Below are 53,916 nucleotides of genomic sequence, written 5' to 3' on the forward strand. Positions count from 1 at the left end.
CTGCTGAAGTCCAGGGTTGCAATTCTGCTTGCTATTCTGCTTCCACCAGCCGAGATCATGAACTCCACCATCTCATGGTCGCTGCAGCCAAGGCAGCCTTCAACCTTTACTCCTTGCACCAGACCCTCCTTGTTAGTGAGGACGAGATCCAGCAGTGCACCTCTCCTAGTCGGCTCCTCCACCATTTGCATCAGAAAGTTGTCATCAATGCATTGGAGGAACCTCCTAGACTCACTTCCTCCCCACGCCCTACTCCCCTCCCCAGTAGGGTAGGGAGAAGAGGGAAGAAAGAGTTGAAAACCTCATGGGTTGAGATAAAGACAGTTTGAAAGAACAGTAATGGAAAGGAAAATAATAACGATAAAAGAATATACAAAAACCAAAAGTGACACAATACACTTGTTTACCACCCGACGCCCAACCCAAGCAGCGATCACAGATTCCTGCTGCCCGCCAACCCACCATTTATATACTGAGCATGATGGTATGGAATATCCCTTTGCCCAGCTTGTCCCTCTCAGTTTCCATGGGGAACTGAAAAAGTCTTTCACTTAATATAAGCATTACTGAGCAACAACTAAACCAAAATGTGTTATCAACATTATTCTCATACCAAATCCAAACCACAGCAGCTTCTAGGAAGAAAAGTAACTCTATCCCAGCTGAAACCAGGACAACTCCCAGGTAGCCCTTGCCTTGATGGGCTTCTGGAGAAGTCCCCTCTGAAACCTCTTGGGGTGATGTGGAGCTGTGAGCCAACCTGACCCATGCAGCAGCCTCTCCACAGCAGAATGACCCTGCCCTGCCCTGCCGGGGGTCAACCCTTTGACCCACAGCTTCTGCCACAGGCTGTGGGGCGCTCCCTGGACAGGCTGAGTGCTGACCCTGGCAGGCGGCAGCGTCCCTGCCCCGGCACGCGGTCCCCTGGGGTGCAGGGACCCTGCTGAGAAGGACAGCCCTGGGCACCTGTGCCTGCACACACACCTTCACAGCCCTGACGCCGTCCCCGGGAGAAGGCAGCCATCGTGCCCATTCCCTCTGATGGTGCAGCAGAGGATCCCTGCTCTGGAGCACGTCCTCCTCCTCTACACTGCAGCGAGATCCCATAGGTTTTGGGCTATGGCAGCTTTAGGAGATCCCTGCAGGAGCTGCGGCTGCACTGCCCCACAGCCAGAGACTTACCGTGTCAGGGGCTGTGGAGATTTCTCTCTCTGTGAGCTCTCAGTGTCCTCCCGCTCCCAACTGCCTTTAACCCCTCTCTGCCTCGCTCGTCTGCCCTCGGACCCTGCCCTGCTGTGCTTCGCAGAGGAGCTCCTCCTGGGCAGAGCTGTCTCTCTGCAGCATGCCCACTTGCCATGAGCCTCCTCCCTCCCAGGAGCCTGGACCAGTTTAGCGGCAGAGGAGCAGCCCAAGGCATTTTAATGACCTCTCTGGTGATTTTGGTGCTGAGTCCATGAACCTCAGACACAGAGGAAGCTGAAGAAACCTCTCAAGAAGTAGAAGGCAGATGTTAACTCCGAAGTTTCTTGGAGTGTTAATGGGTCCCTCTGAGAGCCATTACTGCCAAAGCCTCTGTGGGGGCTTGTTAACAATCTTTGAAAAGTTTTACAAAGTTGTGTGCTTCTTTAAAAAATTGTTAAAAAATGTTGAACCACACGACTCTCACAGAGTTCCCTTTTTTGGGCTTCCCATCCCTCTGCCATCAGGAGCGCCCAATGGCATTCTCTCTCCTGCCTTCGTACCTGGTCATGTTAGTGGGAAAGCTGCTGATCATTTCCCTCATTCTTGCTGAAGGAGACCTCCACAGGCCCATGTATTCTTTCCTCTATAACCTCTCCCGTGTGGAGAACTTCATCACGACATCCATCCCAGCCAAAGCCATCAGAAACTTGCTGATAGGGAGCAAAGCCATCTCCTACGCAGGCTGCTTACCTCAATGCTACTTCCTCTGCCTTCTGGGCTGCACTGAGTTTGTGCTTCTGGCTGTCATGTCCTACGACCGTTATGATGCCATATGCCACCCTCTTCAGCAGCCTGTGCTCATGAACAGTCAGCTTTACCTTCAGCCCTAAAGGTGGGCTTGTGGACTGCAGGCTTCCTGGCCATCCGTGTCTCCACTGTCCCGGTTGCCAGGCTGCCCTTCTGCAGGGTATTGAGCACTTCCTCTAGGACAGTGTGCTTTTGATGAAGTTGTCCTGTGCAGAAACACAGATTATTGAGCTGATCACCTTCAGAACCTCATGCATCATTCTCCTTGGCTCCCTGGGCATGACAGCAAGGTCCTACCTGTACATCATTAGTACCATATTTAGGTTGTAGTCAGCTTCTTCATGGCAAAAGGCATTCTCTGCATGTTTCTCTCCCTTCATCCTTGTCATCTTGGGCTACAGTAGCTGCATCTTCCTGCATGTCCAGCCTTCAGATCACCACATTTTCTATAACAGGGCAGTGTCCCTTCTCAAAACAGTCATAACTTCTTTGATGAGACCCTTTATTTCCAGCCTGAGGAACCAGCAGATGAAAGATGGTCCCAAGGTGGGCTTGAAGAGAAGTGTGATAATCTTCAGGAAACAGGAAATCTTCTTTTCTGTCTAAGAAGAGATGTTGTAAGTGTATTTGGAAGGGAGAAAGGTGTGGGGAGGGCAAACACATGATTCATAGAATCATAGAATGGTTTAGGTTGGAAGGGACCTTAAATATCATCGAGTTCCAACCCCCCTGCCATAGACAGGGCCACCTCCCACTAGACCAGGTTGTCCAAAAGCCCAACCAGCCTGGCCTTAAACATCTCCAGTGATGGAGTTTCCACAGCTTCTCTGGACAAGCTGTTCCAGTGCTTTCCCATGCAAAAGTGAAAAATTTCTTCCTAAAATCTCATCTAAATCTTCCTTCTTCCAGTTTGAAGCCATTCCCTCTCGTCCTATCACTACATGCCCTTGAAAAAAGTCCTTCCCCATCTCTCCTGTAGACCCCCTGTAGAATCACACAATTCTGATGCATGTGTTTCTTTCTTAGCAGTGTAAACTTTCTTGAAATGAATATTACAACAGGTTCTCTACTGCAACATACCGTCATAAGAAGACCCTCTGGCATCATAAATCATAGAATGGTTTGGGATGGAAAGGACCTTAAATTTCATCTTGTTCCAACCCCCTTCCATGGGCAGGGACACCTTCCACCAGAGCAGGTTTCTCAAAGCCACATCCAACCTGCACTAGAGATGTCTTTCCAATGATCTAAAAGCACTTGATAAACATTTTACCTTGAAAGTCCATCTTTCTTTTGATTTATGAGACAGACTCATTGCAAATGGCTTCTGTAGGAGACATTAACAACTATCTGAGATGAATCCCTCCCAAATCACCTTCTCTGAGCCATTCCTCTTGGTGCCTTCTGCTACTTACGGGAAGAGAAACATTTCCCATTTGTGATTCATCGTGTCCTGAGGTGGGTGACTACATGCTCACTATTTGAGAGATGTCTCTCCACTGAACACAGACAAGGGCCTCAGACCAGATGTCCAAATTAGAAGCTAAATGTGATCTTAGATCTTAACATAGGTTAAGTTCAGAACTAAGGTTTGACCTTAATTTAGACTTGATGATCTGACAGCTGAAATGAGGCAGAGAAAATCCACATTAATATCTCTGTATTCCTATTGTGGTGTGTGCTGGGGGTATGAGAAACTTAGGATCCAGCCACCAGGAACTTTGGACTTTGAATCTTTGGAAACACAGCAATTTCAGGCCTTTTCTCTGTGTCCGGAGCTGAGACATGAGAGAACAGTAAGTTACCTGCCGAGGCCTACACTGTGCTGCAAGCAGATTGCAGAGGCAACACCTATCAGCCGCTTCTGGAGCTGTATATTGTTCTTCAAGAACGCTGTGTGAGCAGAGAGCAGTGTGACTCTTGGGCAAGCACAGGAAACCCTAATGAGATCCAACTCCCAGTGGCACACAGAGGAAAAGCGGAACGTTCTTATACATGTCTTTGTTTTATCCAGTCATTGCATGAAGGCAAGCTCCTGATGATTTATTCTGGGTGAGTGCACGTTGAGCCCTGTTTGCAGAGCCAGGAAGGCAGTTGTGAGGGGGAGGAGAAACAGAAGTGATACCTGCACATAGCTCGAGAACGGAGGGGATACGGTTAGTTTCAGGTAACTGTATACACCGTGGAGTCGTTTTTTTTTTTTTTCCATTGGCCCAGGGGAGCATGTGTTCACCTGGAGGAAAGGAGATCGTCCATAAAAGGAAACCGATGCTTCTAGAGTGATTTCAGTTGTCCACATTAAGTGGGATGAGTTATACTTCCTAAATAGCTTTGTGGGTATTTTCTTCCTGGAGAATGAGAAGTGAGGCCAGATGATGAGGTCAGGGGCAGGTTTTCTATTAAAAATGTTGACACTTGGTCAGAAGACATTCTTCCCCTGACAGGGAGCAGCAAGAGCCGGGCTGCTCTCCAAAGGAAGGCGAGCTGGGAGCCAATGGTGAGACCATGGCTGGCAACGCAGGTGGTGCCTCCCCAGCCAGGGCCCAGCCCCACCGTACCTGAGCAAGGCGAGCAGGACAGGCCGGGGGATGGCGGCCTGCAGGGCAGCTAAGGCAGGAAGACAACCCAGTGATTAGGAAGAGGGAGGTCTGGCCGGGATGGAGTTACCTTTGCCCATAGCAGCCCTCACGGTGCCGTGCTACTGTTGTATTTGTTGCTAGAACTGTGTGATAACACACCGATGTTTTGGCTACTGCTGGGCAGTGCTCACACAGCAGCAAGGCTGTCTCTCCAAACCCCCACTGCAAACACAGGCCTGTAGGCTGGGGGTGGGCAAGAGGTTGGGAGGGGACATAGCCAGGACAGCTGACCCAAACTGACCACAGAGACATTCCATACCATATAACATCACACCTAGCAATAAAAGAGAAGAGAAAGGAGGAGGAGGGGTTTCTAAAGCAACCGAGGTCATACTTGCCAGGAAGTGGTTGGACATCACCTGCTGATGGGAAGTAGAGAATAAATCTTTTGTTTGTTTTCCTTTGCTTCCACATGGGACCTTTTTTTTTTTCTTTATTAAACTGCTTTTATCTAGAGTCAGAAGTTTTTCATCTTATTTTTCCCGCTGTCCTGCTGAGGAAGAGTGATAGAGTGGCTTGGTGGGCACCTGGCAGCCAGCCAAGGTTAAGCAACCACACCAAGCCTGGAAGATGCTGTTCTAGGAAGTTCTACTGCCTTTTAGTGCTGCTGACTGTGAGATCTCCAGGAAAACTCCCTCAGAATCCAGGTGGCGGTCGGTCACAAGTTGTGTCCCCAGGAGCTCAGCACTGAGGCCAGTCCTCTTTAATATCTTTATCAACAACCAGGACGAGGGGATTGAGTACACCCACAGTAAATTTGCGGACGACACCAAGTTCAGCAGGAGTGTTGATCTGATTGAGGGCAGGAAGGGTCTACAGAGGGATCTGGACAGGCTGGGTCCATGGGCTGAGGCCAAAGGTATGAGATTGCCACATGCTTGGTCTTGCACTTGGGTCACACCAACCCCATGCAGCGCTACAGGCTTGGGGCAGAGTGGCTGGAAAGCTGCCTGGCAGGAAAGGACCTGAGGGTGTTGGACAACAGCCAGCTGAATATCAGCCAGCAGTGGGCCCAGGTGGCCAATAGCGTTCTGGCGTCTATCAGGAATATTTTGGTGAGCAGGGCAGTGATTGTTCCCCTGTATTTGGCACTGGTGAGGCCCCACCTCGAGTACTGTGTTCAGTTTTGGGCCCCTCGCTACAGGAAAGACATTGAGGTGCTGGAGCATATCCAGAGAAGGGCAGTGAAGCTGGTGAGGGGTCTGGAGAACAGGTCTTATGAGGAGCAGCTGAGGGAACTGGGCTTGTTTAGCTTGGAGAAAAGGAGCTTGGAGGAGGCTTTATCGCTCTCTACAACTGCCTGGAAGGAGGATGTAGCAAGGTGGGGGTCCGTCTCTATTCACTAGTAACAAGTGATAGGAGAAGAGCAAGTGGCCTCAAGTTGCGTCAGGGAAGGTTTAGATTGGAGATTATGAAAAATGTCTTCACAGAAAGGGTTGTCATTCTGTGGAACACGATGCCCAGGGAAGTGGTGGAATCGCCATCCCTGCAGGTATTTAAAAGATGGATAGACGTTGCGCTTAGGGACATGGTTTAATGGTGTTTTCGTCAGCGTTAGTTTGATGGTTGGACTTGACGATCTTAAAGGTCACTTCCAACCTTGACAATTCTATGATTCTATGACCCTTCTGTTGAGTAATGAGGTTCAGTGTGGACCTCCTTGCCTTCTAAACTCCTTTTTGAAGCCTAGGTCTGGCTGGGTCCAATCATAGTCTCAGACTTGGTCAACGGTCCATGTCTAATGGATATATTCTTACAACATTAATAATATGTGGGTAGCTATATGGATTCGCAGTGTGTCATTCAGCATGCTGTCACTTACTCAGGATCCGTTGTGGGTAAGGCATATCTCCACCTTGGGCAAGGAATGATCTCTTAGTCTCAGGTAAGGAATCTCTAACCTTGAGAGGCGTCCCTTCTTGAGGTTGGATAGAGGTTGGAAGAAATCTCGGGAGGTCTGTAGTCCAACCTGTCAGAAACAGGTATGACAAGCTGCTGCCCAGGAGAGTCCCATAGTGCGGGGGTTTGCAGATGGCCACATAGTGGTCACAGGCCATGACAGCGAGAAGAAAATACTCTGCTACAACTAAAAAGAGAATCTAAAAAATTTGAGCAACACATCCCAAATAGGTGATGGGCCTGGTGTTCCAGAGGGAATTGGCCACGGATTTTAGGACAGTGGTAAAGATGCAGCCCAGGTCAAGGAAGGAGAGGTTGAGGAGGAAATACATGGGGTACATGGGTGTGGAGGCAGTGGTTGCAGGCTATGGCAGTGATGATGAGGCCGTTGCCCAGGAGGGCAGCCAGGTAAATGCCCAGGAAGAGCCAGAAGGGCAAGAGCTGCAGCACTGAAGCCCCCACATAGGACTGGGTTCCCCCGGTGACCCATGATCTACAGGAGCACTTCTGGAGCAGGAGCTGGTCACCAGACAGGCTGTGTCAAAGCGTCACAGTTGAGACAACTGGTTTCTCTTCCTTGGGTAGAAAAGGAAGCCTGGGCAATGGCACCCCAGGTCTCCAACATTAGAGGAGATCACTCTCATCCCTGCCTCCACCTGCAAAGGAGCCACCTGTACCCTACCCTGCAGGGAATTAAATAGGAGTTGGTGTAGGTGCTGCAGAGTCTACTTGAAATGGATCCTTTATCCCTGATGCATTGGGATGAGTGCAGGTTTGGCTATTCAAAGTAGAGCACTTCATTAACTGTGTCTCTTTGCTTCCTTCTGTGAATTGAGGGAGTTTGTGAATTCACCGTGTGACTCATAGTAGGCAAAAAAAGGGAAGACTGAGAGAGTCCGAGCAGGGAGCGTTGTGGTGGGCCTTGGGATCTGTGCTTGACAGAAAAACATTTTTTCCATTGGTCTAAGGCTGTCCATTCGGAGGCGCTCAGGAACAGCATCCCCAATGGATTGCTGACCTCACGTAATCTGTAAGCAGAAAAAAAAGGAGTATGAGAAAAAGAACAAATGCTTTGTTATTGTTATTTATTATTCAACTCTTTTCACTTTGAGTGGGCTCTTGAAATCTCTCTAATCAACCACATGAGAACTGAGGACTTGAGGAAAACTCTGCCCCAAGACTTGGCTTGTTAGGGCTTTTTGGGTGTTTATGAGCCCTCTGGTGTCAAATGTTTGAACTGCAGTTATTGAAAGGTGGAACAAGCTTCTGTGGAAGTAAAGAGTCAGCAGCAAACCTTCAAGTTTCTGAGCATGTCAGCAGGTCCCACTGAGGGCCATCACTGAAAAGGCCATGGAGGGCATGGGCTGACAAGGAGATGGTCCCTGGGGCTGGTGAAACAGGCAGTCAGAGGCCCCGGTTACAGGTGGAAAATTAAATGTAGAAGTGGCTCTGAAAGACCTTGATGTGTTTCACCAAGCGGGATGCCCAAGCCTGGTTGATGACCTTTAAGCCTGCTTGTGAGGATTTGCTAAAGCCATCAGCCATCACCTTGTTACTCACTGACATCCCCTGACCCACCTTCCCAGACACACTGCATTGGCTTTACGTGGCAGAGGTTTGGTAGGGGGGCACTCCAGGGTGGCGTCTGTGAGCAGATGCCAGAAGCTGCCCCCACGTTGGGCAGAGCCAGTTCCAGGCAGCTATGAGACAGACCCACCGCTGGCCGAAGCTGAGCAAATCAGTAACAGTGGTAGTGCCTCTTTGATAACATATTTAAAAAGGAGTAAAAAATGGCTGCACAACAGCAGCTGAGAGAGGGGAGTGAGAATATGTGAGAGAAAGAACTCTGCAGTCACCAAGGTCAGTGAAGAAGGAGGAGGAGGAGGTGCTCCAGGTGCCAGAGCAGAGATTCCTCTGCAGCCCGTGGGGAAGACCATGGTGAGGCAGGCTGACCCCTGCAGCCCATGGAGGCTGTGGATATCCAGAGTGGAGCACGTATCTGCCTGCAGCCCGTGGAGGATGGCATAGCAGAGCATGTGGATGTGCCCTGAAGGAAGCTGCAATGCTGTGGAGAGCCCACACTGCAGGAGGCTTCTGGAAGGAAGCAGAGGAAGAGCATGAGGAGGAACGAGTGGCACAAACAAAGCGATACAAATCGAACACAATCCCCATTCCTCACCCTCCTGCATCACTCTGGGAGAGGACGTAGAGCAGTCAGGAGCAAGGCTGATGCTGGGAAGAAGGGAGGAGTGGAGGGAATGTGTTTTTAGATGATGTTCTTCTGTCTCATTATCCTCCTCTGTTTGATTGGCAATAAATTACGAGTCTGTTTTGCCTGTGATGGTAACTGGTGAGCGATCTCCGTGTCCTTATCTCAACCCATGAGCTTTTCATTTTATTTTCTCCCTGTCCTGCTGAGGAGGGGCAGTGACAGAACAGCTCGGTGGGCACCTGGCAGCCAGTCAAGTCCTACACAAGGCCAATCACTGCTGCTCAGAGCCACTCACTCTTCAGACAGGATCTTGAGCTTTCTGGATCTTCCTGGTGCTTATTACAATCTCCCTGGCTTCCTCCACAGCTCACGGGGACGTTTCCTGTCCTTTAACAGGGACGACCATCTTTTATGAAATGGTTGTCTTTTTACGGTATTCTGTGCAGAAAAAATAGTCACAGAAAAGCACCACATATGTCAAAACAAATGCCGAGTGAAGTGAGAGAAAAAGCCTCCTGAGCTTCCCGCATGGCTGTGGCTTCTTGGCAAGCAGTCTGTCCTGAGAAGGGGCTCCAGCCCCTGCTCCTCTGGGGAGCGCAGTAGTGCAGTCTGGATCAGTCCATGGCAAATGGTGGGGCTGTGTTTCCACCCCTGGGGCAGTCGATTCCAGGCGTACGGGGTACTCCTCCAGGTGAAAGCAAACTCTGGCCTGCACTCTGCTGCCAAAGAGACCAAGAAAGAAACTCAGTGGTATCAATTGTTGCATACCCCTTGGCTGCCTTTGACTCCAGTTCCTACTGGAATTCTATCCTGTCTGGTGTGGCAGCACTCAGTGGTAGTGTGACTTTGTTCAGGCCACAAAAGTCCATGGTTAGCCTCCACTCTTGGTTCGATCTTTGCAGTGGCCATTTGGGACTATTAAAGGGTGAGCAAGTCTTGCTGATCAGTCCATGGCTCTCCAGTGGCTGGATCAGCTTACAGAGGGGACCAGGGAGTTTCAGCTGGTGCGATGTTGTTCCCTGTGGACTGTCATGGCACCTGGCTATAGCCAATAAAAACAAACAAACAAATAAATAAATAAATAGCAAATGGATTGCCTTTTGTCTTTTGGGGGTTTTTTTTTTTGCACTTCTTGTACCAAAACTTCTAGTCTATGGGTAGGTTCACCATCCCAGTTCCTCATGTCCTTCCCCTGGTCACGCTGATAGAACCACAGGGTGGCACAGGGTGTGTGCCACCAGTACCCTCTCCCTTGAGCAGAAAAAGGCTGACTCTTAATAGCTGAGATGTTGGTCAGTATGAGGGAGGAAGACATCCTTTTTTAAGTGCTGGGGCAATTGTTGGGACAGTTTCTCCACAGCTGAGACGCAGGCCTGTAGGGAGCAAGCGAGAGTCTCTTTCGATTCCTGCAGCTGGCTGGGCAGTCCCTCCACAGCTGGTGCCTCTGCGTCTGTCCAGCTCACTATAGACAAGGTGCTGGCATGTGCACAACGGCCTTATCCCTGGCAAGGACACCCCAAGCTGCTGGGCATCCTCACCATCTCATTCTGACTAGTGGCCCCAGTGTCCCAGCATCGGAGCAACCAGCTGACAATTTGCTCTCCTGGATGATGGCTGAAATCCATTTGCACACCTCGCAAGTTGGCCTCGGCTTCTGTTGTTCCTTCTCGGCTAGAGGGGAGACTGATCTGGCTGAGGGCTGCGTCTCTGGTTCAGCCTCAGTGTCTGTTTGCACGTCTTGAGATCCAGAGCCCCTCTCTTCCCCTTGAGGTGCTGAGCAGTGCTGAATAGAGCTCAGTAGGCGCAGGCCAGGCCCCAGCACGGCGCGACAAGCTGTGGCTCTTTGGCACAGCCAGGGCCAGGGCACCCTTTGTTCTGGGTTGAAGTCCCAGACCATCAAAGGTGACCACCATTCTTGCCACCCATAACCACACTGCCTCGAGGCCTGCCTGATATTCCCAAGTACGTGGTTAACCTTAGAAAAAGGGGAGAGAGTATTCTTGAGAAGTACCACCAGCAGCATTTTGGCTACCCAAGGGTGTTCAAGATATTGAAGACACCTATTGCAATGATAGAGAAAACATCTGCCACGCAGAAGATGGTGAGGGTGCCATGCTGTGTGTCCTCCCCCAAAAACCTCTTAGAGGACAAAAGGTGAAAGTGTAATTGTTAATTGTCTCCATGAGATGGTTCCCAAAGTAGAGAAATGGCATCAGTGCAGAGCTCAAATACCACATTAAACTTCAGGAGAGTCCTTTTACAGTAAATGTCCCAGAGAACACACCACAAAGCGCTGCAGAGCACAGCAAAGGGCAAAAGCCAAAACCAGCCTTTAACATCCACAACACAAAAGGGATCGTGGCACAGAGCAGATAAACGAAGGTCGAGTACAGATAGGTCAATATCGTGACCAGCAGCCGTTACACAGATATAACAATTAAAAGTTCCCTCTAATACGCTGGGGTCATATCTCTTGTTAATTCCATCCCAGCCCAAAGCAGGACAGCAGGACAGAGACCCCCTGCTGAGTCCTGTCCTTCCCCCCACCCTCCACGGGCACTAAGGGACACTGGGAACTGGAGGATATGGGGAGATGGGAAGCAAAACCTAACTGTGGGGGAAACAGGACCTTCACTCTCTGTCTGCCTCCACTGATGTGCGTCCTTTGAGATGTCCTTAAACCAACAGATGGGATCTTCCTGAACAGCGCCTTTAAGGTTAAGTGCCCATCAAATACGTTTGCTCCTCATTTGCATTGACCTCAAAGGCAGCCCTGACCTCTCCTAAGTCAATATTCCTCAATTATGACAGTGCGCACAGTTCAGCAGTTATTTTCAACATAACTTCAAAAAACAAAGAACATCAAAGCATATTTAAAGATGATAAATAAGTCAACACTCGGTCACTTCGCTCTCTAATAAGTAACACACAAAGCAGAAGCAGTCAAAATGAAAACCTTCCAGGTGACTGCCTGCTCTTTGGGCAATTTCCAAAGCAAATATTCAAGTCAGTTCCCTGAAATCTTTTCACAGCTGATCCACAACAGATCTCTTATTGATACTTAGTCTCCCGTAAAGATAGAACCATACGCATAAGCCTCAAAAATGACATAGAAAGTCATGGAAGAACCTGAGCCATTCACAGGTCTCTTGAACCACTTGTCAATGTATTTTTATTTCTTTGAAGCCCTGACAGGAGCCTGTGTCATCACGGGAACAAAACCAGTGATGCTTTGGATTCACTGAAACTCAGGCAAACCTCCCACTGACCTCAAAACCTAAACCAGATTTTTACTACCAGCCTTTGATTCGCAGCTTGTGTCTCATAAAAATAAATTAGCCTCACTCCCTCACAGACAGAGGACTCAAATAGAGCACTCTTTTACTTTCAGACCTGTGACAGGGACTGCTGGATGGTTTTGGAAGGACAGTTGGGAAGCACAGCGCGGTAGCTTGAATTACTGTGGCACATAACACTCGGAAGATGAGTTTGCAGAGGAACATGTCCGCCTTACAAAGTATCCATGGATGTGCTGTCATAATGTTGATGTCCCATGAACTCAGTAGGGGCCCGGAGCCCAATGCCTTCAATGCTGCTGTGGCTCAGTGCAGCTGGTGGATTTGATGGTCATTCCATGACGTTACTTCTGACCATCAGCTACACAAAGAGGCAAGTGAATACATGCTGCATCTCCTGACTGAGACCTTTACTGGCCTCCCAGTGCTAGCTCACAGCACCAGGAAAAATGCTGGTCTTCTTGGGATGCAAAAATCCATAAATATCTGTCCTTTTGTCTCTCTCTCCTTCCAGTTGTGTGCATCTACAGGAGGCACAGCAGGGGTGCCTGAACTTGTTGATCCAAAATACGCCCGTCTTCATTAGGAGGATGTCCCTGCTGACAGAGTCACCAGCTATTCCCTCTGCTGTTTGGGGCAGTTGCATCCTTGAAGGGAGCAGTGATGGCCGATCCCGTCATAGTCACAACTGGGAAGAACGGTGCATAGACACCGCACTGCTGGAGAAGGTCTTGCTTGGCTTATGCGAGCCAGGCCAACAGCTTCACCCAGTGGCCCACCCCACTGAGAGGGGAGAGCTGAACCACTTGTGTACAACCGCACACTGCCCCTGCCCCACACTGGCAAGAGGGTGCTGTGCAGGGCCCCCAGGATGGTGATGTGTGGGCCAGGGGTGCTGTGAAGGAAACCCCCCTGGAAAGCTGGGGAAAGCTGCAGGGCAGGCAGGGGGGAGAGGGAAAGGGAGGCAGTGCCCTGGGGAGACAGCTCCAGCCCCCAGGCTGCTCTAAGCCCCACTTCTGCAGGACTCCCCTGCCGCCAGGCTTTCCCGAAGGACAGTGACACCCCGGGCGTCAGGTTGCTCCCCTGGGACTGCCCCCACCTCTGGGCTCCAGCCTGTCCCCAGGGCAGCGAGGGAGCCCCAGGCGTGCGGGGTGCCCCAGGACCTGCTTCTCCCCGGTACCCCCGGCACTGCTCTCCTCTGTGGGCTCTGCCCGCTGCCAGGGCTGGAGGGAGCCCCAGCATCCAGGATGCTTTATCCCCCCCAACTCTCCCCAGTTGTGCCCTATGGTGAAGCACCAAGCTTGCTGAAGGGGCTCCTGGTGCCATGGGCGCTGGGCAAACAGACCTTATCAGTGATGCTGTGGGGACAAACATCCCTCCTCTTGCCAGGAGAGCTCTGTCCCCACAATTAGCTGCGGGTGGCTGCCCGGGCACAAGGGCCTCCTTCATCGTGTTTCTCTGAACAGCCACATCCTGCTCAGTGATGGCAAAGGCCTGGGCCAAGGACGAGGGCATGGAAGGGACACTCTGTGGGGACAAGGGCCAAGAGCTGTGGCCAAGTCCCAGCCATGGACAGGGCTGTAGGCAGAGCCTTGTTTTGGACGGGGCCACTGGGACCCACAGTGTGAGGGCAGTTCTGCAGAGTGGGACCCATGCTGTCTGGAGGGCACGGGATTTCCCCCTCTGTTCTGTGCTCTGGGGAGGTCGCGGCTGGGAACCGTACCAGTTTGGGGCCACAGTGCAAGGGGAATGGAGTGGGCTGGAGCTGGAAACTGACACCACCTTAGCACTTCCCCCCAGCTCAACCCTCGTCTCTGGGTTCCCAGCATTCACCAGTGCTCCCCATTGCCTCCAGGGACTGAAGATGCCAGTCATCCAGCTGTCCCCATTGCCCTTGCCCTCAGTTGTCCTCCGTAGGGTGTGCAGCTGTCAGGGGTGCACTGCCCTCACCACCCGCTGATGCCTGAGCAGTTCCCTGTGCAGCTGCCCCAGGCGGGAAGCTGGAGTGGTGCCGGGGAAGGTGGCTGGATCTGTGCCGGAGGCGGGGGTCACTCTGTACCAGGGCAGGGCTTGTTGCCAGGGCTGGTGTCTCTGCCAAGCCTGGCTTTGCCCTGGGGGCTCTCGGGGCTGGGAGGGGCAAGGAGGAGTCTGGGCAGGGATAAATCTGCCCCTCACCTTCTCCAGCTTCACCCAGGACTCACCACACCACAGAGGAAGATGAAGGTCGCAGTGCTCAGCGTCGCCCTCCTCTTCACCATCCTGCTGTGCACCCCGGACAATGCTGAGGTGAGTCCCCAATGCCATGTGGAGGGGCTCGAGGCTAAGGATGGGTCCTGGTGGCAGGACATCAGTTCTCCTTCAGAATAGCATTGGTGGTGAGCTTTGCCTCTCCCTTTCCCATGCAAGGAGCTCCTCCAGGCTCCCATGCACCTCCAGCCCAAAGCAATGCAGCTTTCTGCCTCCCGTAATTCCGTCTGTTGTCTCCGCTTCCCCTGCAATTAACCTTCTGGTGCCCAGAGCCTGAGTTCCTCAATGAGTGGTCGGACCTGTCCCCTCCCTGGGAGAGTCCACTGCAAACTCCTCTAAGGGCACCTGCCACTTTCTCATCTTGGTGCCCCCACATCTCCCCCTTTTGGGCCTCCGCATCCCATCCTTTTGTGACCCTCAGACATCACCTCCTTAGATCTCCTAAGTGTCCTTTCTAGAGTCCCCAAATCCTCTTCCTTTTATCATTCCCAATGACTTGCTTTCAGTCTTTCCCCTCGGTCTTTTGCCTTTCATCCTGTCCACTGTGGTAGTGTCCCCAGATCACCTTCCTTCAAACCCAACTCCCAAACACCATCCCGATCCCCTTTTTTTTGTCCTCAGCAGTCCTCTCTTTCTGCCCCCACCTACCACCTCGCTTGAACTCCCCATATCCCCTCTACTTCAAATCCTTTACCCCTCACTCGCATCCGACACAGTGCTGTCCATTCAACACCCCCAGCACAGTCCCTCTGGGGTCCACTAATTCACCCCAGTTCTCCGTCTTTGGGTCCTCCCCTCCCCCATCCTCTTGGGAGGCCCTGAATTCTCCACACTATCTTTATCTCCATCCCCACCCCTGGGCCCTGTGTGAACAGCTATCCCAGGTGTAACTTGGGAGGAAGGGATCTGGAAGGAGCAGAAAGGATTTCCCCTCTCAGAGAAGGAGGAAGCTATGGGCCTGGGGGGAGTGGGGAAACTCGTGCCCCACCCGCAGCCCCACCAAGGTCCAATCCAGACCACCCCTTTTCTCTCTTTCCCTAGGCACTCTTGGAAGGAAGTGGAAGTCTTAACCTTGATGTAAGTAGTGGGATGGACTGGGGGAATGGGAGGGCAATTTGGTCCTCCCATCCCTTGCTGGGACCGAGGACATCTAGTGACCAGTGAGGTCTCATGGTCTCTCTACAGGAGAAGGTACTCAAATCCCCGATAGGAAAGAGGTCTGAGGTGGGTACCAAAAATTCTACTTGCCCCCAACCCTCCCCTCCTATGACCACGACAATCCAGGGCATCCCAGTATACCCCTGTACACCCCACTGACACCCCAGAAAACACCTCTGCACCCCAGTCTTTTCCCAGGGCAGCCCCCTTCCCCAGGGTCCCCATTGCATTCCCATTCCTCCCATTACACCCCAGGATACCCCAGGATACTCCAGTACATGCACAGGCACCCAAGTGGGCCCCTTCCCCAGGACCCCCACTACTCTCTGTGCACCACCCTACAAACTCATGTACCCCATTCCTCCCCAGAAGCACCTTACCCAAGGATCCCATCACTTTCCCCTGTCTCCCAGTACACCCCAGTACACCCAAGGGTGTCCCTAACTCTCCCTTTCTCCCCAGCCTCCCGTGGCTGAGCTGGCGGTGGACCTTGCGCGCCAGAAACGTGTGGCTGTCGGTGTTGATGTCTAGGTGAGCAGCATCAGGGTGTCTCCAGCCCCACAAAGGATGCTGAGCCCCGTGGGATCCCTGAGCCCTCTGGGTTGGGCAGAACTTGGCTAAGGGAGAGGGAAAGAGAGGGGACTCTCCATGGACCATGTCCCAGGGTGACTGGGACAGAGCTGCCCCCATGCCTTTCGTTGCACCCAGTGGGGCTCTACAGACCCAGAGGGTCACCATGCAGGCCAGGCAGGGTCTCTGGTGCCATACACACCCCAAGGATCACCGTGAGGGCTGTGCAGGGTTCTGGGAGATTTAGGGGCATTGCAGGGTAGAGACACACTGGGCGAGGGACTCTGGGTGCCATATGGTCTCAGGAGAGCCAAGTCCATTCCTTGGTCTGTTGAGGGCTCCAATTCCCAGCTCCTTCCCCAGGGCTCTGCAGAGAGAGACAGTGGCAGACAAGGACACTCTCATGTTCCAGTTGACAATGGGGGTCTTGTTTGGGGCTCTGTCTTTCAGGACTGGAACTGGTGGTGACACCCTTGCCCTGTTCCCCTCCAGCAGCATGAGGAGATGATCATCCTGGATGACCCCACCTGATCCCCTTGGAGCCCTGGGCCATTCCTTTCTAATGATCAATAAACCCCTTCAGCAAAACTATGCTCTGCGTGTGTGTGTGTGTGTGTCCGTGTCCCCTCTCGCCTGCCAGTGCCCAGACGCCTGGGTCCTCTCTGGCTGTACCACGGCGATGAGCAGAGTGACTGAGGGAGTGTGGACACCTGGGGTGTCTCTGTAAAGGAGATCCCCATTCCCACCCATTGCGTAAGCCCCGAGAAGGGTAGATTAGGACAAACTGGAGTGGCCCCCCTTGAGGCTGGGAGAGGCGAAGGGCAGACGGCGCCAGCCCTCGAGGCAGCCGGTGCTTTGGAGGCACAATGGGAAAGTGGTTCTTACCGAGGCTGTAGTGAGCACCAAATGGCACCATTTGGTATTGGGGCAGGAGAGGAGCACGGGGACAGGCAGCCTGGGCCCCTGGGTCTTCTCCCTGCTGTGGGAGGGGGGTGGTTCCCTGCTCCATGGACTCAGCACTCCTGCATTCACAGGTCATTTCTGAGTCCCGTGATGGGCCCATGTGCCTGGAGCCCCAGCCCGCATTATTCTCCTGGGAACCCCCCATCACAGGCCAGGAAAGCAGGTCATGGGAATCAGATGCTGGAGAAGTGCTGGGTCCTGCACTTAGGTCACAACAACCCCATTCAACGCTACAGTTCTTGCAAAGTGTGGTTGGGAAGCTGCCTGGCCGAAAAGGACTTGGGGGTATGGGTCTACAGCCGGCTGTGTATGAGCCAGCAGCGTGCTCAGGTAGCCAAGAAGGCCAACAGCATCCTGGCTTGTATGATAAATAGTGTGGCCAGCAGCACTGGGGAAGTGATTGTTCCCCTGTTCTCGGCACTGCTGAGGCCTCACCTTGAGTAGTGTGTTCAGTTTCTGGCCCCTCACTACAGGAGGGACATTGAGGTACTGGAGGGTGTCTAGAGAAGGGCAATGAATCATAGAATCATAGAATCATAGAATGAGGTTGGAAGGGACCTTTAAGATCATCAAGTCCAACCATTAACCTACCCTGATAAAAACACCACCCCTTCTAAACCATGTCCCTAAGCACCTCATCTACCCTTTTCTTAAACACCTCCAGGGATGGTGAATCCACCACCTCTCTGGGCAGCTTATTCCAATGTTTAATAACCCTTTCAGTGAAAAAATGCTTCCTAATATCCAATCTAAATCTGCCCTGACATAACTTGTACCCGTTTCCTCTTGTCCTATCACTTGTCGCCAGGGAGAAGAGGTCAGCTCCCATCTCTCTAAAACCTCCTTTCAGGTAGTTGTAGAGGGTGATAAGGTCTCCCCTCAGCCTCCTCTTCTCCAGGCTAAACAACCCCAGATCCCTCAGTCGTTCCTCATAAGGTTTGTCCTCCAGACCCTTCACCAGCTTTGTAGCCCTTCTCTGGACACGCTCCAACACCTCAATGTCCTTCTTGTAGTGAGGGGCCCAAAACTGAACACAGTACTCGAGGTGAGGCCTCACCAGTGCCGAGTACAGGGGGATGATTACTTCCCTAGTCCGGCTCACCACACTATTCCTGATGCAGGCCAGGATGGTGTTGGCCTTCTTGGCTGCCTGGGCACTGGGCACTGACAGGGGACACAGGGGACAGGGCACTGACAGGGAACACAAAGCAGCCAAAAGGAGGTGAAAGCAGGGAAAGGCCACAGAAAAGGGATTGATATTTATTGCCTTTGTGTCACGGGTGTGTTTTTTGAGAAGGCAAACCTCAAAACCTGGAGTTGTTGGTTGCAAGGGAAGTCAAGAGCAAACACAAGGAGGAGCACATATTGACAGGAACATCATGAAATCCCACAAGGACAAATGCCAGCTTCTGCCCCATCAGTGGACAAACCTTGGCAAAGGCAAAGGCTGAGGGCTGCCTGGCTGGGGAGCAGCCCTGTGGGAAATGTCTCGTTGGGCAGCAAGCTGGACAGGAGGCAGCCATATGCCCTGGCAGCCAGGAAGGCCAAGAGCACCTTGGTCTGTAGGAGCAGGAGCACGGCCAGGAGATTGAGGGAAGGGACTCTCCCCCTCTACATGGCATTCGTTAGGCCACATCCAGAATACCTTGTCTAGCTTTGGCACCCCCAGTAGTGAAAAGGTGTGGGCAAGTGGAGCAGGTCTGGGGAAGGGCCCTAAAAATGCTTGGGGATGGGTGGGGCTGGATCACTTTCCTTGTGAGGAAAGTCTGAGGAAGCTGGGTTTGTTCAGCATGGAGGAGGCTGAAGGGAACCACAGCAGGGGGGGCTCATCCTCTTCACCATTCGTCCACCAAAGCACTTGAACAAGCGCTGGTCACCCTGAGAAGTCATGCAGTCCTCCATTCTTGGAGGTTTTCAATACTCAACTGGATCAAGCCCTGAGCCAGCAGGTCTGGCTGAATACCTGACGCTGCTTTGTGTAGGAAGTGTGACTACAGACCTCCCAAGGTCTACTCTGAATGAAAATGATCAAAGCACCCTCAGTGAGTTTGCAGATGACAATAAGTTAGGCGGGAGTATTGGTCTGCCTGAGGGTAGGATGGCTCTAAAGTGGGATCTGGACAGGCTGGATCCATGGGCTGAGGCCAATGGTATGAGGTTCAACAAGACCAAGTGCCGGGTCCTGCCGTTGGGTCACAACAACCTCATGCAGCACTACAGGCTTGGGGACGAGTGGCTGGAAAGCTGCCCAGCAGAAAAGGACCTGGGGGGGGTGTTGGTTGACAGCTGGCTGAATATGAGCCAGCAGTGTGCCCAGGTGGCCAAGAGGGCCAAAAGCATCCTGGCCTGTATCAGGAATAGTGTGGCCAGCAGGATGAGGGCAGTGATTGTGCCCCTGTATTCGGCACTGGTGAGACCCCATCTCAAGTACTTTGTTCAGTTTTGGGCCCCTTGCTACAAGAAAGACATTGAGGTGCTGAGGCGTGTCCAGAGAAGGGCAACGAAGCTGGTGAGGGGTCTGCAGAACAAGTGTTATGAGGAGTGTCTGAAGGAACTGGGGTTGTTTAGCCTGGAGAAAAGGTGGCTGAGGGGAGACATTATCAGTCTCTAAAACTACCTGAAAGGAGGTGTGTGAGACGACTCGGGCTGGACACAGGAACAACCACAAAACCACGGGTGAAAGACAAAGAACCAATTTAATCTCAATACCACGCAAATCGGGGAATCTCCGAAGTAACACCCGGGCAGAGGGACGCGAGCAGGGCATGCAGGCAGCGCAGAGCAGGAGAAAGTCCTTGTTAGCAGGAGCGTGTGAGCTCCGACTTGCTGTTCTCACCTGCTTTTCAAGGGTTCAAGTAGTGGTAGTTTTCCACTGTGCTTTGAGCTGCTTCAACAACAAGGCAGTGATCTCAGGTATGCCAGATAAGGTATCCCTGAGTCCATCCCAGGCTTACGTTATCTAAGTGTGGATGTTCTACTTGTGATCACTCAAGGCTGAACAACAATTAGTGTGATACATGTGTTGTCCAGCAGCCCAAGTGGGAGTCACTTGAGCATGTTTACAATCCTCCTCGCCAGTCTTCCATTCTTTTCCCACAGGAGGTTGTAGCAAGGGGGAGTCAAACTCTTCTCCCAAGTAATAAGCGAGAAGACAAGAGGAAATGGCTGCAAGTTATGACAGGGGAGGTTTAGTTTGGATATTAGGAAAAATGTCTTCACAGAAAGGGTTGTCATTCTGTGGAGCACGATGCCCAGGGAAGTGGTGGAATCACCGTCCCTGCAGGTATTTAAAAGACAGGTAGACATTGTGCTTAGGGACATAGTTTAGTGGTTTAGTGGTGGTTTTGGCAGTGTTAGTTTGATGGTTGGACTCAATGATCTTAAAGGTCCCTTCCAACCTAGACAATTCTATGATTCTATGGTTCTATGACACTTCTGTTGAGTAACAAGGTTCAGTGTGGACCCCTTGCTTTCTAAACTCCTTTTTGAAGCCTAGGTCTGGCTGGGTCCGATCTTAGTCTCAGATTTGGTCGACGGTTCATGTCTAATGGAATTATTCTTACAACATGAATAATATGTGGGTAGCTATATGGATTCGCAGTGTGTCAGAGTATTAATTCAGCATGCTATCAGTCACTTACTGAGGATCCATCGTGGTTAAGGGATCTCTCCGCCTTGGGTAAGGAAGGATCTCTGAGTCTCAGATAAGGAATCTCTAACCTTGAGAGGCGTCCCTGCTCAAGGGGAGAGTCACCTGGCGTGCTGTCCGCCTGCAATCCAGGGAGAGCTCACACTGAGCCCATCCTGATGGTAATATTGATGGAGTGAAGTAGTTGGCTGCTCATCAAAAGTATAGACAAGACAGTTAGTTGTGTTTCACGCTGGTATCTTGTTCTGTACATTGGTTATCTTGTACTTTTGGTTTTTGAAACCACCTAGGTGGTCAATGAGTCAGTGGTCGTGATCTCCCCCTGCCGGAATTACCTTTTATCCACTTCTCCTCTGATCTTGGCAGTTCCAAGTGGTTTTCTGGGTTTGCTGACCAGACCTACAGTTCATCGCTCTCTTGAAAGGAATACCCTGTTTATCAACAATGCTACATTGCCTGGTGGCTCGATCCTTAATTGAATTGTAAATAAATCACGTCTAATTACTATTCCTCTTTTTAATCTTAGGTAAATAATGAAATAGGGTTGGGGCAGTACAGAGGATTTGAGCAGCAGCAGGTTTCCTTGGTTGCTTCAATTACATTTTATATTCCCTTTTCCTGGTTTACATCAGTGTTACTACAACATCATCATATTTTGAAGCTCCTCAGTACCCAATTCCTGCCCAGTCCCAGCCATGTCCCACACAGGGATTCACAGACAGCCCTGCTCGAGTCTACTGGGGTCTGGGCCAGGAGAGAGCTGGGGAAAGGCTGGACATTCCCCTGATACAGGCACTGAGCCCAGCAGGAGGATGGAGATGGCCGCACAGCAGCACTCATCCATAAACCTGGGGTGAGCGGACAGTGCTGGAGATGGTCGGCGAGCCAGACTGGGGAGTAACAAAGGCCCGGGGCCACCTTCCCAGTGTGTCCATGCCACCAAGGGCACAGACCAGCCTCCTCTCTCCTGCACCTCCACGCCTTTGAGCCCTTCCCCAAGCCCTGGCTCTGCACCACAGACACTCTGGTGTGACTCCTCACCCTGCGTGGTCACACAGGACAAGCCAGACACTGAGGATTTTTACTCCTGGGCACTTTCCAGCCCAGCCCGGCTCCATCCCAGCTCTCTCCCAGCTCCCCTGGCCTCTCTCCATCCCAGAGATGGCCCCACAGCAGTGCCTGCCCCAGGGTGCTGCAGAGCTCTGGGAACTCACTGCAGAGCCCCAGCCCCTCGGGAGGGCACAGCAGCTGCTGGGGGGCAGAGCAGGGCCAGCCCCAGAGATGGGGGCATCTGTGGCACAAGGACAAGGCAGTCAGCGGCACCCTGTGTCCTCCTCTCCAGGCTATTTGGAGAGGTCGGCAGCCCCTCTGGGCCACCCCCTCTCCCCAGGCCAGTACAAGAGCCCTGGCCCTGGGGATCCTCAGGCAGCTCCTGCTGCCCCGGTGACAGAGCGGCCTGCCCCAGGCTGCTGCAGCCAGAAAGGTCTCTTCATTTCCCACTCATTCATGCGCTGCTGATGGTGGGTCTCACAAAAAGAAGTTGCAGCTGCCTCATTTTTTTCTTTAAATACAAAGAGAGCCTGACTCTTATTTACCCAAAGTCTCTGGGTCGCACAAGACAGGTGGATACTTAACACGAGAGGATGAGTAAAAGAATTTCTTTTCAGAAAAGATCATCACAAGGGGAAAAAAGACAAAAAGAAGGAAAAAAAAGGAAGTTATGTCAGGCTTGGCCCATCACAACACACACTGGGAATCATTTGCAGAGGAAGGTACGCAGTTCATGGCTGCTGAAAAAATGTCTAATCCACTTCCTCAGGGCATCCTTGATCTCTTTGTTCCTCATGCTGTAGATGAGGGGGTTCACTGCTGGAGGCACCACAGAGTACAGAACTGCCAGCACCAGATCCAGGGATGGGGAGGAGATGGAGGGGGGCTTCAGGTAAGCAAAAAATGAAGTGCTGATGAAGAGGGAGACCACGGCCAGGTGAGGGAGGCACGTGGAAAAGGCTTTGTGCCGTCCCTGCTCCGAGGGCATCCTCAGCACGGCCCTGAAGATCTGCACATAGGACACCACAATGAACACAAAACATCCAAAAAAAAGAAAAGCACTGACCAGCAGAAGTCCAGCTTCCCTGAGTTTTGAGTCTGAGCAGGAAAGCTTGAGGATCTGGGGGATTTCACAGAAGAACTGGTCCACAGCATTGCTATGGCAAAGTGGTAGTGAAAAAGTATTCCCTGTGTGCATTAGAGAATAGAGAAAGCCACTGCCCCAGGCAGCTGCTGCCATGTGGACACAAGTTCTGCTGTCCATCAGGGTCCCATAGTGCAGGGGTTTGCAGATGGCCACGTAGCGGTCATAGGCCATGATGGTTAGAAGAAAATACTCTGCTACAAAAAAAAGAGAAACCAAAAAATTTGAGCAGCACACCCCCCATAGAAAATGGCCCTGGTGTCCCAGAGGGAATTGGCCATGGCTTTGGGGAGAGTGACAGAGATGGAGCCCAGGTCGAGGAGGGAGAGGTTGAGGAGGAAGAAGTACATGGGGGTGTGGAGGCGGTGGTCGCAGGCGATGGCAGTGATGATGAGGCCGTTGCCCAGGAGGGCAGCCAGGTAGATGCCCAGGAAGAGCCAGAAGTGCAAGAGCTGCAGCTCCCGTGTGTCTGCGAATGCCAGCAGGAGGAACTGGGTGATGGAGCTGCTATTGGACATGAGCTTCACAGGGAGGTGTCCAAGGAAGAGAAGTTATTGACAGGTTAGGACAAACATTTTGCAATATAACTCAATGTTTCTCATAGAAACGCTCCAGTTTTCTTATTCCTTAGCAGCACCTTTGTTCAGCTCCGTTTCTGGAGCTCCTTTAGTTGATCTCTGAGTGTGCCACGAGGAGCTCAGGCTTCACTGTGCGCTCCAGAGTACTTGGTCCTACTCTGCAGTGCAGCAAGGTGGGGATTTAGATTTCTTACTCACAATGTAGGGCAGATTTTAGCCACTCATAATCATAAGATTACCAGGGAAATATTATTTTGGAGCCGAAACTGTCAGCATTTTTCTTGCAGTCTGAGTGAACCTCTGTTTCTGGGGAGATGCAGAAGCATTGTCTGTGGCTTAGTGCTGAGTGAGGAGAGCTGGTCTGCCCTTCAGCCTTGTTCCTGGCTTCTTTGTGCTTGGTTTGACCTGGAGCACATTCACACTTGGTTTGACCTGGAGCACGTTCACACTCACATGTTATCTCCCCAAAGAAACAGAGGATAGTGGAGAATTCACTTACAGAGTGCAGATCTGCATGGCAGGACCCACAGGGTGGGTGTCTGAGCTGCAGCTGAAACCCCACTCCCCGGCAAGTTGAGGGGAAGCCCAAGGGCGGCACAGACAGGAGGGGAAGGAAGGAAGAAGGAGCATCACCAGGGTTCTGTGCAAAGGCATGCAAGGTGAGGGAGAGCCTGCAGAGACGATGCTGGAGCTCTCTGTAAGCTGAGGCAGAGGGCAGTTGGTGTTTGTGTTGCTTCCCCGAGACTTTTGCATCTTTCAGCATAATAGCTGAAGAGTCTCTGTTCCCCACCCAAACCTGAAAGGTGAATTTTAATTCCTCCTTCATCACCCAGCCCACCCAGAGTAGAAAAGTCAAAGCACAGACTCCTTCACTTTCAGGTTACCCTCATAAATATTCCCCTTGAAAAGTCCCTTCAGGAACACCCTGGCGGTGATCTGGAGGTGTGAGCAGCCGTGCCCCACGCAGCACCCTCTTGACAGCAGAAAGATCCTGCCCTGCCCTGCCCTGCTGGGGATCGCTCCTTCCACCCGCAGCTTCTCCCCGCAGTGCCATGAAGAGCTCCCCGGACAGGCTGAGTGCTGCCCCTGGCAGGTGGCAGGGTCCCTGCCCTGGCACACAGCCCCTGGGGCACAGGGACCCTGCTCAGCAGGACAGAGCTGAGCACCCTTGGCTGCACACCCACCCGCACAGCCCTGCAGCCGTCCCCGGGAGAAGGCGGCCGGCATGCCCGTCCCTCTGATGGTGCAGCAGGGAAGCCCTGCTCTGCAGCGCGTCCTTCTCCACACTCAAATACTCTGAGTGCCGCCCCGCCAGATCCTATCTACGCTCATTTTCATTGACCGGCAGCCAGAGACTTACTGTGTTCAGCGCTGTGCAGATTTCTCCCCCAGTGAACTCTCACCATCCTCCAACTCCACACTGCCTTTAACTCTCTCTCACTTCTCTCGTGTCTCTTCAGCGCCTGCAGGCAGTGCCTCAGCCCTGCTGTGCTTTTCCGGGGAGCTGCTCCTGGGCAGAGCCGCCTCTCGGCAGCGCTCCCACTTGCCGTGAGCTCTCTCCGTCCCGGGAGCCCGGCCCAGCTCAGCAGCAGAGGACCAGCCCAAGGCGGCACTTTCTGTGCCCCCTCTGGGCTCCCTTGAGGTGTCCCTGGGGCTCCAGGGGAATCTCCTGTGAAAGAGGCTGAAGCAATCACTGATGTTCCCTCCTTCACCCGGGAAGAGACTCTGACTTCCAGCAGTTTCCTTTCTCCTCTCACAGACAGAGTTAGCTCTAAATATCACCTTTCCTTGTCTCATCATTAGACAGGACACCCAGACAGTGCCAGGGAGGGATCTTCTTCACCCTGCTGAGGGAAGGGATGCAGCTGAGTCAGTCAAGGCACCTCCTTCTGGGTTTGTAGTCCCTGGGCTGGAAGGGGACTCAGCTCCTCCCATGACTGCCACAACCCCACAAGTGGTGGGATTCCTCTTGCCTCAGCTCAGATGTGCCCAAAATAGGCTCCTGCAGGGGAGTTCCTTCTTTCATCTCCCATTGTAATTACTGGAGGTGGAGGCCAGGAGCGAGCTGTTCAGACACACACCCCTGGTGACATGTGAAGTGCCAGAGGGGACCAACATGGATGCTGGAAGCTGAAAGCTCTAATGGAGCAGTTCATAGAGACAGGGCAGCATCTGGGGACATCTTGTTGAGGCTGGTAGGAAATTCTTTTGGCCAACTGAAATGACAGCAGATGCCCACACGTACAAAAACTGAACCTGTAACTATTGCTTTTGTCCAGGACAGCCTATAGAGGTCTTCAGCTGACCAGATGGAGTCATGTGCCATTGGGGGAGAGAAGTCTCTCTCTTTCTGTTCTCCACCAGCTGTATTTTCTCCATGTCCTTTGAGTATAATGACAAAGGTTTCATGTGCATCTCTTTATTGCGTAACAGAATTCAGGGCAATTGCATCTCAATTTCATGGCCAAATACAGGCCTGCAGTGCTACGTGAGATGCCAGGGCTGTCCAGCAAAATTGTACACAGCTGACACGGACGGCTCAGGTCCTATAGAGGAACCCCATCCACTGACTGAAGCCCACCACTGCAGTTACAGAAGATGTGCCTGTTGCCTACCCAGTAGATGCAGGGAACTGCATGAATACAAAGCACATCACACCAGGGTCTCCACTCGAGTGCATTCCCTCTCAAACCCTGATGGGTTTCCCCCATCATTTAACCATTCCCTTGATGATACAATCATGGATGAGGCCAATGATTTTCACAGTTTGCCTGTACCACAGCATGTCCACTCCCAAGGACATTATCAACATCATCTCTTCCTTCCTGACATCAGCTTCTGCTCCACCACAGCCCCTCAGGCCTGCAGAGACGCCAGACAGCAGGCTCCTCTTCTGCTCCGACTGAACAGCCCATCCCCGTTTCTCTCTGGCTTCGGGGAAAGCCCAGTTCACTCTTTGTGTGGGCACCTGATTTCTTCCTTACATTGCCATTGGCCATCCACTCCAGCATGTCTCTGCCATGGAGCAAAGACTGTGCACACATGAGGTCTTGGAGGCTTGGTAGCAGGTTTCCCCATGGCAAGTCCACTCTCAGCCCTGGTGCCGCAGCCCAGACATGCACCGGTGCCCTCAGCTTGGGGCACAGGCAGGAGGAGTCCCACATGCCATCTCTTCATTCACTTGAGGGGAATAACAACGGAGGTGTGTTGGGACAGCCCACGTGACTGGGGTGCTGTGATGAATGGGCAGAGGATGATCATGAGAGACAGCCGGAAGGATCAAGAGGGGAGAGCTGTCAGTGCGAAGGAGATATGCTTAGATATGTGGAACTCCTCTATGGGACCGACAAATGGAGTGAGCCCTTATGGCTGAGGGTAAGGGGAGAGGCTGGTAAGGGTGACGTTGTTGTGAGAGAAAACGAAGACCAGAGGGCTCATGACCTTGCAAAATGGCCTTATGTGCCAAGTGTGAGCATAATTTTCCTTAGTTTCTCAGTCCTTATGTGTCCTCCGAAGGGGTCTGTAATGACCTGCTGTTGACTGGAAAGGAAGCACAACAGTGTGCAGACAATCGTTGAGGTTTCTGGATGGTGTTTGGACACAGCTCGGGAGATGGGTCTTTATAGCACAGCTGCCCGATGGGCCAACTATGGTGACCAAGAGCAGGTCACGGTTGTGAAAACCAGTGTCGTCCTCGGCTGTCATTCCCTTAGCCTCGCAAGGAGTCAAAACCTTGAGAATGTTTTAACAGCACAAACAGTTCGGTGAGGGGGGAGCTACTGGCTTTGCAGCTCCTGGGCCCCTGACAGACTAACCAGGAGGTGTATGTGTGGCTTAGCCCAACGATTGGCTACGTAAAGGCTGAACCTCTCTTTAAGAAGTTGTAAGAGTGTGACAGGTCAAAGCTGACCTCAGCGCATGTATTCACCCACGGCAGTGGGGTTATCTGGGGTAATGACAGTGAATATTTAGAGACCGGTAACAGATCAAAGAATATAACATCACCAAGTATATTAATTTTATATATGTGTATAAATTTATACACATGAGTATATATTTATTATTTGCTATAACATTTCAAGGAGTATCAAAAAAACATATAACATTTCTACATATTTCTAACATTTCAAAGAACATCATATATTTTGATACAGCAAACCAGTGACTGTTCTTACCTTCAAAGATTGTAACTGGCACCTTAAATGAGTACCTTTAGCCCAAATTACAGCTGTGATTAAATAAAACTTCTCCTCCTTCCCATACATCATGTGGTCAGAGCGTTCCTGGCAAAGAACCTGGTTGGCTCAGTGGGAGCAGATGGCAGGTTCTCAGGCCCATAGCTCTTCAGATGAGCTTTCCTGCAGAGGAGACAGCCAGGTGGGAGGCAGGAGCAGGAAAGAAGCTGTCTCCATTGCCACCATGCACCATTGCCTGAGTGCAGCCTGTGCAGTGAAGGTTCCAAAGCAGTGAGCTGAGGGAGCCCACTGAGGGCTCCTCTGGCAGATGGAATAGATGGGAAGGGTGGGCTCCAGCTGGAGGGCAAACACCATAGAGGTGGGAGCCAACAAATAGAAATGGGATGGGATAGCCTGGGCATGGGCTCCTGGGGCTGCGTCTGAGGCCTTTGGGTATGTGCAGTCTCTGCATGGAGAGAGAAATGTACCAAAAAGCATTCAGTGTCCAAAGAAAGGCCATAAATTGTGCTGGCAAAGGAGTTCCCCCTCTTCCTGGACCACCACCAACTGGATGAGGAGTGAATGTGCCCAGCTTGGACTGGGACCCCCAGCACCTTCCTTTCAGTGTGAGGCTCCCAAGATAAACTGTGATTCGATATCTCATGTCCATGAGAGCAACAGCACAAACGTCTGTGTCCTTTGGGCCTCCCTCTCCTGCGTTTCCAGCCAGGGCAGAGGAACAGGAGAGGGTTCTCCCAAAGTGGAAGCCCACCAGGACTGGAAGGAGCCATGCCCACTTGCTCCCCTTGGCTAGCAGAGGAGCAAGGGAGGCCCCTGTGCACCTCCTGTACAGGACTCCTATCTGGAAGGACATACCCACCGCTCTGCTGCCTTCAGCTGCCAACAAGGCAGGTCCCTCTGCCTCAGAAGGTCTGAGGCTTTCTCATGCTGTGTGAGTTGATGCAGTCATCTGAAGGGAACTGAGGTGAGTGCGATTTCTGGGGATTTTCTTGTTCTGCTCACCAAATTCAGAGTAGCTCCTGGTTCCGTTTCCCTGCCTCAGATTACATCATGTTTCTGGGGGCTCAGCAGTGCCTGGGGTTGTTGACACAGTCTCCACCATCTCAGAGCTTCCATCCCACCAGGGAGACAATTATACTGGTTCTACTCTCTGCAAATCCTCAGGGGCGACACACCACAGCGAGAACCTTTAGAGTCTCCTTTCTGCTATAAACCCGGGCAGACTTGAGAGATGAGGGAGCCTTCAGGTGCTGCTGGAGGCTCACCTTAGCAGCTGCTGGGAGAAGAGGGCAAGGGCAGACTGAGGAATGAGCCCTGGTTCAGGGCTTGTGGTGAGGTCCAAGAAGTGAAGGTCATGGTAGGGAAGAGGCAGAAGGTAAGACGCTGAACTTGGACTTCATTGCCATGATCCATCAGAGCTGATGTCAGTGCTTCATGATGAGGACTGCAGGTTTGTGATGGGTGTGCGGGGGCCTGTTTAGCTCTGAGTGTTATTAGTCAGGCTGCTTGGTCTTTGAAAAGAAGAAATGAGAGCATCGAGATAAGAGCTTCAGCCCCGTCCTTTCCTGCATGTCTTCCCACCCCAGCTTCCACCTTCCCCAAGACACCCCCGGGCCCCCGGCTCTGCACAGTGACATCCCAGGGACAGCCCCGGGACACTCTCCCTCCTTAGATGGGCAGGCGGGAGAGCATTTGGGCAGGTTGTGTGGGGCCACATTGCCTGTACCCTTCACTTCATCCCTCACAGGGCTACTTCAATTGTCTCAAGATTTGGTTATATTTTTGTTGTTATTATTGCTGGGTTTTGTATTTTTTCTCACTCTCAGAATTATGATTATGACCATGTAGTTGTTGGGGTTTTTTCTCCAGCCCTCATCTTTGTCACTCCCCTGCAGTGGAGAGGGCTGGGGGTATCAGTCATTCTGAATAGTTTTTGGCAAACTCTCGGCACAGTTCCTTTGATTATCACCACTGGAACAAGTGCATTCCAGCCCAAGAGGTGGGTGTGAGGCACTTGGAGGGCACTGTTGTTGCACAGAGCTGTGTTTGTTGGGCATGAGCCTTCTCCAATCATGCGCTGAGGCATGTCCTGGCATTGCCAACGCCCCTGACCCTGATCGTATCCCACCTCAGCCCCAGCACCCTGCGGACACCCCGCTTAATGTCCTACTTGCCCAGGCAGCCCCTCAGGCACAGCTGGCCATGCCGAAGTCCTGCTGCTGGGCTGGGATCTGCAGGCAGGCATCCTCAAACCCCTCAGGAACCACTGCTCATGAGGGAAAAATCTGAAGCAACAGGTTCTGCCCAGCAGCTCCCAGTCACAGAGTCACAGAGCGGCTGGGCTTGGAAGCCACCCCAGCATATCAGCCTGTTCAGCCGCCACTTCCTAAAAGCAGAGTCAGCTGAGGCAGGTGGCTCAGGACCATGCCCAGTCAAGTTTTTAATAGCCACAGGGATGAAACCTCTGCAGCCTCTCTGGGCAGCTCTTCCAGTATTTCACCACGCTATCTTTAAATTCCAATTTCCTGTATTTCAATGTGTTCTTTCTTCTTGGAACCGCTGAAGAGAGCCTGGACTTGCCTTATTTTGCCCTCCCATCCTTCCTACCTTCACAACGTCTCCCGTGTGCCTTGGCTGACTCCCAGTAACCCCTTCCCTATTTTTTTTTTTTATCCCTTCCTTGTCACTTTTTATGCCACATTTTGACCCGCAATGTGGTTTTCAGCATGCTCTCTGGCAGTCCCCCAGCACAGTGCCTTGGTCATCTGAGGCAGTATCTCCTGACCTGCCCTTTCTCAATGGGAGGGATTTGCCTGTGTTGGGTGGTGGGGAAGGAGTGGGGTGGGAATCCTTTCCTCCTCATGGGAGTGTTTCAGAGAGCTGTGGCCATTCACCTGCGATGTGCGCATCCCTTGCTTTGGAGGAAGGGTGGTGTCTGCCATGACGCATCACACACTGGTTTATTTTGGAGAGTAGGGTTTGTTTTCTCTGGCACACTTTGTCTTTCCTGAGAGCAGTAGGATGTCAGTCCTCAACACCGATAGTGCAATTTGATGATCTTCAAGGTCCTTTCCAACCTAAACCATTCTATGATTCTGTGACTCTATGACTTCCTGGGCATACCCACAGGCATATGAAAGTTCTCTGTTTCTGTGTGAGCAAATGGACATCATAGTTCTATTTCACAGTGAGAAAGAAGAACTTCCATTGGTCAGCTCACCTCTGGAGTCTCCAGGGGGTCTTCTGGGATGAGTGTTCTTTACCCATCAGGAAAAACATTCTTTTTCTGCTTTCGTGAGGCACGAAACACATAAAGCTCATGTGAAGAGAACAATGCCTTACACAAAAAAATGTTGAAGGTAAACACTGAAGTGTGTTTCTCTGTCGTAGCACCTCTTTGTGGAAGCTGAGGAACTGAAAGAAAAACAACATGGAAGAAGGAGAAAGGGACAACAGGACATCATCCATGGATTTTGTGCTGCTGGGAATAAGTGACGTCCCCACGCTCCAGAACCTGCTCTTTCTCCTCTTGCTTATGATCTACTCAGTCACCATGGTTGGGAACATCCTCATCGTTGTGCTGGTGGTGGCAGACCGGCAGCTGCACACCCCCACGTACTTCTTCCTGGGCAATCTGTCCTCCTTGGAGACCTGCTACAGCTCCACCATCCTGCCTCGGTTGCTGGCCAGCTTCCTGACTGGGGACAGCAGCATCTCTGCACACGGCTGCCTGGCTCAGTTCTACTTCTTTGCTTCCTTTGCCACTGCTGAGTGTTACCTGCTGGCGGCCATGGCCTATGATCGGTACTTGGCCATACGCCAGCCCTTGCTCTATGCAAGCCTCATGACCTGGAAGGTCTCTGTACACCTGGCAGCTGCCTCTTGGCTATGGGGATCACTGCTGCTGGTGGTAGTCACAGTTGTCTTATCCCCGTTGCAGTTTTGTGGCCCCAAGGCCATTGACCACTTCTTCTGTGATTTTACCCCATTGCTGGAGCTTGCCTGCAGTGACACCAGAGCAGTCACAATTGTTACATTCATATTTGGCATCCTGGATGCAGTTTTTCCCTTCCTTTTCACACTGGGCTCCTATGTGTGCATCACAGCTGCCATCCTGAGGATCCCATCCAGCATCAGTAGAAAAAAGGCCTTCTCCACTTGCTCTTCTCACCTCACTCTCGTCACCATTTTCTGTGGCACCCTTATCCTTGTCTACATGGTGCCGAGAAAAGCCCCTCTGAGGCAGCTCAATAAGTTTTTCTCTTTTTTCTACACCATCCTCACACCCCTGGTCAACCCCCTCATCTACAGCCTGCGGAACAGGGAGGTCAGGGAGGCACTCAGGAAAATCATGAGGAAAGCCCTGGTCCTCACCCAGAGCTCATGGTCCCCTGTTGACACAGGCAAAAGACACTTCTAGCTCCTTTGAAAGCTCTGGATACCGGCTGGCTCTTCAGAAGTGTGTGCCACTGAGACCGCTCGTGGAGTGGTGAGTGAAGAAAGCAAAAGGTCTTTGGGAAGAAATATCATGGTTTAATTAACAGTCTAGAAAATGTCACGGGTTTGATTTTCCTTGTTAATAAACACCATGTGGGAAGTACTGAAGTGTCAAGGTTGTCTTTTCTGGAAGGGTCAAGAAAAGATATTTGCCAAGTTTGTGAATACTTACAAGGGCCATTATGAGGCCATCTTTCTCACTGTGGGTTCCGGGGATGGTAGTCACGTGGTGCGCATCCCCCCAGTGGTGCACATTTCAGGAGCATGAGGCTCGCATGGCAGCCACTAACAAAGGTCTACCTTCACTGCAATGCCAAGGAAAAATGGGCCATTCCTATTGGGTGGCTCACATGGGTTACAGCCATGCACATCTCCTCCTGCCCCTGGGCAGGCCCTGCTGCAGGCATGCCTCAGGATCCACCTGGGGATGCAGCAGCTCAGCAGCTGAGTGAGAAGCCTTTGCTTCTCTTGCTGCAAAGATAGGTTCTCCACCTCTCCGGCTGGAGTGATTCAAGCAGTTCCTCTTTATGAGGGCTAAAACAAGATCATCTCCTGCATCTCCCTCCCTCCACCTTTCCCTCCCCTCTTCCCAGGGAAATGAGCAAGTCCCTGCTCCAGCTGTGCTCCTCTGGCTCCAGCTCAAGGTCTTCTCTCTTCACTGGGACACTCACTCCCTTGCCCCATCTCCTCCATTTGTGGAGGATCAGGCTTTCCACCTCAGCCCTCCTTCCCCACTGGAAAGCTTTGACCCAGTGTAGGGGGTCTGGCTGGGATGGAGCTCATTTTCTTCATAGCAGCCCGTAAGGTGTTGTGTTTTGGATTGGGGACCAAAACCATGTTGATAACACCCCCCTGTTTTAGCTTTTGCTGAACAGTGTCTGCACAGCATCAAGACCATCTCTCATTCTCACACTGCCCTTAGAGTGCAGGTTGAGAGTGCACAAGAAGTTTGGAAGGGACACAGCAAGGAGAGACAGATATTCCATGCCATATAGCATCATACCAAGGAAGAAAAATGGAGGGCAGGTGGTTTTTTTTGGTGGGTAGCCATTTCTTGGGGACTGCCTACCATTGGTGTGCTTGTGGAAGGTGCATCACTTGTTATTTGGGGGGGGTTGTTTATTGTTTTGTTTTTCTTTCTTTCTTCTTCCTATTTCCTTTGCCTACTATTTATTATCTTGACCCCTGACTTTTCTTCTTCCTAGTCTCTGCTCTCATTCCACTGGGGTGAGGGGTAAGTGAGGGAGCGGCTGTGTGAGGCTTCACTGACAGCCATGATCAACCCACCCCACCCAGTTTATCCAGGGCCGAGGGCAGGGATGGTCATTGCACCCTGGTTCTCCACAGATCTCAACTTTTTCAGTGGCCTGTGCTACGGGAGCCAGTATGTCAATGGCCTTTGCCTCCAGGGCACACTGCTGACTCCTCCTCAGCTCCTTCACCAGTACATGTGTCTTTTCTCCTCTTCTCCCTGTGACTGTGGGGATAAGTTCACAGTACATCTGGGATCCATTAGACACAAATGTTGGTTTTAAATGCTGCCTTCTATGTGAGCAGGGGCTGCAGAGATGCTGCATGAGCTCCTCATTGGCTCTTTAGGCTGCCACATGTATGACAGGGCTGATGGCATCTATCGTTCCTCTGGAAAGGAGTCTGGAGGGGTGAGGAGAGGATGGGGATTGTGCACGCTCCCTGGGGTGGGCAGTGAATGGAGACTCAGAAGAGTGATCACCGTACAGAGCCAGGTCTCATGGAGAAGGAAGCAAGGTGCAAAAGGTGGACAAGAGATGAGCTGGTCTGTGCCACAGTCCCTGGACACCCTGGGGAAGCTGCCCCGGGGCAATGGGGAGCAAACCAGCCCCGCACCCTGACCACTTCCACCTCTGGCCATACACCCCAGGCCTAGGGAGGGACCTTTGCTGCACGGCCAGTTCCATCCTCCTGCTGGGCTCAGTGCCTGCAGGGGGCATGGCCAGACCTGTGCAATCTCTCCTGGCCTAGATGCTGCCAGACCCTGCAGCAGAGCTGTCTGCACACACCAACGTGGGATTCAGCTGGGGTTGGGCAGGGGCAGGCACTGGTGGGGGGCAACAAACAGGGGACTACTTGGGGAAGAAAGAAAAAGGGCTGCGATGGGGACTGTTTGGGGGTGACATTTCTCCAGCCCTGAATGCACCCTGGTCCATGTGGTGTTGGAGGCCATGTGGGGCAGTGGGAAACCTCCACACTGGACACAGCAGTCCTGATGTGGTTCCCAGAGGGAAAGCATCACTGCTCTTTCCCTGCTGCCTCTGAATTTGCTAATGCAGCCCAGAATGCTGTTGGCATTCCCAATCCTAAGGGCACGCTGCTCCCTCCTCTCCCACTTGCTGTCCACCCACCCTCTTTGCAGAGCTGCCTTCCAGCCAGTCATCCCCAGCCGGGCCTGTTGCATAGTGTTGTCCCAGTGCAGTGGCAAGGGGAACATGGCATTTGCTTTGGATAAACATATTCCACCCAGGCAGCCCCTTTCACCAAGCCGTCAAGGACTACTGCATCCACCTCACCCCCCATCCAAAGGGCCCATCGTGTTGTTGTAAAAGGCATTCAGGTTGGTCAGGCACAGTTTGCCGTTGTTGAGGTAATGCTGACAGTTCCCAATCCCCTTCTTGACCATCAAGGTCTTGGGCATGGCTTCCAGGAATATTTGGTCCATAACCTTCCTGGGGACATAGGTCAGGCTGATTAGACTGTAGTTCCTTGAATTTCCTCTTGGCTCTTCATGAAGATGGGTGGGATGTTTGCCTTCTGCCAAGCATCAGGAACCTCCCTGAGTGCCATGGCTTTCCCAGGATTGGAGATGCAGCCACACAATGACTTTGGCCAGCACCTTCAGCACCCTTGGCTGCAACTCTTCATGTCTGTATGAGTGAGAGTCGCGTAGGACCAGTCAGCTCACTGACACTCTCTCCACATCCCCTTGGTCACCAGGCACCCTGCCCCACTCAGCAGTGCCACCACAACTTTTTGATTTCCTCTGGCTGCCAACACTCTTACTGAAGCCCTTCTTGCTCCCCTCTGCCCCACCCAAGCAGTGCCCATCCTGGGGTAAGCTCTGCCCTGTGCCTGGGGAGGGTGGACAGACAAGGACCAGGGAAGGCTGGAAGAAGACAGGACAGCTCTGCAAAAGGCCAAGGGGGAACGCATTGCTGAAGTTGGGGCTTGAACCTGGGGTCATCAGATCAAACTTTCCTAGCTCAGCTCCTTCTGCCCTGCCCCAGGAGCCCTTGTCTTGGTGCCAGCCCTGCCTGAGCTCAGACAGGCATGCGAGAGGTGTGCTCCTCAGGGAGATATTGTGACTAGTCCCAGCTAAACCCCACAGATGGGACCTGCCCTCTCCCTGCCCATCCCTGGTCCCATCTCTCCAAGGGCACTGGAGCTGCCTCAGGTTCAGGCCATCTTGCACACCTCTCGTGGGATTTTAAATGCCACCATGTCCTGTTCGCTGCAGCCACGTGACACTGACCTTCTGCGGAAGAGCTCACGTACCCATGGTCCCACGGTGCTGGTGGGTCTATCTCAAATATTCCCTCCAGAAGTCCACCACAGGCAAAATGGTCCAGCAGGCCCTCCTCCCACATCAACCCTCTCATCTAGCTGGGTCCATCCCCAGAGGAACAGAGAAATGGCAGGATCTGACAGTCCTCTTTCCAGTGCTGAGGCAGGCACTGGGACAGCGCGGTGCTTCCCCGTGCATGAGCGCCTCACAGGTGCTGAGCGCATCATCTCCCTCAGAGGTGAGTGCAAGACGAGCAATCCCGTGTGGGATTTGACGGGATGGGCAGGGGCAGGCACAACAACGAAAAGGAAATGCAGATGAGGAAAACAAAAATCTAAAAAGAAAATGAAAATCTAAAAGGGGTGGGGTGGGAACCCTAAACTGAGGCTAGAAAAGGCATGTTCCATGGCGGTGGGAACTAAACCCTCCAGCAGAGCACAGGACACACTGCAGAGCAATAAGCCCAAAGGCTGGGATTTCTCCTGCACCTCCTATGTGGCATAAAAGCACAAGATCTTGAATTCAGGTTGGGAGGGGGATGGCCATCACAGGGATTGCTGTCACTGGAGTTGTCAGAGATGGGAGCGTACCAGTGACTCTCTTTGTCTTCTCCAAGAGCCCTAGCCTTCCCTTCCTGCCTCTTCCCAGACCCCTGTCTGTCCCTGTCTGCTCTGGGACGCCCAGCTCTCCCCCTCTTTACCTGCCTGTTCCATCCACCCTCCTCAGGAGCTTTTCTCCTACCGGCTTGTCAGTAGGGCTGGGCATGCTGCTCGATGGGTCTGTGTGTGGCCACATGGGTGAACATGTGCTTCTCCCATACAAATTGTGTCTGTCCTCTCCACCTCCTTCCCTCTCAATAAAACCACATTGAAAGTGAACACCATTTGGCTACGTAAAAATGTGGACAATGTTGTTCCCTATACCCACAGCCAAGCTGTGCAGTTGTGACCAAAACCAATTTGGTTTCTTCTCCCTGTGGCCACCTCCCACGCCTTCCAGCTCATGTCCTGCTTCTCCTCACATCCTTGTGTCATGGGCCATGTTGTGACAGACACTCACCATTTCAGGAAAGATCACCACATGCACGGGCAATGAAAACGTGTCTGCTTTGGTCTGCAACGAGCTCTGCCCTTTCCTAGGAGGCCTTTGTACCAGCAGCAACTGCTGTGCTGTGCCCATCCTCAGTGCTACATGGACAGCTGGGGAGAGGGCAATGGAGCTCCCTGTTTTAATGGACAGTGTTCCGCACAGGGACACTGCCAAGCCCCAAACAGCCATGCACCCAACTGCTTCCATTTTTCACGGCAGTGTTTGCAGCACCATCATCATGGCAGTGTTGCAAATTTTCTTGCTGAAGCCACAGGACCAGCAATGTTGAGCTGGGAGAGACTTTCCAGGATCCATCCCTGCCTTGCCCCTGAGGAGGATTTTCTAGTGCAGGAGTGAGTGAAAAGCCCTCTGAGCAACTGCATTCTATTAATTCTACAGGAGACACAGGGGGATGTGAAAGGCCCATGAAGTGTTGGTGTTGTGTGTGGCTGCTGATACAGTCAGTGCTTTCTCACTGTAGTGCAGGGTTGGGGTTCACACCATCATTCGGTTGTGTTTTCAGGCCAGGAAAGCATGTTCTTCAGCACTGTACCACTGACGTGAGGGTGGCTGATCCCTGTGCACACACAGGGTTACTTGTCTACAATGAATTTCACCTGCCGTGTGATTGCGTAGTCATTCAGTCTTAGTAGGTCTTAGGCAGATGCCAGTGCACACCCCTGCAGACCTCCCCTCCACTGTGAGAACTGACCTGTCTGTCCTTCCTTTCTTTTCTTTTCTTTCTCACTTCCTCCCTCCCTCCATCCCTACCTCCCTCCTTCCTCCCCTCTTTCCCTTCTCCCCTCCTCTCCAAGTGTTGTTGCGGAATGGTGAGGAGTCCAGCCCATCCATCAGGCCACTGCAGAGTTGGTGGGGACCAGCTGGTGGAAGCAGGGCAGGCTGTCAAGGAGGAACTTGGAATCACATTCCAGGGAAGCAGACAATGTTTTCGGAAAGCCAAAGCTTCCTCAGACTTGACCCTAGCAGCGGACATCAAGGGTAAGATGGTGAGCTGCTACCACTTCCTTAACATGGAAAGAATTAACAAGGACAGTGTAGGGCTAGCTGCTCAGCTGGGTGGAGAACCTACTAACAGCAGATCCAGATAGGTCTGAAGAACTCAAGGCCTCCTTCTCCCGACTCTTCAACAACATGTCCCAAGCCTTTGTGTGTAGGGTCACATCTCCAGAGGAGAAATACAACCAGCAGTGGATGAGGGTGGGGTCAGGGATTACTTCATGAACTCAGCCCATGCAGGTCTGTGGGGATGAACAGACTTCATGGGAGTGTGTTGACAGCTGCTGCTTTCACTGCGAGGCCATTGTCTGTCACTTTTGGAAAGCCATGGTGATGGGAGAGATCCCTGGTGAGTGGACCCATGGCACATTGCACCCATCTTTGAAAAAGCACAGAAGTTCAACCTGAGGAACCACAGGCTTTGATGAGAGTGTGCCATTGAATGAGTCCTCTGCAGGTGACATTTCTAGTCACATAAGGGAGAAGAAGGTGCCCAAGAATGGTCAGTGTGCTTGTATAGTCAGGGGAAATTATGCCTCACCAGGCTGATTGCCTTCATGATAAACTACCTGTATAGAGGACTAAAGTGGATGTCATTTGCCTCAGCACAGGAAGACTTTTGACACGGTGTCCCTCAATATTCTTGTATTCAAATTAGTACGCTAGAGTCTGGATGGGTAGACAACCAGGTGGGTAAAGCACCAGTTGAGTGATTGGGCTGAGAGAGCATTAATGAAGAGGTCATACCTCCCTGGATGGGCAGCAGAGGGGTCTTTCCTGGACCTTGTGCAGTTTTTAAGTCTTGGCTCTGCAGTGTCCAGATGTGGGGTCTCTAAAATAACTGCCTCCCAGGGCTCTTGTTCTTCTCGCTGACTGCTCTGGTGTTGTGGGTTAACCCCGGTGGGCAGCAAAGCACCACAGAGCTGCTCACTCCTTCCCCCCACCCCTTGTGCCCCCAGTGGGATGGGGCAGGTAGAAACGAAGTATACAAGCAAGAAAACTTGGGTTTGGAATTTTAAAAGATGTTTAATAAGTGAAGGATAAGTGGAAGAAGTGAGAAATAAAGGAAAACAGAGCAAGTGATGCAACAGCAATCACTCCCTACCTCCCACGGGTAGCGGGATGCGCAGCCAGTAGCCGAGACAAAGGTGGCTAAATTCCCGAAAGCTCCCACTTTTCCCTTTTATTACTGAGTATGATGTCATATGGTAGGGATTATCTCGTTGGTTAGTTGGGCTCAACTGCCTGGTTGTGTCCCCTCCCAACCCATTGCACCCTCCCCAGTCTGTTCCCTGACAAGGCGCTGATGCTGTTCAGCAAGAGCTAGAACATCAGCGTGGTACACACTTTGTCTGCACAAAGAGCAGAGAGCCCCCTCACCCCAGAAACTTGCTGGAGATGAACTTTAGTAAGGAAACAGGACAGGCTGGAGAGATCAGTCGCAGGCATGGCCAGACAAGTGTATGATCAGCCAACGGTTTACATGTGACCAGCTCTTTTTAAACCCTTTGCCCTCTGTTTCCCATGTTTTTTCCTCCCCAGCCCACCTTGATCACTTCCTTTCCTTTGCCTTTGGTCCTTTCCTAGACACGCCATGAGGAAGGGGTAGAGGACTTTCAGATCTTTAATTTTCCTACGGTGATTCCATCCAAGGACACTCTGGATACTCAATGGGGTCTAGCAAACGATTTCTCAACCTGAAGGTGGTCATCTTCTTCTCATGGGATGTGTCACCCTCTCATCCCTCTTGACTGCTTTGACTATTTTCCTTTCAAGTTACTGGCAACTTGGGCCGACACAGCCGGAACAAGAGATTTGCAGTCAACTCTCCAGGGGAACTTAGGATGTTCTGGAGTAGGAAGATATCGAGGTGGAGCTATCCGAGATGGCAAGAATGTCCCGGGAGAGCTATCCCCTTCCTGAGGAGGATCATAGCCAGGCAGGACACCAGTTTTCTCTAAGCTAATATGGGACACCTGTGTTCACACAACCAAACACCTTGTGGGGGCTTTTGGTACTGTTTCGGCTTATTTCACAAACTCTGCAGTATCTCTTTCTCCATAGGAGTCTCTTCAGGGCAATACTCACTTCCTTATTCCTCAGGCTATAGATGACAGGGTTAAGCACGGGGGTCACAGCTGTGTAAAACAGGGCAAGGTATTTGTCAGTGTCTGCAGGGTCTCTTGACCGTCCTTTGAAGTACACAACCATCGTGGAGCCATAGAAGAGAGTCACCACCCCGAGGTGTGAGGAGCAGGTGGAAAAGGCTTTGCGTCTGCTCAGAACTGAGGGCATTCTCAGGATTGCCCTGACAATTTGCATGTAAGAAACAACTCTCAATGAAAAGGGAAGGACTGCAAAGAGCAGGATGATGGTGTGCAGCACCACTCGGTTCCAGAAAGTGTCTGCACAGGCGAGTTCCAAGAGAGGGGGCACGTCACAGAAGAAGTGATGAAGGCCATGGGAGGCACAGAAGGGCAAAGTGAACACCTGGTACGTCTGCCCTGCCTGTACTGGTATGACAGCCAGCCATGACCCCACTACCAGTGTGACACAGAGCCTCCCATTCATGATGAGGCCATAGTGCAGGGGGCCACAGATGGCTACATAGCGGTCGTAGGCCATGGCAGCCAGGAGAAGGCTTTCGGTGCTTCCCAGCAAAACCAGAAAATACAGTTGGGCAGCACAGCCAAGGAAGGAGATCCTGCCGTCTCCCGTCAGGAAAGCCAGCAGCATTTTTGGCAGCGTGATGGAGATATAGCAGATTTCCAGGAAGGATAAGTTCCTCAGGAAGAAATACATGGGGCTGTGGAGGTTTGGGTCTACCAAAGTGATGAGCACGATGAGGCCATTCCCTACGAGGACCATGAGGTAGATGATCAGGAAGACTGTGAAGCACAAGTCTTGCAGGTTGGCCTGGCCAGAAAATCCCAGAAGAAGAAATCCAGGTCCGGCTGTGTGATTCTCCAAGCCTTTTCTTTGGGGCATTTTCTGTCTACAGAGCAATGCAAACAACAAGCTCACTGGACAGTGGCAGTGGCCCATCCACCATCACACACCCCTCAAGCACAGCAAAAGACTGCAGACGCCTGCGCAGGTGTGACTGCAGTGTTAGCAAAGCCCCAACAAGATCTGCATGGCTGTACGGGAGTCTACCACCAGGTGCTTGTTGAGAAAGGGCTTCTAAGGAGAAAACAGAACAGAGATGTTCAGTCCAAATGATGGAGTTTGGCAGTATGGACTGGAAAAATGTGTCTTTCCTTCTTGAGGGGAGATGTTCTAAAAAGCGTTGTCTGGTGATAGATGAGGGAAGGGAAGGGAAGGGAAGGGAAGGGAAGGGAAGGGAAGGGAAGGGAAGGGAAGGGAAGGGAAGGGAAGGGAAGGGAAGGGAAGGGAAGGGAAGGGAAGGGAAGGGAAGGGAAGGGAAGGGAAGGGAAGGGAAGGGAAGGGAAGGGAAGGGAAGGGAAGGGAAGGGAAGGGAAGGGAAGGGAAGGGAAGGGAAGGGCAACACCAGATTTAACTCTTAGATTGTAGTGAGAGAGATTTACCTCAGCTCTTCTGAGACATATGAACTCATCTCCTGAAGCTCTGTCCACACACGGTGAGCAGGGAGACATGCTTTGGATCCAAATTTTTCATTTCTACATGGCTGACAGGTGAACTCTATCAGAAAGAAAACAAACTTCTCTCTGTCCATGAATCAGAAACACTGATGGGGCATTTCAACACGGCAGAAAAGGTGCTATTTGTGCATCTATCCCAATCCCTCAGGGTGCTAAAAGGAGCCACTGTGCAACACTGTCTCAAAGAGCTTTCAATGCATCCCAAAACGAAGGTGATCAAAGGCAGAAGAGTGGAGATTAGAGGGTGATCTCCCAAGGTATGTGGTTTTCCTGAAAAGGTCAGGCTTTTATGACTTCTGAAGGAGCTCTGTGCAGTTCCCTGTTCCTGACCTTGCTGCTCTGTCGCATGGATTTATGGCAGTTTACCGAGGCCTCGGTCGCTCTGATGCCAAGGCAGAGATGTTTCCCAGGCCCCTGGAAGCCCTTGCAGAGCTGAGCGATGCTCTCATTGACTGGGAAACTGAGCCTTCCCCTCTGCATTTCCCACAGCACACGGACTTCTCGTGGATCACACCAGAAGAACGTGAGCCATTAACAAGCAGCTCTGTAGTAGCAGGTTGCTTCTTGTGAATAACAGACTCAAACAAAGGTTTTTTAAAAGTTTCGATTTGATGTGGAGAAGGCATGTTCTCTTCCAGCGCTGAGGGTGCTGGCTGAGTCTCTGCAGCTCTCGCTAACTGCCTTCCAGAAGTTGTCTTAAACTCTGATGTATCAATAATGAGAAGAGCTGGTTAGAAAACATGTCATAAAAGCGTTCCCATTAGCCAAATGAAAAACACACCCTGTTTTGTCCAAGAGGTCGCTTGAATTCACAGACACCCAGTCTTAAGAGCATAATTATTTTTTTTGTTGTTTTTAATATTCTCTTCCTACTGTTCCTGCCTATTTTGGTGAGTTTTATCTATGGAGTCCTCTTAGAGCTGCCCTTTGAAATCTCCAAGAGAAAATCAGGGTTTATGTGAGGGAAAAGTGACCACGATCTCTTTCCTAATCTCACAACTTATGCACGCCAATGCACAGGAGCATTAAATACTTTTTATTTCCTGAAATACTGTCAGATATTGCATTTAGTGTACACAAGTTTTTAACAGAAAGCAACCGCTTATAGGCAGCTTTTCCATAATCAGCATTGTCTGCTCCTTTCACTCCCCTCCCCCACCCAACCCTACAGCATCTTCTTTCTCAGCGCTTCACAGGATCACGCACAGTGCATGGTTTGGACTGGCTTTGGCGTGGGAAACTGCTGGAGGACTCTTTACCCGGGGACTGTCTCAGCAGCAGCGTTTCTCCAAGCTGAACCAAACCTGCTCCTCTGAGCCCAGCCGAGCCCCACAGATGCCTGCAGCTGCCGTGGCAGTGGCTGTGCTGCCACGGGCTCTCAGCACTTCAAAGCGTGCCAAAAGGGAGTTACCATTGTCAGAAGCCACAATGCAGGGACACGCTCCTCACTCCATGATGTTGCGGGGGAGACGGTGCGGACCTCTCTTCCTTTCTGTCATTTCCCTGGAAAACACCTGGATGGGGTTCCCCGGACTCTGCCACTCCTGTTCCCACCTGGTTATAAGTCAGTGAAGAACCCCAGGAGAGAAGACAGCAATGCTGGCGCGACCAGTGCTCCTCCCCAGACACCCACAGCATCATTATCAACTTGAGAAAGACTGTCAGAAAAATGATTAGAAGGGTCTGAGCAACTTCCAGAACATGACTTCTGAAAACAGAGAAATTGAGAAATGAGATTTAGCTGCTCAAAGGAAAACTGCTAAGCTTGTAAGAAGGGGGGGCCGGGGGGAGGGGAGGGGAAGGCAAGAAAGGAGCAGTAAAGAAGCAAATTCAATCTGTGTTTAGCTTTAGTTTGCAGAAATGGAAAAGGCTGCTCTGCAACACCTCCTCCCTGGGCCTCTACCTTGGGTGTGCCCTGTATTAGCTCCAAGGAGAGATGGTCTTGAGAGGTCAAACTCCAATTGCTCACGCTGTTGGAACTCAGGTTCACCTCCAGAGGGTGTAGAGAGAAAGCTCAATTTGGAGGTTCATGGGAAGGTAAGAAGGCCTGTGTCACAGAATCACAGAACCACAGAATGGTCAGGGTTGGAAGGGACCTCTGGAGATCATCTAGTCCACCCCCACCACCCCAGAGCAGGGTCACCTACAGCAGTTGCACAAGACGGTGTCCAGGTGGGTTTTGAATGTCTCCAGGGTAGGAGACTCCACAACCTCTCTGGGCAGCCTCTTCCAGTGCCACTTCTTCTCTGCCACCCTCAAAGAAAAGAAGTTCCTCCTCATTTTAAGATGGAACTTCCTATGTTCAAGTTTGTGCCCGTTACCTCTTGTCCTGTCACTGGGCCCCGCTGGAAAAAGACTGGTCCCATCCCCCAACACTCTCACTTTAAGTATTTATAAGCATTAATAAGATCCCCCCTCAATCTTCTTTTCTCTAGACTAAAAAGACCCAAGTCCCTCAGCCTTTCCTCGTAGGAGAGATGTTCTAATCCCCTAATCATCTTTGTAGCCCTTTCATGTAGTCCTTTCAGGGCACTGCACATATCTATGTTTGGACAGATTACTGTGGCCCCAGGGCCCCCCAAACGGATGAGTGTGTCTGACCAAGGCAGCCTTGTGTGGCTATATAGGGGAGAGCTCCCAGGGGAGAGCATCTCCTGCCCTTGAGTGAGGTTCATGCAGTCCTTGATTTCTACCTCTGAAACTACGCATGGGTTCAGCCCTGCCGTTCAGCCAGTTCTTCACGCAGCACACCATGTACCTGGACAAGTTGTCCAGAAGGATGCTGTGAGGGAAGCTATCAAAAGCCTTATGAAAATCCACAACTACATCCCCCACTTTCCATTCATCCACTAGGTAGGTGACCTTACTGTGGGCCGTGGTGAATCGCTTGTTTCTCTTGATGTTAACTCCTTCTCCCAGGTGGGCATTGGGGCTCTAGACAGCCACCAGTTCAGGCTGGGCTCTTCACTGTCCAAGAAGGGCACTCTGTGCAGCAGAGCTGAGATAGTTTCCTAGCAAAGTCCGAGATAATAAGAGGAGGAGAAAGCCTAAGCTCTGACTCCATGAAGAGCAAGTAGAAGTGTTGGAAGTCGTCTGGCCAAAGATTCCTTATGACAGGGGAATCCTTTCCCACCATTATCACTGGATGGAACTCTATGGACATTTCCTGAAGTGTTTGAGTGCAAAAAGCCCAAAGAAAGTCGTTTAGTTTCCACACCGTGCCTTCCTGGTGGGCCTTCCTGGTGACTGTGCCTGGGTCCAAGCTCATCACAGTGCTTGACCCAGCCATGAGACTTCTCTTGCCTATCACCTGCACAGACAGATGGGACCTCACAATCTACATCCAAGCCATTTTCCTTTTTCTGGCCTGTGAGTTTCTCAGACAGAACTGGCTTCATAGTCACCTTCACAGATACCTGCCTGTTACGCAGCTGTGAGATTGTGATGCACAACTGACATAAGTGGAACTTCCTCACCATCACGCACCCTGTCACCTACAAGCTGATCTGACATCTCATCTCACATTCACCTTCCAGCACCATGTGACTACTCCGGGGCATCACAGTCTCTGCATTCACTCTTCCTCCCAGGGAAAAACAGCTCCGAGTGAGGGTGAGAGGACAGGTGGAAGGTTAGGGGTTTGGAGGGAGGGTGCTGGGGCTTAGGGGGTTGGGGTTTCTGTTAGCAGTTTGCGTTCAGGAGAACCCGAAATTCTGGTGAGAATTTCTACTTTGTGCTCAGGGTAGGGCGAGGGGTAAGAGCTTCCCTTTTAGGGTTGGGGATCAGGGTGAGGCTCAGGGTGAGGGTTTGGGATTGATCTTTGGGCTTCTTGTAATTGATGTGAGTACTGGTCAGCTTTGTGGGTTAGGGGGTGGGGTTAGGGCTGGAGGTGAGGGCCAGGGTTAAGGCTAGCATGGCATGAGTAGGGACCTCACAGACAGCAACCAAGTGCTGTCCCTCTCACACACCTCTCCTTTGAAGTTCCCTCCACTCCCTTCTCTCTGATGAAACCCTCACTCTTCTTGAGCACCTCACAATGCTGCTTCTTAGCAACCAGCTTCCTCCAGTAGAAATGACATCCCAACCTACTCTCCAGAAAGGACACTTTTGCCTGCATCTTCCTCTTGCCTGCCCCTAACCTCTCAGCTCATCTCCCTGTCCTTTCCCTCCAAAACCTCACAATCCCTCTCATCCTTCTACCTCCTGGGAAACATGAGTGAGGCTTAGGAGAGGGGTTGAAGAGGAAGGGAGGTCGAGGGACAGGATGAGGGAGTTGGGTTATGGTTTAGGCTTGAGGCATCTGAGGGTTTCAGCTTTGGCATTAGTGTTCAGGGAAGGGCTAAAGATGAGAGGTCTCGGATAGGTGTAAGTGTTAGGGTAGAGGCAAAGGTCTGAGGTGAGCTGGGCAGTGCCAGGTCTGAGAAGCAAAGGGGTGTAGGCACTCTGCGTGCTTCTGCCCTCATGGTGACCAGAAGGAAACCTCAGCTCCTGGTGACCAAAAGCATCACCATTTCAATGGTCTGGGGATCAGCACTGGGCCCCTCGGCTTGACAGGGCACATCCAAGGGGCTACACGACACAGGACATCTCTGCCTCCTTTCTTTGTCATCCCAAAATCGCAGCCTCTGAGTTCGTGCTCCAATCAGCCCCCAGGGAAGCCCGCTTCAATTCCCTGAAACAGCTTCATCACCCACAGCCTCAGCAGACCCTGCTAAACCTCCAAGCCTCTTTATTCCTGCCATGGCCCTCCACTCCCTGTGACTTTCCCCTGGGAGCTTGTTGGTGTGCAGCGACTGTTGTGTGTAGTTGCAGAGGGACTTTCTTAGAAGAGACTCTTTGAGGAAGAGTTTTGCTAAGTGCTAACAAGCGCATGATGGAACACAGGTTCTTTTGTTTCTCAGTGGTAACTCAGTATTGATTTCCACATTGACAAGTGATTTTTCATTTGACTGTCAAATGTTGCCCACAACACCCCAAAATCATTTGCTAGAGGTGGGCATGGGATCAGGAGGCAGAGGCAGCCAGGTAGATGTGACCACAGGAAGATGGGCAGGGAGATCACGAGAGACATGAGTTGGTGACAAGGCTCTGGGCTGGGAATTTGGCCAAGAATGGATGTTGAGCTCTGCCTGAGAACCTGAGAAATTTTGTCAACGTTTGAAAAGCTGTGAGCACTTTGTCACTCGCTGCAGTGATTGAATACTTCTACTAAAACTAATAAATTTTCCCCGAGTCATGTCAAATGGAGAATATTAATATATGTTCAGTATTTTTTGGCCATGTCTTCTTTCCTCAGTCGTGAGGATTTTTGTCCTCTCCTTCCACATTGTTTCTTCAGTCACCTCTCACCACTGTGACCTTCAGGGAGTTGCTGCTTTCCCCTTCGTGGAGCTAAAAGCTCTCCTGTCTTCTGGTAGTCTGCTGAATTAACTCTTAAACCAACTTGCAAACTGTGTATATATTAATAATTTCCTCTTCTCTTGTCTAAAGTGTGTCATGTACGGTCCTTGCTTGAGGAAACTGGACCTTATTGGAGGTTTGGACCTGGCATGCAGTTGAGGAGCGTGTTGCTTCTTTTTATTAATTTATTAATTTAATAAGAAATATTGGTTTATCATATACTTGATAAAAATCAATTATAATTTATTGATTAATAATTAATAATTGTATTTTACTTGTGGTTGTTCAATATTAATTACAAACCTGTATCTATTTACAGACAACTCTCAGGTTAAATCAGGTGGGAATTGGTACAAAGAAGCTGTAACAGTGATCTACAGAGTTCAGTGCAGAAATGTGATGTAGGAAAAGAATGCAAGTCCCAGGCGGCCCCCGAGAGAAGTGGTGGGGTTGGGGAGGTGGAGAGGAAAGTTGTACATACGGTGGGGGACCCCGAGGGGACATAGTTTGCTGCCTCTGCAGACTTCCTCAGGAGACCCTCTGCTTCAGTATCAGTTGGAGAAAGCTGCCAGCACTTCTGTACACTGAAAACATAAAATAAAATATGTTTCAAAATTAAAACCAATTTTTTTCTTCAGTTCATATTGAAATCTTCCACTGTAAGTAGACTCCTGAGACCTCTCCAATTAGCTGTACAAGCCTGGAAGCCCTGCAGAAAATCACGGAAGAGATGTTGCTCATTTGGGCTTTCTGCACTTTAACGAGCCCCATGGTGTATTTGGAGCTGAGCCCGTGAACCTCAGATACTGAGAGTGAACAACCTGTCCAGGAGTTAAAGTCAGCAGCAAACGCCAAAGTGTCTTGGAGCATTAATTGGCCCCACGGAGGGCCATTCCAGAGCAAGCCTCCCCATGGGTTTGTTAGAGCAGAGGGAAAGATTTGACACAGTTATGATGTACAGTGATTAAAAATGTATTAGTGATTTAAGGTAGATCAAGAGATGGAATTTTAGCAGCACTTAATCATTAACCAATTTAGAGGTTTGCAAAGTGATTTAACAAAATAATTGAACAGCGACTTAGCTACAGATTCGAAGATGGCAAGATTCACACTAACGTCCTATAGAGTATTCCAAATCAATACATATACATATGGGCAAGAGCACACGACTCAAGTTAATACATAATACATGAGGAAAGCATATAAGTACACATGCACAAACCCACACACACAGACAGAGGTCTTTGATTCCTGGAATCAGGAATTTCACAATAGCATATTAGCTATAATGCTCATAATTTCATAATGGCTCTAACGAGCCAACAGGTACTGCTTTTAACTCCTACTTGTACATGGACAAACGGCAGAATATCCACCTCCATAAAGCTAATGTGTATATCACAAACACATAGGTGGGGGGGGGGGGGGGACACAGGCTATCCTGTAGTCACAATTTCCCTTTCCCGAGTTTAGGATAAATACTCACAATGCATCGGTGTTCCTAAGGGGGAAGTAGTTGAGGCTCTAGAGGGATTCTCTCACCCTGGCCTTCTAGTCCTCGGGGTGTCAGCCTGAGCGGCGTCCCCACTCAGGGGAGATCCTGGCCACAGCCCACTGTGATCCAGAAGAGTTCAAATGGTCTTTATGATAATTGCTACTTATAGGATCTGAGATAATTGACTTTCATCATGTACTTTTCCACTCTGAACCAGCTCAGACAATGCAATATTCCAGTACTTTCAACCAGAAAGTACGCAAGCCCAGAAGTTGCAAGGACTTGGGGTCCTGGTATTCCCTTTCTTTGTGGCCACGACCCATATGTTGTGAGTAGTGATGGGTTGTACTTATTATCTCCAAAGTGTAGGACCGTAGGGATCAGGCACACTATTGTGTTCTGGTCTGTTGTGTTCTACCTTTTCTATCTTTCATGGTACACCATTATGTATTGTTCTGATCTACTGTGTTATTTTGTGGCTCAGGTGGGGAGGAAATCTCGGCAAGTACCGAGTGGTCTGGGAGGAGGGGGGTTCCCCACCACAATCTACCCATGACTAACATTAATTTATCTGGTCTGTAGAGCTGCTGTTTTGTTGCCTTTTGTCTCTATGCCTCTAAACTTGGAATGCCTCAGTCCAAGTATAATTTGAGGGAGATTTTGTGTTTGGTTAGTTCCTCAGCATTTTGTTACATGTTATTAAGTCACATTATATACACAGGGATATTTTTGCAGGAATGCAGTTTGTTTAGCCATCCTCCAAACTACAATGTATAAGACAATATTTAACAGCAAGCATAATATAACAGCAGTCAGTAAGATCACGATAGGCTGTAACACCGGGTTTGGTATTCCAGTTGCTGTTAGAGACCATCCAAACAGGATTTCCCACCATCGGTGTTCTGGATATCCATCTCCACTTTTTAACACTCCTTTTTAAGATTGATGTATTTCTTTAACATCTCACTGGACTGTGATAAGAGACTTTGTCCAGTCTCTCATGCTTGTTGTAGAAGGTTGATTAAATCCGGGTGGTGAAGGAGCTGTTTGATTATACTTAGACTCATTCTGATAGGTGTGGGCTGTAGCTCATGATATATCATGTAATCAAAAGACAAATCATCATGAATAGTTATTGGTACAGATAAAGTAAATTCCAACCAACAATCACGGACAAGATGCATACACATAAGTTGATCTGACTGGTTATGTTGTAAGCAAGATCAGCTATCAATAAAGATTCACACAATACAGACACATCCTGTTCCAGTGTCTGATGACAGATTCAGGAATCTCATTTGGGTGAATTTCAAAGTGGCAGATGTTTTGTTCTGTATCTTAACAGATGTCTTCAGCTTCAAGAGTGATACTTTTGCAAATGAAACCTTGTTGGTCTCTCATAATGCATGTGTTGACATCAACTGTTTGCAACTTTCCTCCCTTTGATTGGCCCACGCTCTGTCCTCTAAGGGATAGAGGACAGTTCCATTGTGATTTAGTCCTAATGCAGTGATTGGGTATATAGTGTACACTGAAGCATTGCGTATTGTGAGGATGAAGGCAACAATCTTATAACTTTCCATGTGATAAGCGAAGTTGCAGAGTTGCCAGCATGATTTAAACTGTTTTTCAAATTCTGAGGCATTGTCCCAAATCAATTTACAAGTTTCAGTGGTAGGGTTCCTCCTTCTCTTTCTCCAAGAATGGCTGCTACCATAAGCTGTATCCACAAGTGTGCTCGGATACAACTCAAGGCAAGAGAGGTGTTACCTTGGGTTGCTCTGAGGGCTTTTGCAATTAATTGATGATCATTTTTTTCACTTTCTTCCCAATAAGGTAAAATGTCTGATCAGAGACACTGACTTGCTCCCAAGGTTGATAAAGATGACTGTAGTGGACGTTCCAATTTGGTCAGGTCACTGGTAGTAGCAGTTAGTCTGTTCACTAAGACCTCAGCATCTATGCTATTCCGTACTCCCAATTCTGTCCCCAGTAACGCAGTGCTGTCCCATCATATAAGTTGGGATTGTTTATTATTAAAAGATGGTCCATGTAACCATGCTATGTTGTCAGGAGTGACCAATCAGAGTTATTATCTTCATACGGCAGGACCATGGGGACCAGGCACACTACTGTGTTCCGGTCCGTTGCTCTCCACCTTTTCTACCTTTTGTGTTAGACCATTATGTATCGTTCTGGTCCAGTGTATTATTATATGGCCCAGACCTTGGAAGAACTGCTCTCTCCTGGGCCCTTTCCAGACCAGTCCAGAGCCTCCCTGGCTCTCCCCCACCTCCCCTGCCCTCCCCCCAGCCCAGCAGAGCAGCCCAGTCTGGGCTGGCCCCACAGCAGCGCTGGCCACAGGGTACTGCGGGGTTCTGGGCACTCCCCCCACAGCCCCAGTCCCTCGGAAGGCCACAGCAGCTGCTGGCGGGCAGAGCGGGCTCTCAGCCTCCCCACCAGCCCAGGGCTGGAGCTGGCCCCAAGTGCCAGCAGACCCCGCTCACTCTCGGCTCTCCTGCATTCAGCTGCGGGGCATCCCCCGCCCACACTGCCTCTGTCCCGCTTGGCCTCCCCGCCTGCCCTGCTCCCCAGCACAGCACCAGAGTCCTGGGGCTCCTCAGGCAGCCCCCCCACCTCTCCAGTCTCCCTCCCCTGGGCCCGCTGCATCTTCACTGCCTCCCACGGCACGGCACAGTCCTGCTTTGTGGGCACCTGGTTTGGTGCTTTCTCCTGGAGGGACTTAATCTTGAGGCTGTTTCACCTTCTCAGTCTCCATTCCTTTCGCACCCCAGAGGACATGGAGTGTCCCCATCCTCACCTGACCACTCCAGATTCCTTTCCACATGGACTGACATCTGCCATCCGCCCCACCATACCTGTGACAGCCTGAGGAGGGTAACAAGGAGGTCCTGCATGATCTCTCCTGCACCTCAAAGCGACTAAGACAGCCTTCAACTGTTAGGTGTCTTAAAGATCTCAGTGATACCATGATTTTTTTCCCCCAAACACAAGGAGAAAACAAGGTGGAAAGACACTTGGAATGTCCATTACCTTGGGTTTTGTTTTACAGCAACTGAATCAAGGAGACCCCAGCCTTCAGGCACCACACTCGGGACATCCCCTTTTTTTGCAGAGATGCTATTAGGGAGGCAAGAGGTGACACATACTTCTTCAAGGATCACACATGACAGGACAGAGCATCAAGGGAAGTGCTGTGATCCCAAACAATTACCTCTAAGTATAATTATCTGAGAAAAGGAATACAGAGGTCTTCCTAAAATACTTTCCAGGTACTACACAGAGAAGGGGAAGAGAATTACTGTTGATGGTGGAAGACCCCTTGGATCAGTCTCCTCAGGGCATCCTTGAGCTCCTGGTACCTCATGCTGTAGATGAGAGGGTTCACTGCTGGAGGCACCACAGAGTACACAACGGCCATCACCAGATCCAGGGATGGTGAGGAGATAGAGGGGGGCTTCAGGTAAGCAAAAAATGAAGTGCTGATAAAGAGGGAGACCACAGCCAGGTGAGGGAGGCACGTGGAAAAAGCTTTGTGCCTCCCCTGCTCCGAGGGCATCCTCAGCACAACCCTGAATATCTGCACATAGGAGACCAAAATGAAAACAAAACACACAGAGAATAAACTAGCACTAAGTACAAGATGCCCAGATTTCCTGAGATAGACTATGTCTGTGCAGGAGAGCTTGAGGATCTGGGGGATTTCACAGAAGAACTGGTCCAAGGCATTGCCCTGGCAGAGTGGTATGGAAAATGTGTTGGCCGTGTGCAGCACACCATGAACAAACCCACTGCCCCAGACAGCTGCTGCCATGTGGACACAAGCTCTGCTGCCCAGGAGGGTCCCATAGTGCAGGGGTTTGCAGATGGCAACGTAGCGGTCATAGGCCATGAGGGTGAGAAGATAAAACTCTGCTCCAATCAAGAAGACCAGCAGAAAGACCTGTGCAGCACATCCCCCATAGGAGATGTCTCTGGTGTCCCAGAGGGAATTGGCCATGGCTTTAGGGACAGTGGTAGAGATGGAGCCCAGGTCAAGAAGGGAGAGGTTGAGGAGGAAGAAGTACATGGGGGTGTGGAGGCGGTGGTCGCAGGCGATGGCAGTGATGATGAGGCCGTTGCCCAGGAGGGCAGCCAGGTAGATGCCCAGGAAGAGCCAGAAGTGCAAGAGCTGCAGCTCCCGTGTGTCTGCAAATGCCAGCAGGAGGAACTCAGTGATGGAGCTGCTGTTGAACATTTGTTCCCCCTGAACAGAGGGGCCTGTTGAAGGAGGAAAAGTCAGTGAGGAGTTAGGATAGACACCTCTGAGCAGAGCCTGTTCCATATGTTACAATAAGCTCTGTAGGATAATCAAAGAGAGATCAGAGGAATCCAGGTTTCACAGTGTAGATCTTCAACCTCCACTCCCCAGTTGGACGCCCAGAAGATGGGGTGTCCTTAGCGAAATGTCAGCTTTGTCCCCACCCCATGGACTGCATTACCGAGAGACCCACAGGTGAGAAGGGGGCTGGGGCACCATGGACACATCAGCATGGCAGGACCTGCAGGGTCAGTCACTGAGCTGCTGCTGCATCCCCATCCCAGAGAACCTGACAAAAAGAGCAACAGCAGGAATGGGTGGAGAAGCACAAAGAAATGGCCCAATGGTTCTGCCAAGGCAGGCAAGGCCGGGGATGGACAGAGGGGCGCTCAGGAGAGTCTCTTCTGCCCGAGCTCTGGCCACAGATGAGGCAGCTGCTGCCCTGGATGCCACATCCTTGAGGGCAGAAGCTCACTGGGCAGGCACACAACCCCCTGGTGCACAGGGACCCAGCTCTGATGGACAGCCCTGGGCACCCCTGGCTGCACACCCACCTGCACACCCCTGCAGTCATCCATTGGACAAACACAGTCCTGCTCCTCTGACGGTGCTGCAGGGAAGCCCTGCTCTGGAGAACACCCTTATCCTCCTCTACACTGCAGTGGCAGTGCCCTGCAGCCCGAGACTTACCGTGCAGAGGGCTGTGAAGCTTTCTCCCACAGTGAGCTCTCAGCTGTCCTCCACTCCCAACTGCCTTTAAGCTCTCTCTGCACTGCTCATCTCATCCTTGTGCCTGAAGCTGTTCCCTCAGCCCTGCTGCGCTTTGCAGAGGAGCTGCTCCTGGGCAGAGCTGTCTCTACAGCAGCACCAACTCACCAAGTGCTCCCTCTGTCCCAAGAGCCCGGCCAACTCAGCAGCACAGCACCAGCCCAAGGCATTTTAATGACCCCCCTGGTGGGTTTGGCATGGAGTCCATGAACCTCAGACACTGAGAGGAATTTGAAGAAACCTCTCAAGAAGCCACACTCAGATGAAATCTGCAAACCCAACACTTTCTTGGAGTGTTAATGGGTCCCACTGAGGACCATTACCAACAAAGCCTCCCCAGGGGCTCGTTGGAGCACAAAACTGGAGACAATAATGACAGATAGGGAAAGGAAAATTAAAGGTGGCTCTGATGCTGAGGAAACCTGAATGTGTTACATTGAGCCAAAGGGCCACGCTCTGACCTGCAGCCCCTGGGAAAGGAGATCTTGTCCCTCACCCCTTGCTCAGGGCTCTTCTTGGGGAAGTGTGATGTGGAGACGTGCAATGCTGAGGGAAGGAGTGTGGCATGACACTTCTGG

The 53,916-nt window shown here is 51.2% G+C and overlaps 3 protein-coding genes and 1 pseudogene across 4 annotated transcripts; 1 reads left to right on the plus strand and 3 right to left on the minus strand.

Moving 5' to 3' along the window:
* Positions 1-22,378: 22,378 nt before the first annotated feature.
* On the minus strand, positions 22,379-23,334 carry LOC309683911 (olfactory receptor 14A16-like; annotated as a pseudogene). The gene has a single exon. The product of its transcript is annotated as an olfactory receptor 14A16-like (transcript).
* A 7,686-nt stretch (positions 23,335-31,020) lies between these two features.
* LOC309683912 (olfactory receptor 5AP2-like) lies at positions 31,021-32,010 on the plus strand (the record flags this gene model as incomplete). The annotated part of the gene is made up of 1 exon (XM_082499894.1): positions 31,021-32,010. The coding sequence occupies one exon, from the start codon at positions 31,021-31,023 to the stop codon at positions 32,008-32,010; it is 990 nt and encodes a 329-aa protein (XP_082356020.1).
* A 7,683-nt stretch (positions 32,011-39,693) lies between these two features.
* On the minus strand, positions 39,694-40,719 carry LOC309683913 (olfactory receptor 10AG1-like; the record flags this gene model as incomplete). The annotated part of the gene is made up of 1 exon (XM_082499895.1): positions 39,694-40,719. One exon carries the CDS (start codon positions 40,717-40,719, stop codon positions 39,694-39,696), a length of 1,026 nt encoding a protein of 341 aa, XP_082356021.1.
* A 10,849-nt stretch (positions 40,720-51,568) lies between these two features.
* Positions 51,569-52,507, minus strand: LOC309683835 (olfactory receptor 14C36-like; the record flags this gene model as incomplete). The annotated part of the gene is made up of 1 exon (XM_082499833.1): positions 51,569-52,507. One exon carries the CDS (start codon positions 52,505-52,507, stop codon positions 51,569-51,571), a length of 939 nt encoding a protein of 312 aa, XP_082355959.1.
* Between the last annotated feature and the right edge of the window lie 1,409 nt (positions 52,508-53,916).

Source organism: Vanellus vanellus, assembly GCF_965231255.1.
Source record: "Vanellus vanellus genome assembly, contig: HAP1_SCAFFOLD_35, whole genome shotgun sequence".
Classification (NCBI taxonomy): Eukaryota; Metazoa; Chordata; class Aves; order Charadriiformes; family Charadriidae; genus Vanellus; species Vanellus vanellus.